The following is a 54,198-nucleotide window of genomic DNA, read 5'->3' as shown; positions in this document are numbered from 1 at the left end:
CATTTTTTCAGATTTGGTCTATAAAGCAAATACTCGCTTTATTACTGTTTTCTGCTTAGGCATATTATAGAGCCAATTGGATAAATTATGCAACAATATTTGTGTTGGTGTGTTGGTATGGATGTCAGAGTGTGATTAGTATGTGTGTTATAAAAAAAAATGTGTGTGTATGTGTGTGTTTGTAATATTGAGAGAGAAAAACTGGAACACAACTTATTTCGATTTATGGCTTTGATTTTCTAGCCATTTTAGAGTTCAACTTGTTTCCTAAAATATATATTTTATATAAAATAATGTTCAGAAATAATTTTCATAAACTTAAACCTCTATAATTTTTTTTTGGATTGACTTTTTTATTTTTTTACTCCTGCAATAATCTGCCAAGGGTCTTCTTTAAAAATGATACCAAACTTAAGTGTGTCCTCCCAAGATTCAAATTTATATGACAGTTTTTTGTCCTCTATGTAGCTGTGTAACTTTTTTTAATTGAGGCACAAGGGTTAAGCAAACAAAACAGAAAGAAATCCGGTGTGCTTCATATATTGATTTTTCTTTGCATTAGGTTTTAAAGAGACAGTAAAATGTTAATCAAACAACTTAAAAGACAAAGAGAAAATCACTCGCTGATCTTGACTGAAACATTTCATTTATAGGGTGAAGACTGCAGTGTTATTTTACATGTGATTCTATTAACTGAGAAGTGGATTGTTGCCATTGATGGGTTGATGGTAGAGCCAGCAGGCCGATGACAAACAAGGGTTCTGGGCTGCTCAAAACTGTTGTGAAAACACTTTTCACAGAATTTACAAGTCTTCTTCCCCATGACTGCTTAATAGGTTCAGTTCGTTCAATTTCTTCAACATGGCTGTCATGGGAACTGCTTTCTTCGCCCCTAGTTAGGATGAACAGCGGTCTGCCCAAGATCTTAAAACAATTCAGAGCCACCTGGGCATTTTCTGCATGCAGGAAATGCATACTAGTACTTGTATGATTTTCCGAACACCACCAAATCTTGTTTTCTAGTATTAGCTCCATTACAGGTCCGTAAAAACCAGATCAGTATTAGATGAAACCTCCAGCCATGAACTCAAGCCCCTGTCATGCTATCCGTTTACTCCTCTAATCTCTGACCACATGAGGTGTATTTGCTTATGGATTATCAGCACCCCGTCTGTCTGTTATCAGATTTACATGTAGGACATCACACCATGGGAACTGGGAAGATCGCTGTGCTACAATATGAGCAAAAGACTATATTAGACTATTTGTTATAGGCATACTTTAAAATCATGATTGGACCTCCTTCAAATAGGGTAAGTCAGTTTTAAGAAGCTTTTGTCTAATTTCATTATTTGATATCAAATCAGAAATATTAGCAACTGTCTTTTGGTGGAAGCTATTTCATTACTACATTACTATAAGGAATGTGCATCTAAATGGGATAATATGTCAGACGGGGCTAGGGTATAGCGCCCCCTGTAGTCAATATAGGGCAGATGCCACTTAGAAAATGTGTATTGTTGTGAAACAGTTTTTTTCATGCCTTAATTAGATTTTCTGCTAAAATGCATTAAGGTGCATTTAATTTTTTTTTTAATTTTGTATTTTGACAAAAACAATACAGCCCTAATCAGGTTTAGCTGAGTATTGTGTCCAGTCCTAAAGTAGATCTTTAGTATTTACACTAATCCCACCCTGCCTTCTGTTTACTGATCCCAAACTGTCAGCCCACAGGAACGCTGTGCCATGCTTTTGCATTAGAGAACATGTTCACACGCAACACTGTTTATTTTCTGCCAGGAGATTATCCAGTAATTTTACAGAAATTTCAAATAAACTTAAAACTTAGTGCAATGCGGAATTCAAAATACAGGTAAAACACCTGTAGGAATAACCCATATGGAAAATTCCTTCATATTTACAAATACATTGTGCCCTATTTTTAGACGTTTTTTTTACAGTGTGCAAGTAAATTTTTGTTTCTCATAATTTTTTTAATCTCTTGGTGTAAAATATTTTGCTTGAATATATATATATATATACTTTATACAGTAGTCAACATTTGAAGTGGATCAAAAAAGCTTATCAAAGTTGTCATAAGACAAGAATGGGTATTGTTCAAAATTCATGTATAACTTTGATGAAAGGTTTTGATCCAAATGTTGACTATATATATATATATATATATATATTTTTTTTCTCATCATCCTCTTTTTGTCTTATTAGACGTTTGCCTCTTTTCAGTTACAGTATATCACTTACATCCCCTTCAAGTGCAATATAACACTAACGCTGTGAAACCGATCGCCATCCAAATGAATTATCACTTATCAAGTGCGCTCTGCTCTTGCCAGGACATCTTTAAATGTTATGTAAGCTGGCTTTGTAAGTTATTAAAGAATATTTGTTCACAGCACAGATGTTTCGCCTGTAAGTATGAAAAGAAAGTGAGAGAGCAAAGAATTGTGATGATGAGGTAATAAATAAAGCAGAAAGAGTGATAAAGAATGACAACATTAAATGCTGTACAGTTGCTCTTTATAGATGCTCTTTCAGTCGACAAATGTTCTGCCATTTCAGTTAACCAGCAGGACTTGTCTTTCTGGATATATTTCTGTACTATATGCTTTGATTTGATATCATCCTAGTGTGTTTTAGAAGCTAGTCCATCTCCTGTTTAGAGTCTTGGGTTATTTGAATAGCTCAAAAACATTGAACATATTAAAGGGGTGGTATAATGCCCCCTTTTACAATATGTAAAATAAGTCTCTGTTGTTCCCAGAGTGTGTATGTTTAGCTCAAAATACCCCATAGATATTTTTTTACAGCACGTTAAAATTGTCCCTTTTTGAGGGTTAGTAAAAACTCATTGTGTTGTGTGTGTCTTTAAATGGGGGAGAAAGGGGGAGCTTCAACAGCTTGTGTGTGTGTGTGTGTGTGTGGGGACAGGACGTTTCTGAATGGTTAGTTGATTAATTTTTTCGTGTGGGAACTGTTATAAGATCCTGTCCACACACACACACACACACACACACACAATGGTTAGTTGATTAATTTATTCGTGTGGGAACTGTTGTAAGATGCCTACAGAGTGACATGCTATTGCATTTGTGTTTTGAACTGTTTTTTTTTTTTTTGTGTTTTGAACTGTATTGCATGTGAAAATACAGATGTGACAGCTTGAGCAGACTCACAAATGTGCTCTACTACAACAACTCTTCCTCTTCTCAACATGGACTGCGTGTTCCCGGGGGCGGGGTTTAAGCAAATTCTAGGGTTAGTGTCAGTGACGTCACTAACCCGGAAGGAATGTCATGTAGTCCCTACCAGTCGTTGGTTGTAGTCCTTAAAAAAACAATGTCTTTAAAATCAAATATTTTCCTTTGCTTTGAACTTTGTAAATTTTCAGATGTTGTTAATAGTCAAACAGCAACATTACACACTAACTAATGTTAGAAAAGTGAAATCATAATCAACCAACCCTTGTATATACAGTATATTATTAAAGCAACACCAAGGAACTTTTCCTCTGCGGTCGCCCTACAGGTTGGAAGCAGAATTGTCCATTACCGCTGTCGTAAATAATTTAGCCTACCGCAGCCTACTGTCGCACGCGCACGCTCTGTTTATCCAGGACCGGCTTTGGAATCAACAATGGCCACAGACAAGGTAGAGTATGATGCATGATTTTATGAAAGACATCACAAACGAAGAAAAACTATGTATGCCGTAAAGCAGTCGAATTTTGTAGTTCTTTTTGTACTCCGGTGCTACCCGAAACCTGAAGTTACATAGTGCCAGTAAAAGCGATACAGACACTCTCAGGCTATGGCAGACGTGTCATTTAACCTATTGTAAGTCGATGTACCATCACAAGGGTCTTGGAAATATATTATGAAGGTTGAAAAACTACATAGTGTTACTTTAAAGTAGCCTATGTATACATCATGGAATACATGTATACAAAACAGGCCTCCTTTCAGGAAAACAGGAGAATTTTATGGGTCATAAATACATCTGGATAATTTTAGTCAAACATTAACCCCATTTATTTTAACACTGGGTTTCTTTTGAGATAAAAAAGGGAATGCGTCTGTGTTATCATGCAAAACCGAAACAATTATATTTTCCTGAGGTAATAATAATAATGACTTATTTCTTGACTTTGGAGTGAAAATTTCTTTACAGGTTTCATGAGAATGACTGATGCTCTACCCATTCATGAATTAATATGATCATATCTTTCACATAACTAATGATGTTATTGGTCCACTCATGGCTGAAACAACTAATTACAGTATGCTTCTATACTTTACAGAAAGATGAAATAACATCAACTATACTGAGTTCCAATGGGAGACTCTTTGATGTCCTAAAGCGCCATTTAGTGGTTCAAAAGTGTATTGCAAGTTTATTTATCAAATAATTTTAAGTAAATTTGGTCCTAGTTATATTGACTCACCCATGAGAATTAGATGAAAAACTGGTCCGTGGAAAATGCTAATCCATGCAAACGTCACATATCATTAAATGCCATTTCACACCGGGCGAAGGCCCAGAGCACGTCAACAAAAACTACGTGGTGCATTGCAGACATATTTTGTATTAGCTATGCATTCTGAGGAAGCAGAGTTTGATCCGTCACAGCCTGCTGAGATCAAACAATTAACCTTCAGTATATTGAAAGCAACAGGAGAATGCTAACACTAAACCTTGCAAATGAAATAGCAGCAGTTGCTATAGTAACTTGTGCTGAAGTCTAAAGGCATTTGTGCAACTCCATAAAACATGTTTCAGTTGCCAAGGAGCATTCGTCATTTACTCAAAGTTTTCAGTGCACTGGAATTACTGTAAACGCTTTATAAAAGGTGGAATAAGAGTTGCTGGGAAGATGAAAAGTCTTTATTGTGTTTTCCTGAATGCATGGAATATGATTTGTTTGAATTTAGAAAGATAAGTGGCCTTTTTATTTCTAGTTCTTTCAGACAACTAAAATGTCCTTTAATTATTTTACTATAGTATAGCAAGAGCAACATATCCCCTAAGATACAAACATTTACATACATATTAAAGAGATAGTTCACCCAAAAATGAAAATTACCCCATGATTTACTCACCCTAAAGTCATGGTGTATACGACATTCTTCTTTCAGAAGAATACAATCAGAGTAATATTAAAAAAAATGTCCTGGCTCATCCAAGCTTTATAATGGCATTAAATGGCTTTATATTTTTGCCTCCACACTGCTCTGACAGGTTAATAAAGGCCTTCTGAACCGAAACGATGCGTTCGTGTCAAAAAAAATATCCATATTTAAAACTTTATCGACTAAAATAACTAGCTTCTGGCAGACGGCTGTACTCATCGATTTACAGCGAGAGAGTTACACTTGACCTGACGCATGACGCATTGACGAACGCGGAAGCCCAGAGGATAGAGCAAAACAAAACACCGGTCACGAATTAGAAGTCTAAAACGAGAATCTGTAAAGAGAAATGTCGGAGGAGCTTGAGTTTGTTGCCCAGCGCTGTTTGTTTGAACCGCGAGAGACGTCAAAGCTTACGCTACACTACGGAAGCTAGTAGTTTTTAATCAATAAAGTTTTAAATATGGATATTTTTCTTACACGAACGCATCGCTTCACTTCAGAAGGCCTTTTTTAACCCGTCAGAGCAGTGTGGAGCACTTTTATTATGGATAGATGCACTTTGATCGACTTCAAAAAATATATACCCATTCACTGTTATTTGATATATTTTGTTATTTCACTATTATAAAGCTTGGAAGCATTTTTTAATATAACTACGATTGTATTCTTCTGAAAGAAGAATGTCGTATACACCTACGACGACTTGAGGGTGATTAAATCGGGGTAATTTTAATTTTTAGGAGAACTATCCCTTTAAGTTTGTTTCTCACATAATACAGTATATTCCTCATGTCAGTCATATGAACTACTTTTACTTTTAAGATACTTATTATTATGGAGCTTATGGTGTGTTTTGTCAGACATCGTTAACAGTTGTTCATAATGATTCTTTAAAAAAAATCCTCCTTTTGAAGACAGTTTACAGGTTTGAAATTAATCAAATTTACAGGTTTACAGGTTGGGTAAATAATTTGGATGATTTATTCTTTTAATGATTTTACCTATATTTCAAGAAATGTGAAAGACATGAAAATGAGCATTGTATTACAATTTTTTTTTTTTGTCTTTCCTCAATTTTCCTAGACGCTTTGCTTGATATTTTTGGGATACAATGTCAGTTCATGTGTCCATGTGTTCTGCATTATAGTTTGCCTGATGGGATGTACTGCCATATATTCCTGTGTTAACAGCTGCCTGCACATAGCGGAGATAATCTATAGCTTTGTGCTCAACATAATCCTTAAATGACAACAATGAGTTTGTTCAATCCTGTCACGGTACCTTAACTCCTGTGGGATGTGGTGTAACTATGGTAACAGGATGTATTAGTCATCACAGAGTGAAGTATGTGACAGGTGTGGACACGGGAGAAATTGAGTTATATTTATAATCAATTTGACATGGATAACCCATCACACCAAAAAATGTGTACGTCCTTCCTTTGCTCCAGTATCGCATTTTTACATAAGACATATCAAACACACCCTTGTCTTGTGTCTAATGCCTGCTTAAACATGATACTGCAATTTGTTGTTGACATGTGATGTGTCTAAAAGGTGCAATCTAAAATGTGTATGTATACAAAATTCAATTTTCCTAATCATTTATAATGGACATTGTTAAAGGAACAATGCAAGCTTTCAGCCATCACAATATAGTTTAGTTGTACTTTATTGTCCAGCCTTGGCTGAAAATTGGACTTTACTATACAATAATGACTTTACACAACATAACATCAACACAATCAAATACATTCACATTTCCTATATTACTCGATCCCTATCCCTCAGGATACCTATTGCAAAGGTTTATTGCTTTAGTTGCCTTCGATGTCCTATAATGATAGGTTCACAGTGTGCATTATGCCTGTACTTATAAATATAAATAAACTTTTTATTCTCAACTGCTAATTGATGTATTGAGTTTAGCTTGGACCCCATTATTTTACCTGCCATCCTTATAATCCTATTTGGTTTTACTTTATTTGCAGATGTTATTCGTCCAAACCTGTTATATAATACCCTAAAAAACTTTCATTTAAACTGGCATAACAATTTGCAAAACACCTTGACTAGCAGATCATTTTCTTAACAAGAACAATCCTTACCAGTGATATTTAATCAATTATAGTTCGCATAGGCTACTTTAAAATCTTCACAATTTCCACAGGTTGATCACAACACAAGATCATTTCTGTTAAACATCTGTTAAATTGTTTAATCCAGTGAGATAATACTCTGTTTACTTCTAAAACCAAAAGCATTAGTAGAGTTCTGGAAGTAAACTTTTTATTGAATTTTTCTTTTTTTTAAATCACTGTTGAGAAAGTGAACAAAATGTCCCCACAAGGATAGTTAAACCTGAGATCACCTATATTGTGGGGGTCAGCCAGCGGTACAGAGGGAAATGGGTTAATAAACATGTATGTAATAGTATTTATTTATTTTTATTTAACCTTTATTTAACCAGGTTTGTCTCATTGAGATATAAAATCTCTTTTTCAAGAGAGACCTGGCCAAGATAGCAGAACATATTAGATCACACGATCACAAAGCAAACACAAAAGAGGCAAAGACAATATTTAAATAAAAGTGCCATTAATTAAAACATTTGCACATGTGGATGGACTCTGTAGTTTTAACATAACCTTTAAAATCATTTAAGGAAATTAGACACTGTAGTTTAAGTGTTTTCTGTAGATCATTCCAAGTAGAAGGTGCAACAAACATGAAAGCGAGAGACAGAGAGAGAGAGATAGGGCAGGTTATTATCTGTGCTGAGAGTGTATAATTCAGACCTATGGGACGCAGCTTTAATTGCGTCCTGCAGCCGACAGTTATAATTGCGTCGCATGTTATGACAGTCAAACTGACAGGCCCAAATGAACTGAGAGACAAAATAATGAGTATTGTGTCTTTCTGTCTAGCTTTTTCTTTTCTTCCATTATCTTTCAGAATATTATCTCGCACTATTCTTTCTTTTCCTTGAATTTCCTGCCCAGCACTATATCTTTCTTATTCAGCCTATTCTTCTCATAATTATTCTGTTTTCTGCACCTGCGTCTTTATATTTCCTGGACATATATTGGACTCAGAAAGGCAGGCCCACTACGATACGATCTGTAGTATCACAAAATTCAATGCAATCAACTCAAACATTTCAACTTCCATTTTTAACCACAATTTACAACATCTTCTTGACTTAGGCTATCATTTGAATGGACAGTAAAGGCATTTTTAAACAAAATAAATGTTTTGATTGTCAAAATGGTAACTTAATGCCATTTACTGAATTAAATGCGGGCATGTCATACTCTCATGTTTGCATAATAGCTGTGTTCGTAATGGCGTATTTTCTAATGTTGCACAGGATCATACCTGCCTCCTGTTTTTTACATTATGTTAAAAAGTAGGCCTTATTTAGATGATAGCAATATACAGTATACAAAATAGTATTTATTAGTAGTAATAGTATTCTGTCCAGCCATGAACCTGATGGACAGTCTCATGGCTACGAACTGCTATTCCCTCTTATCAACACAGGTTGGCGTTGTTCTACTCTGTAATACATTATGAAGTCACAGGCTTTGCAAAATATTCAAAATATTCAGACTAGTTTGTGCTCATGTAATGTGACAATACCGTGATGAATCGCAACATCTGCGCTAAGCTCCTCTCTAGCAGAGGACGAACACAGAGAAACCCCAAACACACACACACTAAACACACACACTGAGGGGTATTTAGGCCACATCCAACCAGAACAGGTGTTTTCCCACACACACACATGAACAAACACCATTGTATTCTTTGTCAATTCTCCAAATGGTATGTATGCTAAAAAGCGAAACAGCTGACGAATGCCTGGGTTATTCACATATTTAATAAGTTATCAGATGTGAGCTTTTAATGGCACCTCATGAACAAAGACAACTGCAGAATTGTCTGTAATGAAACTATTGCTAAATTTATTAAAGGCATTTAAAGGCAAATTTGTACCCTCTTGTTTACCTGAACGAATCTCTCAAATTAAAGGCATAATTCATCCCAAAATGTGTTATTAAAAAAAGAATAAATAAATAAATATGTATATGTATGTATACATATATATATATATATATATATATATATATGTGTGTGTGTATAATAGAGCAAATGATCAACCAAACAAGGCACAGGTGAAGACCATAATCAGTAACCAAACAGTAAGTTGGTGCTTCTCAATACTCAAATTGATGTTTCCTCGCTCCTCTGTCCTCCAGCTTGTGACCCGAAAACTGATCAAACAAAGGCATTGTGAAGGACATTCAATTTTCTAATTGCACCGTGAGGAGGGGAGCAGGGGCGTAGCACAAGATCCCGGGCCCTATGTATAGGCAGTCCTGATGTGCCCCCATGTTCCAAATAAAATATATTCCAGACTTTTCAAGGGCCCTCTCTCCCCTTGGGGCCCTGGTAATCAGTACTGGTTTTACCCCCAGTCCGACGCCCCTGGAGGGGATGAACGAGGAGTGAGGAAGCTTCCAGAGGAGCGACGATCAAAAATGCACAGCATATGTGGAAGTCTATATCTTGTCGAAAAACCTGACGCACCTAAATCCTCCTTCACATCTGTCAGAATACTTTTAATTTATTCTTTACCTTTGCAGTTTAAATAAACCATATATATCACATATTTTAACGGGGCATATTGCTTTATTATCCCTGTTTATGAATTTCTTAAATAACCAGCTGATTATGCTTTGAAGTGACCCTCGAGTGATCAAGAATAGTCAAATATACAAATAAGCTTTCCTTTGATTCCTCCATCCTCATTTTGTTCCCTCGCATCCTACAGAGAGTGGAGTTGAGACGCAAGGAGAGGAAACGAGGATGCACAAATTTAGAAATGAGAAGCACCCCTTGAGAAAGAAACTCAAAGAAACAGGAACTGAACAGATGCAAAACAAGGAAATGCAAACTAAAAGTTCCTGAAAACAGAAATTAAACCAAAAGGTATTTTTTCTGTGGATCACAATGTTAAAGCTCTTTTCCATATGGAGGACCAAAGTGCTCTATCATATTTTTATACAATTGCTTCAAAATTCTACAAAAAGGGAAGTACACAATAAAGCACCATAATTGTTTCCCAAATGATTCAAGCATTAGTCTTCTAGCCATATGTTTGTGTGAAGAAAAGTCTGAAATTTAAGTGATTTAAGTCACAGTTAATTGAAAAGAAAAATGATTTGGAACGACATGAGGGTGAGTAAATAATGACAATAATAATGAAACTATCCCTTAAATTGTTACTTATATAAAGCAAACTATTTCACTAATTGGTCTGGTTTGTATTGCACAGCTCTCTGCCTTGATGTTTTCCACAGTCTAAATTGGTCAAATTAACTAGAATGTCCCTTAGATTGCAAACACCCAGAAAAGCCAGTTTTTTTCTGAATCCCAGCTGAGCTCTCTTTCTTTCTATGTGTCTCTCCCTCTATATCTCCTCCATCTTGCCATTTAAACTGTTGAGACCTGTCCTGCCAGCTTCATTTCGCCTGCGCTGATGTCCTTATGCTGGCCAAGAGCGACAACCGGCGTGACTGGGTCATGCAGTGTGACGACCAGAGATAACAGAAACACACACACGCACACACACACGCACACGCACACTCACTCCATCCAGCACAGTCTGAGCAGACGTGTCCGAGGGTTTAGTGAAAGGACATAGAGATTGATGCATTTTATTGATCCCCTAACAGAAATCCGTGTAAGGAAATGAGCTGAGGCTGATACTAGAAAATGCTCCATTGCCATTTCCACTGCACATGTATTCTTATACTGAAGTGAAGTATAGGCCAATATATAGGCTACTAGTGTCGCATGATCCTTTAGAAATAAGCTGATTTGGTGCTCAAACATTTCTTATTATTATCAATGTTGAAACAATTGTGCCGCATAATATTTTTGTGAAATACATGATACTTTTTTTCCAGTTTTTTTAAGTTCAAAAGAACAGCATTTATTTGAAATTAAAATCTTTAATAACATTATAAAGGTCTTTACAGACACTTTTCATTAATTTAATGCATCCTTGATAAATAAAAGTATCTTAATTTCATTTCACAAAAATCATTATTTTCTTGTTAAATATACTATTTTACATAAATGTACATCACGTTACAGAAGTAAAAATAGAGTCATTTCAGTTTAAATGGCACAGAGAGTCATTGATGTACCTCTGCTTTTTGTAACCTAATAACTCCCAAATCTCAGCACTTATGGAATGTGTCAGCAGCTGGTTGGGACATCTGTGACAATACAGTAGTGCAACTGAGAAACATATTTTTAACTGTACCACAGAACTAATTCTATACAAGCAGTGACACTGAAAATTCTGTAATTAGCAGCTGTACTTATACAAGAATCACTATTACTCATAGGGTTAGGGATTTAAAATCTTTTGCAACATGTGCAACATGTCATCCTGCCACACCCGAATATATGTGTGCATGCAACACTTGTGATGAGTAATTTCCAGCAATGCCATATGTCCATGACGTTATGGTTGTTGTGATGCCAGGAAGCTGGCTCCCTTTTTGGCTATCCTAATACAAGGATGAATATATGCATCGCTTGATTAAAGTTCCTGCGAGTGAATCCGAGCTGATACAAGACATTTAAATTTAACCATCCAACATCTGCCAGATTTTGGCCTCCAGCTCTGCAAAAACATCCCTGACATCTCACATCCATCAGGATCCAACAGATCCCTGAATCATCCAGAATCAATGCTGTGTCTGCAAAGAATATAACGAGCGGTGTGTGTCTGCATTTTGAGGGTAACTGGAAAAGTATTCACATACAGTAGCCTACCTAGGCCTACTGTATAAAACACGTTACAGTGTCGAAAAAAAGGAGAGGAAACAAGTTGCTCTGTTGTAGAATTTGGGATCTTGATATGTGCATTTGTTTAGCCTATTTGGGCACATTGTCACAAAGTATCAGCAGTATTGGTTTATGTTGACACATCAAATCAGAATATATATATTTTAGAATTTTATCCTAAAAATTGAAAGTATTTATATATAGGCCTATATAAAAAATATTGTTCGTGTAAATGTTGTAGGTTGTTGAGATAGGCTAGCCCTTGTGACAACTTCCTAATGAGACAACTTGCCCCTGTTTCCTCCTCTTGTTTGTTTTAGTATCTGTTGTTAGGGGGTGTGACAGCCACTTCACTCCATCCATCCAAAACCCACTTCCACCTAAACGGATCGAACACAAAGAAGTGAGGACGTTCGGGAGGAGCGCTCATCATCATCATCCTCATCCTCCTCCCCACAGCTGAAGATGGCGGACCCGGCCGAGTGCACCATCAAAGTCATGTGCCGTTTTCGGCCTTTAAACAGTTCGGAGGTGATGAGGGGAGACAAATATATCCCCAAATTTCAAGGAGAGGATAGTGTGGTCATCGGGGTGAGTTTATAATATAATAGCATGATGAATTGCCGCATTCGCTCCGTTGTGACACCCGCCGTCCATTTCTATTAACGTTAGCATCCGCTAACCACTTGCAGACAGAAAATATATTTTTTGTATTCCTTTGTATGTGGAATTGTGATAATAATTCGTGTTCTAGTATTATTCTAAGTAGGACATGGTACGCATGAGGCTATAAATCAGTAACGTTAATATAATCGCAAGTTGAATAGTTTTAGTCATCGTTAGCTCGATGGCTAACAGTCCTCAGATGTAACGTTAATGCAGCACAATGTCAAAATGTTTCATTTTGAACTTATAAATAGGAAAACCTAATATTTTTTGTCAATTTAATAATTTTGGATTTTAGTGCACTTCTAAATGGGTTTTGATAAGTGATCTGTAACCGCTAGCCCCATGGGCTAATGTGTATCGGTTTGTTTTCATTTGTATAAAATCAACAAAAGCTTGCTAAATATTGGGCCTATACATATTTCGCACATCATACGGAAATTTTAAGTTAATGTGAGTTTAAAAAATGAATAAATTAAGTGAATGTGATCATAACACTCACTGATGTCAGTACGTTATGATGTGGCCTACTTTAAAAACGTCAAATGTACAAAGACCATTCAAAGTCATTTATTTTGGCTAGGCTATGTGCTTTATTAGGAACAGACAAATATATGTGTATATGTACAGCATGCAATGCAACTCGCTTCCAATCATATTTTTGGGCCTGTATGTTCCTACATCTCAGGTTTTAGGTCAGTTTATTAAATTATGTTTTTAAATTAAAGCAAGTTTTTTTTATTATTATTGAGATTTAGTCTTTAAAGCATACGCCATTTTTGGACAGTTCAGGGTGATGTTGGCCAGATTTATAAAGTTATTTAAAAAAATTATTATTATTAATTATTAATAATGCACTTCAGTTAAAGCATGACTTGAATGTACCTTTCTCTGATGATAATGTTTTCCATTTCTGAAGTTAAAGTTTTCACATGTTTCATCTTGGTTTTGTAATTAAAAAAATAAATAAGTTGCATTAAAATGCTGACATCATTGTTTTGGCATAATAGTCTTCTCTTATTAAAATGTTCCTGGATAGATGTATTGTCTATTTTCCTGTTTTTAACCATACATCTTTACTATTTTATTTGCATTATTAAAAAGGCTTAACATGCCAGGAGTTGTGTAGTTATTCTGTAATTGAGTGGCAGTATGTGATGTTTGAAGCTTATTCTGCCTTATGTGGCTTACTTTTTACATTTAGTTAAACTAGGGTACTTGTTTAAACTCATAATGCAGTGTAGACGTCTATTAGAGTGACAATGTCCTAAAATTCCCTCATGCAGTCTGTGATGAACTTATAAATTCATCACAATGTATGCCTATTCTGGGTATTAGGTGGGGCAGTTTTGTGGTTTTGCTGTGGTCAATTTGCCCTGGTAGTTTTTTATGTGTGTCTATATGGAGTCCAGAATTTCGATGGATTCAATTCAACTTCTTTTCTTTTTGGCCTCCATTTCTGCAGTGACACTGTACTGTCTGACCAACACTCACCCTTTTGTTTTCCAGTGCACTGATGTTTTTTTTGTGTGTGTGTGTGTGTGTGCGGCCAAATGAGTTTAGTCTTCCAGCTGTTTTGAGCAAGTCAGCATCACCAGAGCAACTATCCAGGTCTGGTGAAATGAGCCGTGCTTGTGTTGGTATAATGGCTTTTAGCTGGTGGAAAGATCATAGATTGGGCTATTAATCTAGCTGTAACAAAGGAAGCGAAACCTGTCTGTCCAGCTGCACATACAGGGATCAGTATTGGGATTATGCATGTTTTATTGTGTTGATATCTGTCTCAGTTCAGTATTAGTTCACATGAATATTCTGTAAATATCTTTTTCTTTGCTTGTTTCTTTCTTTTCTCTCTTTGTCTCTATGCAAACACAGCACAACTAACATGTGATGAACCTTCCCATCTCTGTGACCGTTGGGAGCACAATTTTAATCCCTCATTGGGAATACAGAGAGTTGTAAACAGTGCTGTTCCATTTCTGGCAGTGGAGGAGGCCTCAGGAAATACAGATATACAGAAACACTCTTCACGCAGTCTTGTGATTGTCTGAAGATTTTATAAGTCGTCACTGGTTTGAAATTCCAAAGCTGTGATATAGTGCATTATTAATATTTCAAACTTTGACTATTGAACCTTTTGGTTCACTGAATGTTCAAGTTATGTTGTTTGACAATAACTGTGAAAATGTAAAATATTAGTAGTTTTGCCGATGGTTATGCTACATCATATTTGCTTTATAATGCATGAGGAATGCAAGAAAGCCTCATCTCTATGTCGCTGCCGGCATGTAAACGTGCTGAAGGTGTTATTGGTATATCAGGTACAGTGTTATTGTTAACTAAAACTATTAAAAATTATTTTTTAAAGTTGAAATAAATTCATTAATGAAAATAACTTCAATTAATGAAAATTACTAAAACTTGGATAAAAATATAGCTAAATGGAAATTTTTAAAACTTAAAATGAGAACTGAAAATATCAAAATAAAAGCTAATTCAAAATACTAAATACTGTAATAGTATATAATGCTATACTAACAATAATTAATAGTTTGATATTTGCCCATGTTATAGAAATAAAGCAATAAATGTGCCTTCCAATGAACAAAAGTGTCATCTCTAAATAGTAAACTGACGTATATAATATAATATTAAATGAATGAATAGCCTAAATAAGAATAAAACATTGTTAGTAGGCCTACATAACACGCATTCTGCTCTCAAGTATTTTTAGAGATTGTGTAAATTCATTAAATGTCATCAATTTGTGTATATTTAATTTGCTGTGATTAGGGATGCAAAGAGATCTACATTTATAAGATATCTTGACATTAGCAGTGTCCACTGAAGGCTAATATTGGTCAACCTCTTGTTACAAGAAATGTTCAATGTGGGCTTGTATTGTGGTTGTTGTGAGTGTATTGTGTTAGAGAGTGGTTGCTCAGGTTGGCTGGACTAATCTGCTTAGCTGTTACATTCACAGCTGTTTCCTCACCTGGTTAATCTACTCCTGTGTTGGAGTGGCATGGTGGGGAAATTGGGACGTGTAATAAGAACTGGTGTGGATGGGTCACGTCAACCCGATTCAACCAATCAGCGTGCCTGCTAATGAGCAGATTCGTTGCAGAACCTGCTTCTGTAACCTTCAAAGTACATTCGCTGAAGAATTTGTCAGACTGATTTAAACCCATAAGTGTTGAATGATTCTTTAAAAAGAGTTATTTGCATGTGGACTACAGCTTGTTCTCTTCGATGTTAGTTTTTGCTGTCCATAGAGGACTTTTTTTTTCTTGCAGTATTTTTATCGAAGACACCAGCTTTATTAGTTGGCACTTTGCATAAATGATACATGACAGCGTTGGTTATTTCTTTATGCCTTTTTGAACTCTTTTTGTATGTTGTGCAGTTCACAAATGCCTGTATTATCGATTTTTTTTAAAATTTCGCTTGGTAAACGCGCTATATGAACGTCTTTAATCGGTGCGCTCAAATATTTTGCTGCGGTCAATCTTTCTCTCGTCACATACAATTCACAAATATTTTTTATAAAACTTCAGTAGTAGTGTATTTTTATTTAAAACATTATTTTTTGTATTTAGAAAAGATATTCAGTTGCATCAGTTGCAGTGCTTTATTGGATAAGCATGCAGTCTTGTATCTTTGTCTTGTCCATTTTTGTAATGTTATGATTCATCTTCTTGCAGATTGCTTAGTTCAAGGCTTAAAACCGTTTTTAAATGCATTTAGAGAGAAAAATAGGAAACAAACTTCTGAAAGCAGGGCTGCTAATAAACAGGATGGTCAGGATGTTAAATCTGTTGTTTTAGCCGTACAGAGCGAGCTCATGCCTGGACGAAGATCTCTAATAAAACGCTCTTATTGTGTCATAACAGCTGAATTTCACACATGATTTACGGTCCCTGTTTGTGTTAAAGGTTAGAGCTATTCGTAACAGGAGGGAAGGATGTCTTGTTCTTTGGCCTCTAGTAAAGAGGTTCTTGTTTACTCTTTGCTTATTCTCTTAGGTGTAAAACGTTTCTCTGAAGGATCATCTTTGAGTCTTATGACAAGTCTGCTGATTCAGAGTTATATATAAAGAAATATGCATAATGACCCATCATTCATTCTCTGTCTTTCTTTCTTTCTCTCCAGGGAAAGCCGTATATGTTTGATCGTGTGTTTCAGTCTAACACTTCTCAGGAGCAGGTTTACAACGCTTGTGCTCAGAAGATTGTTAAAGGTGAGGAACGAGTCCTCCGGGAGGCATTCAACCAGATCACAACTTTAAAATGAAAATTCTGTTACCTTCACATTGCCATTAATATTATTTAGTATAGTGATTTGTTGATATTAATTAAGCATCCCTAAATATTGTATTAGAGACCTTAAGATCATGTTGAAATGGTATATTTTGTTGTTTTTGTGCCCTGCAGATGTGCTTGAGGGTTACAACGGTACAATATTTGCTTATGGACAAACATCCTCTGGAAAAACGCACACAATGGAGGTGAAAATTTATAATATAATCAGTGTCATAAATTATTTTCAAATATTAGGTAATTTAATACAAACCCAGTGTGATTTTGTTACTGATTCCACAGTTGTTTTAGGGTTTAACATTCTGCTTGTGGTTTTTGGTAATCAGGGCTATCAGTGCATTTACTGTACCTTTAAATCATCTCGCATCATCATTGCGATCCAATATGTGTTTGTGCGGTTGTAGGGAAACCTGCACGATTCTGACGGCATGGGCATCATTCCCCGGATCGTCCAGGATATATTCAACTACATTTACTCCATGGATGAAAACCTGGAATTCCATATCAAGGTCTGACATGCATGACAAATCAGTGTTAGTTATTCAAAGGGTTCCCATTGATATTTTCAGATCTAGAAAAGGGATGGGAACTTCTTTGTGCTCATCTCCACCATTGCTTTTTGTCTGTGCAATCTCTATAAAAGGGATTTATAATGTTACATAATATTTCTAAAATGGCTGTTCTTTTGAACCATCAAAGAATCCTGAAACCACTAAATATCCACAAAAATATTAAGCAACACACCTATTTTTAACATTGATAATAATAAGAAATGTTTCTTGAGCAGGAAATCAGCATGTTAGAAGGATCATGTGACACTGGAGTAATGATGATTCAGCTTTGCCATTATAAGAATAGGTTACATTTTAAAATATATTGAAATAGAAAACATTATTTTAAAAAAAATATTTCACAACATTTAGTTTTATTGTATTTTTTATTAAATACATGCAGCCTTGGTGAGCATAAGCTACTTTTCAAAAGCATTTAAAAAAAATCTTACTGTCCCCAAATTTTTGAACAGTAGTGTATTCATTTTATAACTGCTGGTAATAAAACTGTTAAACTCACAGAGCTCATCTGCATTGGCAGGTCTCCTATTTTGAGATTTACCTGGACAAGATCAGGGACTTGCTGGATGGTGCGTATGACTGAATAGGAAATCAAATATAAAATTGTTATTTTTGCATTGTTTTATGTATTAAAGATTGTATATCAGAGTCTTCTGTCAGATTATAAATAATAATACTAATTGATTTTTTTCTGTCTCTCTTTCAGTATCTAAGACCAACCTGTCTGTACATGAAGACAAGAACAGGGTTCCTTACGTAAAGGTGAGGCTTTGTTTTAGTAATATTCTGTGGCTGTTTTATTGTAGAGGTGGTTGAAATATTTTGCTTGTCTATCTCTTTCTCCATCTGCAGGGTTGTACTGAACGGTTTGTGTGTAGCCCGGATGAAGTGATGGACACCATTGATGAAGGCAAATCCAACAGACATGTGGCTGTCACAAGTAAGCACATGCAAATCAGTCAGACACAGTGCACACAGTCTTATTTTAGCTGCAGGCTGAACTTTTCCACACCTGTTGAGTTATATTAGCGAGAGTATTTTCAGGACGTTCTTTCTTATTTGACTGCTTTAGAGATGTTTATACAATCTTAAGGTTTTCCTGTTGTGTGCCTGTAGTCAAAGTTGAGTCGAAATGTAAACTCATGTTTTCTCTGTGGTGTGTGTGTGTGTGTGTCAGACATGAACGAGCACAGCTCCAGGAGTCACAGTATCTTCCTGATAAACGTCAAGCAAGAGAACACACAGACGGAGCAGAAACTGAGTGGGAAACTCTTCTTGGTGGATTTAGCAGGAAGCGAGAAGGTAATGGAAAAAGCATGGAAAATGTCTGCCAACTTACAGAGAGCTAAGTCCATTCCAAAGGGAGTTATTCTCTATATCAGTGATCACTGTTTCTGAACTCCCTGAAACGCCTCAGGTGTAGTCTTGAGTTTTTTTCCGGGAGAAAAGACGTCACAAGATTCCTAATTTAAATAATTCCTGCTCAAGGCATAAGCAAAATAAAGAGGCCTGGTTGAGTTAGTTGTGTGTTTAAACTCCCGGTTATGGTAAGTTGCGGGACATTTCTGAAAGGCATTTGAAGCAGTTAACCAATCACAACACACTGGCCCAGCTGGCCAATCAGAGCACATTGTGCTTTTCGGAAGGAGGGGCTTCATAGAGACAGGAATTAAACAAGACGTTACTGAAAGACTGGGAAGAGAGGTGCTGCAACAATGTAAAATGTTTGAAAATGTTTTTTTTTTTTAACCATTCAAGAACGAAAACATTTTGTAGTAGACCCCAAAAACAAAATCAAGACTTTGTAAAAGTCTTTAATATTAGATTCATTTGTGGCAGCACTGTCTCTGATTTGATGTTTTTGACTGCAGGTCAGTAAAACCGGAGCAGAAGGTGCTGTGTTGGATGAAGCCAAAAACATTAACAAATCTCTTTCCGCTCTGGGCAACGTCATCTCCTCTCTGGCTGAAGGATCGGTGGGTGTGATGAACCTGATTGTTACAATTATACCTGTGCCAGGTAATGGAAGGGTAATGAATGAATATTTCTTTCCCATGTCAGACGTACGTTCCCTACAGAGACAGTAAGATGACGAGGATCTTGCAGGATTCTCTGGGTGGGAACTGCAGGACCACGATAGTGATCTGTTGCTCTCCATCCTCATACAACGAGGCTGAGACTAAGACTACACTCATGTTCGGACAGAGGTGAGGAGACATACACTATTGAGTTTAATGAGAGTTTTAATGAAACTGGTGTTGGGCATCAAGTCATTTTTCGGTTCTCACTGTCAGAGCAAAGACCATTAAGAACACAGTGTGTGTGAACGTGGAGCTGACAGCAGAGCAGTGGAAGAAGAAATATGAGAGGGAGAAAGAGAAGAACAAGACGTTAAAGAACACCATCACCTGGTTGGAGAACGAGCTCAACCGCTGGAGGAACGGTACTGAAATGACACTCACTTCACACTCATTCAGCTGTATTTGCTGAGGATTACACACAACTGCATTGAATTTTATGTTTTCAGGGGAGAGCGTCCCCGCTGAAGAGCAGTATGATAAGGAGAAGGCAAACGCAGAAGTTCTGGCTCTGGATAATGTGGTGAATAATGATAAAATCACCTCGTCTCCCAGCATGCCTGCCCTCAAATTCACTGACGCTGAGCGTGAGAAGTGTGAGGGTGAATTAGCCAAACTCTACAAACAGCTGGATGACAAGGTGAAACCAACTATTGACCTCAAATGAATGAATGAATGAATGAGAGAATGAAGCTTTTGAACTATGATGCTCGACCTAGCTGATTTTTATATTATTGGCATTTACACATTTTCAGTGTATTTTCAAATATTGTGTCAAATAATTTTTGTTTCAGCATTTTTTCCCCCATATAATTTGCTTAAGCTAAATTACAAAGAAATATATAGTATACACTAGGGATGGGCATTTTTCACAAAAATTGTATTTGAGTATTCGGGCTCTTAATTTAATATTCGTTTATTTAAATTACGTTTAAGGAGAAAGACTTTTTTTTTTTAAGTTTAGGTTTTTTAAAGTTTTTGTCACCATGTCTGAACAAGCTTACGATTATTAGGCAATAAACACGGTTTTCCTTTAGTTGAAAACTTTAAACAGTATGTGCAAACAAAAAATATAAAGAACAAAAGCATAAAAAAAACGTGAATAAAATAACACCAAGTATCGTACAGAACATACATAGCCTACACTTGAGTCAGCATATGGTTATCGTGTTTATATTGTTTCACGTTCATGTTGAGATAAACAATAATATCTACATGCTCGAGTAAGAAAACGGGGTGCGCTGACAGATGTTGCAGAGACACAGAACGATTTGCTAAGCGAAGTTTATAACAGCACTTAAACCAGTCTCCCTCAACGAAACTTAAAGGAAGTAAATGTCTCAATCATTTTGCTATCTGATAAGGTAGTATCATCTCGGCTTAATTTGCGCACAGCTACGCTTATCTTAAGTTGTCGTGAATGCAGTGATGGACAGCTGTCTTTCCTCAGTCGACTGCTGTTAGGATTTCATGTGACTTCACATTGTGGTGGTTATATTATAATAACTCAGTTTTATTTATTTATTTGATTTAAAAGAAATTCATTTTTGTTATATAATTTCTTCTAAGTAATTCCAAACTTCGCGAGGCAGAGGACGACATAATGTGATGTTGTGATCAAATGCAATCAACTTGTTAACACGCTCCACAGCGCCACGCACTGCATTTACTTATAACTGCGAGTTAGTGCTTGGGATTTATCATGGATTCACTGCATTTATGGCTAGCAAAGCAACTTAGTAAAATTCGAATAGTATTTTATTTTTCGAATAATAATTACAGATCGAATATTCGTGCACACCCCTAGTATACACTACCAATCAAACGTTTGAAGACGCATTAAGAACACATTAATTTGATCAATGTTGCCAAAGATTTAAATTTCAAAGAAATGCTGTTCTTGTAAACTTTCTATTCATCAAAGAATCCTGTTTTTTTTAAAATAAAGTTATTTTAAATGTGAATAACATTTAACATTTTACTATTCATATTACTGTTTAATGTATTTTTGATCAAATAAATGCAACCTTGATGAGCACTTAAATAATTCTTACATTTTACTGACCCCAGTCTTTTAAACGGTTGTGTAAGTTAATATTATTGACCATCAGTCACCCTGCTATATAGACATTGGTATTTGCCATAGATAAATATGTCTGTCATTAATTTGGACTATTTGTCAACTGAATCATTCTCTCTAGGTTATTATTGCAGTGTTGAAATCTTATTATAGTACAAAACATCAGTCTGACCATGAAAAAAAATGTTAAATCCAATATTGTTTTGATACAGCGTAAGCATAACATTAGTACCATACATCAGTACCATCTGACGTGCATGTTAACTTTTTCAGCTTACAGACTTGTGACTGAGCGTCAGGTCTAAATACCTATTTCACACAGTGTTTTAAATTCTCTCTCTCTCTCTCTCTCTCTCTCTCTCTCTCTCTCTCTCTCTCTCTCTCTCTCTCTCTCTCTCTCTCTCTCTCTCTCTCTCTCTCTCTCTCTCTCTCTCTCTCTCTCTCTCTCTCTCTCTCTCTCTCTCTCTCTCTCTCTCTCTCTCTCTCTCTCTCTCTCTCTCTCTCTCTCTCTCTAGGATGATGAGATAAATCAGCAGTCTCAGCTGGCTGAGAAACTCAAGCAGCAGATGTTGGATCAGGAAGAGGTGAGAGTTGAACATGCTTTACTTACATCCCATAAAAAAAGAGCAGTGTCCTGTCTCCTAGTTCAATGAATCATTTAGAGATTTGGCCATTTAGTTCTTTTGCCTTTTAGAACTTAAGATTAAAGGCATTAAGAGGTCTAAATGATAAATTACATTCCCGCCTAGTGGTTAGTTCACACTCTCCTTATATGTTCAGGTTTGAATCTGGACCATGTTAGGTCCCATCACAAGAATTTGAACCTTATGACCCTACAGTTGAGCAACATGATTAATAGGGGTGTAACGATGCACAAAACTGACGGTTCGGTTCTTCCAACGGTTTTGAAGTCTCGGTTTGGTTCGGTGGGGTGGGGTTTAGAAAGCTAAAATTGCTTTTTTAAAACAGTGGTTTAATGAAAAAATTGTCTTTGTCTTTAAATTAATCCACTTACAATTAAACGTTTTGCAAGGATTTAAAAAAAAGATCTGCTAATGCTGTAAACTATATGGAGCCAGCACATAACTATAACATTAAAGGTTAATAAAAGAGCCTAGACTTTTAGCCTAAATTCAGATGCTATTTAGTGTTCGGTACGCCATGAGAGAACCGCGATACGTATCGTGGGTTCTGTATCGCGGTTTTTCGGTTCGGTTTGAATATCGTTACACCCCTAATGATTAATGACAGTAATTTCACAACGTGAAAAAAAAAATCTTCATTTGCATTGTAGCTGCTGGTCTCAACGCGGAGGGACCATGACAACCTCCAGGCGGAGCTGACCCGTCTGCAGATGGAGAACGACGCGTCTAAAGAGGAGGTGAAGGAGGTGCTGCAGGCTCTGGAGGAACTTGCCGTCAACTATGATCAGAAGAGTCAGGAGGTGGAGGACAAGACCAAGGAGTTTGAAGCCCTGAGTGAAGAGCTCAACCAGAAATCTGTGAGGAGAAACTCATTCTTTACTCATATTATATAGTAATATATTGTACAGGTCCTTCTCAAAAAATTAGCATATTGTGATAAAGTTCATTATTTTCCATAATGTAATGATAAAAATTAAACTTTCATATATTTTAGATTCATTGCACACCAACTGAAATATTTCAGGTCTTTTATTGTTTTAATACTGATGATTTTGGCATACAGCTCATGAAAACCCAAAATTCCTGTCTAAAAAAATTAGCATATTTCATCCGACCAATAAAAGAAGTGTTTTTAATACAAAAAAAAAAAGTCAACCTTCAAATAATTATGTTCAGTTATGCACTCAATAGTCAATACTTGGTCGGGAATCCTTTTGCATAAATGACTGCTTCAATGTGGCGTGGCATGGAGGCAATCAGCCTGTGACACTGCTGAGGAGTTATGGAGGCCCAGGATGCTTCGATAGCGGCCTTAAGCTCATCCAGAGTGTTGGGTCTTGCGTCTCTCAACTTTCTCTTCACAATATCCCACAGATTCTCTATGGGGTTCAGGTCAGGAGAGTTGGCAGGCCAATTGAGCACAGTAATACCATGGTCAGTAAACCATTTACCAGTGGTTTTGGCACTGTGAGCAGGTGCCAGGTCGTGCTGAAAAATGAAATCTTCATCTCCATAAAGCTTTTCAGCAGATGGAAGCATGAAGTGCTCCAAAATCTCCTGATAGCTAGCTGCATTGACCCTGCCCTTGATAAAACACAGTGGACCAACACCAGCAGCTGACTTGGCACCCCAGACCATCACTGACTGTGGGTACTTGACACTGGACTTCAGGCATTTTGGCATTTCCTTCTCCCCAGTCTTCCTCCAGACTCTGGCACCTTGATTTCCGAATGACATGCAAAACTGAGCAACAGTCCAGTGCTGCTTCTCTGTAGCCCAGGTCAGGCGCTTCTGCCGCTGTTTCTGGTTCAAAAGTGGCTTGACCTGGGGAATGCGGCAAATGTAGCCCATTTCCTGCACACGCCTGTGCACGGTGGCTCTGGATGTTTCTACTCCAGACTCAGTCCACTGCTTCCGCAGGTCCCCCAAGGTCTGGAATCGGTCCTTCTCCACAATCTTCCTCAGGGTCCGGTCATCTCTTCTCGTTGTGCAGCGTTTTTTGCCACACTTTTTCCTTCCCACAGACTTCCCACTGAGGTGCCTTGATACAGCACTCTGGGAACAGCCTATTTGTTCAGAAATTTCTTTCTGTGTCTTACCTTCTTGCTTGAGGGTGTCAATGATGGCCTTCTGGACAGCAGTCAGGTCGGCAGTCTTACCCATGATTGCGGTTTTGAGTAATGAAACAGGCTGGGAGTTTTTAAAAGCCTCAGGAATCTTTTGCAGGTGTTTAGAGTTAATTAGTTGATTCAGATGATTAGGTTAATAGCTCGTTTAGAGACCCTTTTCATGATATGCTAATTTTTTGAGACAGGAATTTTGGGTTTTCATGAGCTGTATGCCAAAATCATCAGTATTAAAACAATAAAAGACCTGAAATATTTCAGTTGGTGTGCAATGAATCTAAAATATATGAAAGTTTAATTTGTATCATTACATTATGGAAAATAATGAACTTTATCACAATATGCTAATTTTTTGAGAAGGACCTGTATACATTATAATTTCAAATGGGAAGATACCTATAATAGTGCCAGATCGTATTTTTATGGTGTGCCTTGGTATTAGTTGGCTAATCTGAGCTGTGATTTTGTAGAGCGTTCTCGCATCTATTGACTCTGAGCTGCAGAAACTGAAGGAAATGACCAACCACCAGAAGAAGAGAGTCACTGAGATGATGTCATCACTGCTCAAAGACCTGGCAGAGATCGGCATCGCCGTAGGCAGCAATGACATTAAGGTAACAAGGCAAAGAACCATGACGCAGAATACTGTTTCTTTATCCTTGCTGTTTAATTTCCTTTCCTTATAACTGCTCACCCTCATCTCTAACATCAATCTTTTTCTTTCTTTATCTCGGTTTCTTTTTCTCTGTCTGTCTTTCGCTCAACAGCATGAAGGTGGAGGTCTCATTGATGAAGAGTTCACAGTGGCTCGTCTGTACATCAGTAAGATGAAGTCAGAGGTGAAGACTCTGGTGAAGCGCAGCAAACAGCTTGAAGGCTCTCAGGCCGAGAGCAACAAGAAGATGGATGAGAACGAGAAAGAGCTCGCAGCCTGCCAGCTCCGTATCTCTCAGGTAAACAGGAGGAAGAGATAAAGCAACAAATCTTATTGGAGTAGTTCATCCAGAGATGAAAATGTCATTATTTACCCTTCTAGCATTTTAAACTTTTTTTCTACTGGACATTAAACAAGAATTAAAGAGCATTCATAAGCTGCTCTTTTAGTCAAATCAGTCTCATGTTTTATATTGTATAAAATAGAAACCCCACATGTTCTTCATTACAATAATAGCATGCCGTTTACAGGGTGCTTTAAAAGGTCCTGAGATATTTTTTTTGTTTTTGTCTACAGTATGAGGCAAAGATCAAGTCCCTGACAGAGTATCTGCAAAACATCGAACAGAAGAAGAGACAGTTAGAGGAGAATGTTGACTCTCTCAATGAGGAACTGGTCAAAATCAGCGCCCAGGGTACAAATATACTCCATCTTTTCTTTCCTCTCATTATTGCATTTTAATGGCCGTATAAACTTTGTTTGGCCCAGACCACTTTACTTTTACTGCCCTCTTGTGGTGAGCGTGAAAGGCTTGTTTTTGTGATGTTTATTTTCTTTTGTGCAGAGAAAGTTCATGCAATGGAGAAGGAGAATGAGATACAAAGTGCTAATGAAGTCAAGGTAAGCATGGTAAGGTAATGTTTCTAGACTTTTTTTTTACTGAGTGTTGCCCAATAAACTGTTAATGTAGCATTTATGTGTTCTGCAGTTTACATTGCATCAATTCTGAAGGTGGCTTATGATTTTCTTTTATTTTAAAAGAGAGATGTAATTTATAAATTGTCTCTGTTTATGATTGGACAGACTGCAGTCGAGCAGCAGATTCATAACCACAGAGAAGCTCATCAGAAACAGCTAAGCAGCCTTAGAGATGAGCTGGAGATCAAGGAGAAACTCATCACTGAACTGCAGGAGTAAGACATATATATGTACTCCTCTTCAGACACTGAATCCGGCCCACATGTGCTCAGGCTCATTTTCCTCACTTTGTTTTCTGTCTGCAGTCAGAACCAGAAGATCATGTTGGAGCAGGAGCGCTTGAAGGTGGAGCATGAGAAACTCAGATCCACTGACCAGGAGAAGAGCCGCAAACTGCACGAGCTCACGTAGGACATGCACCACACATGCAGAGATTGGTGTAGTGTGCGGGAAACGCTATGTGTGGTGTGTTAATGATGAAATATGTTTATAGGGTGATGCAGGACAGAAGGGAACAGGCCAGACAGGATCTCAAAGGCCTGGAGGAGACAGTGGTAGGTCATTTTGTTCTGTGCTTGAGAGATGATTCTTACATCTTCGTTTGTATGTGTACACTCTCTGATCACTCACTTCTCCTCAGGCCAAAGAGCTGCAGACTCTTCATAATCTGAGGAAGCTCTTTGTTCAGGATCTGGCCACGCGGGTGAAGAAGGTACAACCATTGTGAATGCGTAATTGTAGTTTAGTGTTCAAAATTTACTCCAGAAAATGAAAATAGTTTGAATGTGGAAATTATAAGCTAAATGTTTAATAGGTCCCTGAGTGTATAGCTGTCATTTTCTTAAAGACTTTTTCTGTCTACTAATGTCCCGTGTAATCAGGGAGTTTGGGCAGGACATATTGAAGGGCGTGTCCCTTTATTTAAATGTTTTATTTTAATAAATGTTTAATTTATTTAATGTTTAATAACTTTTTATTTTATTCTTTATTTTATTTTAAAATTATTTTCTTTTTATAATTGTATTACAATTTAAAAAAAATTATATTACATTTAAATTATTTTATTTTTGTAATTTTAATATAAAAGTATAAATTAAAAATGTATATAAAATGTATTTTAATATTTATATTTGAATATAATCTTAAAAATATATATATTTTACTTTATTTAATTTTTGATTTTTTCTATTATTAGTAGGCTTTAAATCACTGCCATCACAGCTAATAATAAATGAGACGTCATGAAACTCCAGTTATGACTTTATCAACAACTCTGACAGGGCTTAATTATGTATCAACATATTTTTCAGAGCGCTGAGATGGACTCAGATGACACTGGTGGCAGCGCGGCGCAAAAACAGAAGATCTCATTCCTTGAGAACAACCTCGAACAGCTCACTAAAGTGCATAAGCAGGTAAACACACACTCAAAACATCAGATACCTAATGCATTCTCTCACAACACACACGCTCACTGTCTCTTTCCTGTCTCTGTGTAGCTGGTGCGTGATAATGCTGACCTGCGCTGTGAGCTGCCCAAGTTAGAGAAGCGCCTGCGGGCGACGGCGGAGCGCGTGAAGGCTCTGGAGTCTGCGCTCAAAGAGGCCAAAGAGAACGCAGCACGTGACCGCAAACGCTACCAGCAGGAGGTGGACCGCATCAAAGAGGCCGTCAGAGCCAAGAACATGGCTCGCAGAGGACACTCTGCACAGATCGGTTAGTTCTCACACACACACTTTAAAAGAGTGCAATTACTAGATTCAGCCATATGTCTTTCAACATGCTTGAAAGTTGCAAGGGACTTGGATAGTGTTGAGAATATCATTCTACCACATAGGAAACAGTGAAAGTTTTTGATTGCTTATATGAAGTGTTGCTCGCTCACTTTTTTAGGGATGTTAATAGATTAAAATAATGAATCATTGTTCATTTCATGATTTCTTTGAATTTAACACAATTAATGACCAGTTTAGAAGCTTTTCAGTTAATATTCTTAAGGCTGAAATATACTACACGACTTTTAAAATCAGAATAGATTTTAGGTGTCATACACTTGCTGACTTTTTAAATAATTAAAGAGAAAAAATGTCATTCCAAAAACAAAAAACTCACACAGATTCATGTGCCTGATTTCTAGGAGACACAAATGATTATAATATGTGCTTCAAAACATTGATGTCCTCCGACTGGAATCAGAGTCTGCAGCTAAACAATTTGAGTCTATGCCCATCCTACACCTACAAATGTTTTTGTTTGTTGTGAAATCTGTCAACTTCTACTGTTCAAAATCAGCCCGACTTTACGCAACTAGCGTTGACTGGTCCAGACTGCAAATCAGGGCAAAAATCTGTGCAGACATCATGTCAATTATTTCAGCCTTTTAGGAGAGTTTTTGATTGAAAGATTTAGTTGACCAATTCAATAGACAATCACCTTGTTTTGGGGTCTAACTAACTAGTCATACTTCCTCTTTTTACAGCCAAGCCAATCAGACCAGGTCAGCCCCCTGTCGCCTCTCCCACCCACCCCAATGTCAACCGCTCAGGGGCGGGGCTCTTCCAGAACAACCAATCAGTGGGCATCCGTGGTGGAGGCGTAGCCAAACAGTAAAACAAGTGAGTAGATGCTGCATGTTACTCGCAAATGTGTCACATTATGGAGGTAAAATGGGTTGCAAATTCCATTTTTTTTTTATGTCTTACTCCTTTTTTTTTGTTTTACCTTGTGTCTCTTTCTTTCTTTTCTGTTTCCAGCTGTTGAATGCTGAATATAACCCCAGTAGCCCCAGCTGAAGCTGATATCACCGCAAAAAGCTAAACAGGCATTCCACAACATGGGAGGGTTCAATACTATACATATGAAAATGAATATAAGTATATATGTGTATGAAATATGAAATACTATCCCCGTCTGGGCTGTACAGTTGTTCCTCCATTCTTATCTCTTATATCTTCCCTTAAAAAATATAAAGAAAACTAAAAAAGACAGGCTTTTTGCACCAGTGGACACGTGTGTAACTAACGTGTATCTCTTCACTCTTGCACAGTCGGTTTCTGCTCACATCCTGCTCTCCACGTCCCTCACTGTGCCAAGTTGAATGTATTTCAAAATTACAAAAAGAAAAAAAAGGCAGAAATGAATGAAAAATGGTAAAAAGGAACAAAAAAACTACTAGCTGCGTTATTTTAGCCTTATTTATGTACGTTCACATTTTGGGTTTGTTTAGAGAGTTAGCTTGTTCTCTCTTGCTTTGAGTAGTTTCTATTAAACATTTCACCTAAATAAGCAGGTTAAACACTACAATTGAACTGTATGTGTTTGTGTATATATATATATTTATATATATATACATTGACATATATATATATATGAACCATTGAATTAGTTTTTGTAATGATGGACATTCTCAGAAGAAATGATTTAAATTATGATAAAAGGGTCGTCTGAAAGTGGACAAACAGGATGCAGTTCCATGAAATGAGAATGAAAAGGCTGCTTAATGTAGACACACCTGATACACAGGTATATTTAAAGCACTGTACGAACACATTACGAGTAATCATTGTTACAGCATAAAGACCTGTGTGAATGTCACAGCCTGAGGTCTTAGACGAGTCGTAGCTAGGTAAAAAAATAAAATAATAAACTATAATACTAACAACACATGCTCATTTTGACATTTCAATATTTAACTTTAGTTCTCACTATTTAAACAGGTAGAGTTTGCCGTATCGATGCTGCTCCATAGCTCAAGTCACTACGAATCATTCAAAATCACGTGTGGATTTTTCCTTAGTTTGGCCTAAAATATTACCAGACAGGATTGTAATTACATTGTTTTTGAGCCATGGAACCGGCCATTTAACTTGAAATGGTTGACCCAACAATAATAAAAATATATATATATATATATATTTTATTGTCATTTATTCACCCTCATGTTATTCCAAAGCTGTTAGACTTTTTCTTTTATGCAACACTAAAGGATATCAGTGTTTATGTTGCTTTTTGAGAAAATAAATGTGGATAGACAATTTCAAGCTCTAAAAAGAAGAAAAAACACCATTAAAATAGTTCATACGACTCTGACGTTATATCCCAAGACATGCAGGTCTAAATTGAAGTTTGTCATTATTAATTTTAGATCTTCCCCTCTGTAGCTTTAAAGTCTCATTTGCTGCCATTCGTTTACACATTTGGCGTCATTGGCATCAAACCTGCCACAACATGTCTTTATGCACCATATTAGTACAAGACTCCAGAGCTTCGAGATTTTCAGTGGTTGGCGTATTTTTAATGGTGTTTTGTAGCTCCTTTTCATGGTTTTCCTTTTCATGGTTTTCCTTTTATGGAAAAGAATGTCTGAAAAACATATGTTTCACAGAAAAAGTATTTCATAAAGGTTTGGGTTTGGAATGACATGAGTGCATAAATGATGACAAAAGCAATGTTTTGGGGTGAACTGTCCCTCGTTAAGGAGTTCTGATTAAATCCCACCCATTTTCTCTTTAGATTCTCCCTCTAAAAGCAATACAGTAATTTTCTAGATTGTTTTACACTTAAACTACTTACACTTTTTACACTTGTATTATGTCATTTTGTCGTTTTTGGGGAGTGAGGTTTGTGCAGTGGTCAAACAGCCATTCGAATCACAATAAACCTAAACTCCTGTTTTTACCCTTTTATTTTATTTTTGTTGTTTTTGGTTCGGTTTAGTCCATTATAGGGTCCATATTTTGACGTTATGCATTTTCGAAATGGCGATCGAATCTTCCGTGATTTGAGAGTTGCAAACAACCCAGGGGAAACCCACACAGCGTTTAGTTCTGGCTCATACAACCAAAATACGATCTTGGATTATTGTTTGCTGTGGATTTGTTTGCCTTGTGTTTTGCGTTTGCTTAAGACCTGCTGATTGGCTTTCCACAGTCTGTACGGTTCCAATGCTTTTCATTCAGCACAACGTGACTGCCTTTTATTGAGTAGTGTTAATGGGTGGGGCCTATTTAATGGTGGGCGGGGTTTAATCAATCATTTTAGGTCATGGTTTCAATTTGTTGCACTTGCAACTAGATAATATTGTTTTATTTATTTCTGTTTTATTGTAGACTAGGAATTTTGCTGTTAATTTTTCTTTTGTTGATCTTTTTTAAGTCTACTAATGTGTTTTTTTTTTTCTTATGCAAAGTGTATGTAGATTCCAGTATACTTGGTTTGGTTTCCTGTTTTTCCACGTAAATTGGATCCAAATCCTTCTAGGTGTCCTGTGTAAATGACTGTAATACTGTAGTAGCAGGGGGAATATTGAAGATGACGTTTTAAGACCTTTTGTGTGCAATATAAATCTGGTGTAGTGCAAGTTTCACATTACTGAAGAAAAGCGATGGGAGAGGAAACGAAAACCGCACTCAATAGTCCTCTGAAATTATTTCATTTGTCATTTGTTGTCAACGGTTGTCTTGTTCACCGAATTTAAACTTATAAAAGCACTTTAAAATGTTACCATCTCAATTGAAAAAAAAACGCACTTGTTGAAAACTGAAAATTTGCATCTCAAACATGGAATTTCTCAGTGAATTTTCCAATTATTGTTATTGAGGAGCTTCTGCAGGAGGTCATGTGTTTTGAAGACTTAATGTTGTTTTTTTTTTGTATTTTATTTTGCATCTGCAATCTGCATTTTTAACAGTTACTGGGGAAAACACTCCGTTTAAATGCTCTAATGGAAAGATGTAATGATGAAGTGATCAGATGTGTGTACAGTTGGTTCTTCAGAGTGTGTAGACTGAATTGCTGTGTATATTTCCTTCAGTTGCTTACTGTAGGCAAGTTTTCACCCCTTGACATGAAACACAAATAAAGTATAGGGTAAGATACACCCGAGTATGCTTGTTTTTGTTGCATGCTAAGCTGTATTTATTTTTACTACTGTAACATTCCTGGAATGACCTTGTTGCGTTTAGTGATTGTTGGTTATACGTGGATTCTGAAACGTGTACCACGTGTAAGCGTTTGTCCTTTGGTTTCATTAAGAAGACTAATGAATATAGTGGGAACATTGAAAATGAATGCCTTTTTGTCAGAGTTATTGATTCATCTTATTCAATAATATAATAAGCAATTGAAGTCGAGCCGGCAACATTCTAAAACTATTTGTAATTGTGTGACGTTTAAACAAGTATAATATTAAGTCATGCTGTTTCATCAAGTAATTTGCCAGTCAAAATGTTTCAGGAAAGTCTGAGTTTGGTGCAGATGAAAATGATTTGTTTTTGACTGATGATAGAACACTTGAGTAAAAGTGGTATGACTTGACTTTAATGGCAGAGAGAACACACACACATTAGTGACTCAACAACAGACCCTTGCCCAATGATCTGCTCTAAGCGAAACTCTCCACACAGACACGATTACATACAACCGCTAAGAGAGTGTGCATCAAAATAACCCTCTTATAAATAGACTACCGACTATCCAAACGGAGATTTCCTTTGATACCCAGAGCACTGCAGTGATTGTGTAACTTCCACAGAACTGCAGACCAGACATTGAGAGAGAGGAAGGACATTTAGAAGACGACAACATCCAGAATGTCAGACGATCAGCCCTCTTCACCCTCCAGCAGCTCCTTGTGCCCCGGCTGCCAGCGTGAAGGGTCTCTCCTGCTGCCCTGCGGACACCGTCTGTGCCAGGCTTGCCTTCAGCTGTGCCAGCAGGAGCTCGGGCAGGACCAGGCGGGCTGTACGGAGTGCTACGGTCGCGAGCTGTTGGACAGTGTGCTGAAGGGGCTGCTCGACTCGCTGTTCGAGGGCCAGCCGCGCCGGGTGGGGGACGCCGTGAAGGGCTCAGAGACGGCAGAGGATGGAGATTTGTGCCGACATCACAGGGACAGACTGACTCAGTACTGTATAGAGGACGAGGAACTGATCTGTGATCAGTGTCAGGGCGAGGAGCATGAAGATCACAAGTGCAGCTCCATTGAAGAGGCCACGCAAGAGTGTAAGGTGAGAAACGGGTGCATAAATAAGCCTATATGCTTATCATCTAAGCTGTTATACAAAAAGAAAATCATAATATGATGCTTGGAGGAATTTTCATCAAGGCTCATGATTGATCTATTATTGGATGATATTTGGCCATTTTGAGTTTATTTTTTTACCGATAACCATTAATGTCTTTAGTAATGATATAGACCTGACATATAGGCTGATTATTCAGCTGATATTTTGGCATTCTAAGGTTTCAAGCATGCAGTTTGATGTAATCTCAAATTATCGTACCATATCCAGTTGTGTTCAAAATTTTATGACAGCCTTGTTAATATTTCAAATATTTAGAAACTTAATAAATATTATAATATTAAACATTTTATAATTTTGTCGTGAATTTTAAGTAAATGTTGTGTGAAATAAGGGTTTTATATTTGGTTTCTGCAATTTTAAGTAGGCATATAGCCTATGTCATTTCCTATATTATTTAACCCTGGCAAAGAGGACCAGATAATACACTCAGCTAGAAGAATGCCTTAGAACTTCTTTAGAATTCTAAATTCATCATTGGAGTTCAGATACTTCATTGTAGATTTGAATCCTGTTAAGTTCTACTTTTGTTATATCAAAATGCGCGTTTATTTTGCATACAGATGAACTGACAGCTATTCACTTTCTTCACAGAGGGAGTTGAGAGCAGCTCTTCGACCTCTTCAGGAGAAACTGGAGACGTTAAACACAGCCAAGCAAACCTGCCAGGAAACTTCAGAACACATCAGGGTAACAAATAATCAATGCAAGCCAAGTTTAACAGGATATTCAGGCTGTTTGAATGTTTTAACAGAGGGAGAAATCTAGTTCCATTGGGGGAAAGAGAAAATAAGCATGGCAAGATCTTTACTACAGATCTATTCACTACAGTGATTAGTTATTTAATCACATTTTGCACAAACCTCAGTAAATAAAACGGCAATATTTTCTAAAAAATCTCTCCACCCTCCGCACAGAGACAGGCACAAAACACAGTGCGTCTGATAAAGGAGAACTTTGAAAAGCTTCATCAGTTCCTGCAAGATGAGGAGATCTCCATGCTGAGAGCTCTGAGTGAGGAAGAGGAGCAGAAGAGCCAGAAGATGAAGGACAAGATGGACAGACTAACAGATGACATAATGACATTAAGAGAAGCCATTAGTTCATCAGAAGAGGCCATGAGCGCTGATGATATGGCATTCTTGAAGGTAGGGAAAAATATCAAGAATATTTTCTTTTTTTTAATTGTTTTGATAAAAAGAAACATAATATTCCATTATTATTATCCAATTACATGCATTTACTAGAGAAAAACTAGAGCAGCACATTTTTCTGAAAACTCTGATCTTTCTGTTACAGAACTACAAGAATACATCAGAAAGGTAGTTGTATGGAAGTATATATTTTTATATTTGTGTTGCACAGTGTAAATTAAGGGTGATTTTACAATTCTACAGCTCATCAATTTTACAAAATAAGCCCAGACAGGGTTATCAGTTTAGCAGCCTGCGTTTTATAAGACTGCTTACTAAATAAAAGCAAATCAACAATTGAATGAGGCTCATTGTCAATTTCAGATGAACCTCACAGTTACTTTGATGAAGCTTCTCTCTCTCTCTCTCTCTCTCTCTCTCTCTCTCTCTCTCTCTCTCTCTCTCTCTCTCTCTCTCTCTCTCTCTCTCTCTCTCTCTCTCTCTCTCTCTCTCTCTCTCTCTCTCTCTCTCTCTCTCTCTCTCTCTCTCTCTCTTTCTCCTCTCTCTCCCCTCTCTCTCTCTCTCTCTCTCTCTCTCTCTCTCTTTCTCTCTCTCTCTCTCCTTCTCACACTCACTCACAGGATGGACTGCACTGTCCAGGATCCAGGGGAAATCTCAGGGACTTTAATTGATGTGGCGAAACACATTGGCTCACTCACGTTCAGAGTGTGGGAGAAGATGCAGACCGACGTCACATACAGTAAGAGCAAACAGACCACATCTCGCACAATTATCAACATGGAAAGTCTTCTGTTGTGCTCAGAAAGCCATGATTTAGCATATAGCAATTAGAGCACAGTCTCACAGACTTATATACTTTTGACCTGCACAGATTGGACAGTCAGAGTGACATGTAACAAGAACAATCCCAGTTTGATCTATGCAGCGTTTAGGGGCGGGTAGATGTGTAATTGATTTAAAAAAATTAATTAATTATTAACAATTAAATAGAAACTTAGAAACTTGACTTTTGAGCTTTTTATTTATTTCGATATTACAAGCATATATCAACTCAGAAAAACTGGAGCAGCACATTTTTTTAAAACTCTGATCTTCCTGTTACAGAACTACAAGAAATCATTAGACTTCTTTATATATTTACTCACTCTTTAGGGGTTAGTAAATCTGTAATATAAAATAAAAATAATAAACTCAGTCAAATTTCTTTGTTAAATATTTAGAACTTTCTGTTACAGAACTACAAGAAGTCATCAGAACAGTCTTTACTCACTCTTTAGGGGCAGGTACATCTGAAATGTATGATTTCTTTGGTTAAATATTTAGATTTTTAAGCAAATCAACTTGGTTACAGAACTACAAGAAGTCATCAGACTTCCTTAAATCTTTACTCTATAGGTTTATTCTGTAAATCTGTAATTTATTATACAAAATACAGTATTATAAAGTAAAAATAAAATTATCTAGTTACATCTGTTACAGAAGTACAAGAAGTCATCAGATGTAAGCCTTTACTCACTATTTAAGGTTGATAAATCTGTAATTTATAAGATAAAATAACATAAAAAATAATAGGCTCGAAGTTAAAATATTTAGATCTTTCTATGTTATTTTATCTTATCAGATTTAAGCCTTTACTCACTCTTTAGGGTTGACAAATCTGTAATCTATGACTTCTTGCAGTTCTGTAACAGAAAGATCTAAATATTTTGACTTGTAGTTCTGTAACAAAAAATAAATTGCTAAAAGAAGTCATCAGAACAGTCTTTTTAGGGGCAGGTAAATCTGTAATATATGAAACAAAATAACATAAAAGTCAAATTACTTTGTTTAAATATTTTAGATATTACAAGCACATCAACTTGGTTACTGAACTACAAGAAGAAGGTAAAGAGTGAGTAAATCTGATTTAATATAGTATATACTGTATATACAGTATATATACAGTATATATATATATATATATATATATATATATATATATATATATATATATATATATATATATATATATATGATATAAAATATAAAATCAAATACACGTCTCCCTTAAAAAAAGAATTAACTGAGATTTTATGTTTTAACCAGAAAGGCTTATTTCACTAACTCAAAAAATAACACAGAAATTACATTTTTGTTTAGGACTGTCCAGTTTAATCACGACTAAACTCTGAATACGTCTCAAACCTTCAGGTCCCGTGATTCTTGATCCCAACACCGCAGACATCTGCGTCATTCTGTCCGACGACCTCACCACCATCCGCTACAGCGAAGAAGACCAACAGGTCCCGGACAACCCCGAGCGCTTCTGCTTCTACGAGTGTGTCCTGGGCTCTGAGGGTTTCAGCTCTGGTCGCCACAGCTGGGACGTGGAGGTGGGAGACTGCAGCGAATGGGCCCTGGGAGTGGTGAAAGAGAGCGTGCAGCGGAAAGAGTGGTTTCCCCCGAGCCCTGACCGTGGCATGTGGATCATCTGCCTGTACGGAGGAGAGTATCGCGCGCGGACGGCCACCAACACTCCTCTGACGCTCAAGAAGAAACCCCTGAAGATACGCGTTCAGCTCGACTGGGAGGGGGGCAGAGTGATGTTCTCAGATGCCGGTGACAACTCGCTGCTGTACAAGTATAAGCACAAGTTTACGGAAAAGATGTTCCCGTATTTCTCCAATACATGTAAAAGACGTCCGCTGCGTATTTTAGCAGAGAAGGTGTCTGTGTACACGGAATAACTCAAGACACTCAGCATCAGCATGAGCTCCAAGGACTACACTACCCATCAAAAGTTTTGGATCGGTAAGATTTTTTAAGGTTTTTGAAAGACGTATCCTATGCTCATCATTTATTTGATTTAAAATACAGCAACAACAGTAATATTGTAAAATATATTTTTACAATTTAATATAACTGTTTTCTATTTGAATATATTGTAAAATGCAATTTATTCATGTGACGCAAAGCTGAATTTTCAGCATCATTACGCAGTCTTCAGTGTCACATGTTCCTTCAGAAATCATTCTAATATGCTGATTTGCTGTTAAAGAAACATTTCTTATTATTATCAATGGTGAAAACAGTTGTACTGCTCATTTTTTTCAAAATTTTTAAAATTAAAAATATATTAAAAAATACTTTAAAATATTATAAATAGGTAATATTTAATTACCCCCCCCCACACACACACACTTTTGATCATTTTAATTATATTATTATTAAATCATATTTCCTTGCTAAATAAAAGTGTTAATTTCTTTTTAAAAAAAAACTGCACTGACCCCAACCTTTTGAATGGTAAGTTATCATTAATCAGATATAGTACCAATCGATAAAATTTTTGAGCACATTCAAAACTGTTACAATTGATGCAGCTGACAATACAACATGGCGTTTGAGCATCAAATGCTTGTTGCTCATGTCTCTTTGTGGCAAAGCGGGTGAACAGCGTCCTTAATAAAGTCTGATGACATCTCCACCTGTCCTGCTTCATCAACCCAGTAGATGACACATGTTTCTGGAGAAACCAGACACTCGATCCCTCTCGCCTGAGCTTTAGCACACAGAAGCCTCTTTAACCTTTGGTGATCATGACTTTGCAAACTTTAGCTGATAACAAAAGTTACATAGAGTACCTTTGTTTACGCATTACTAGTGTGTACACAAGCTGAATGTATTGAAACATTTGTTGAAACACATCAATACTGTAATAATCAGATGTTTTAAGCCTCATTATTCAGCCTGAAATGTGATCCTGTATAAGAGGAAGTCAACAGTGGAATTCGAGATTGTTGCTTTACTGTGCGCTATAAAACGGTCTCATCTACTTTTTTTTTTCTTTCGAAAGTGAACATTAGAGTGAATGTAAATTTGACGTTTCTCTGTTCTGAGTGCGGTAATCAATCTCTCTGTAGACTTTTTTCTTCTTCTTTTGGAATGTTATGGAAATACAACAGCAGTTTTTTTTTCTTTTGCCTAAATAAATGGTATCAAATGATATTTGCTATGGTCGACCATCAGAGGTGGACAGTAACAAAGTACATTTACTTGAGTACTGTACGTACACTTTTTGAGTATCTGTACTTGAGTATTATTTTTTCTGGAAACTTTGTACTTTAACTTCACTACATTTGAAAGACAAATGTCATACTTTTTACTCCTCTACTCAAGGACCTTGACAGAAATGTAATGTCAGTCATGGGATAATTTTGGTTTGGAAATGAAAGTCGGATTGTAGATATGTATACTTTGTCCACCTCTGTCAACCATATATATTTGTTTATACGGTAGATGTTTACCATGGAAACAGTCCAAACAAAATAACATAATACTGTCAAATATTACAGTTTAAAAATAATTGCTTTCTATTTTATATATTTAACACCATATACTTTTGGGATGGCAAAGGATTTATAAATATTAACATTATGAATATCTTTACTGTCACTTTTGATCAGTTGAATGAATCTTTGCTTGCTGAATAAAAGTTTATTTCTTAAAAAAAAAAAAAAAAAAAAAAAAAAACAGTTCTGCCCTTAATATAATTCTATACATGTGGAATTAAACTTACCAAACCTGGAAAATGTGTCCATAATGAAAAAACTATACCTTGAAACAAAATTACAGAAGCACTGTTGTGAAATTATCAGAAAATGCAATTTTCTTTAGCCATTTTTTTATTGAGGACATGCATGCACAAAACTGAAAAACAAAAAATACATATTTACAGAATGAACAAGAAGGTAGAAAAGACAATCCACTGATCGCTATCTCTCAGCTTCACTGACCTTCACCTTCAACTCTGAAATATCACATGAAAATTACAGTACATCTAATACGGAGGATTCCAGCAAATACTGGTTAAGACTGCAAAAGACTGTTGCATTACAGGAATATAAAACTCAAAAGAATTAAAAACTTTCATCTGGATTCAAAAAGTGACTGTTCCTCACAGTAACACATTGGCATGTGTTTGATCTATAGATTGAGAGCACCAAACGTTATCTTAGGAAACATACAAAAAATGCATTGATTTCTGCATCTGTGTGACGAGTCTCAGCTCGATGACATCTTACTTTTCAAAACTGACTGTAAATCGTGTATGCAGTTAGACGTAGAAGTCTGCAATCCATTTTTTTGCTCTATTCTTAGATAAAACATTGACAAACCTAACGATAACGGTTTCTTTTTTAATATCTTATATCACTAAGACCCTCATTTTTCTTTAAAGCACAATGGCAGAGCACAGCCTCTTAAAGGTGAAGTATGCCATTTTTGCCACACTTACTGGTGCAGAAAACACACTTGCCCTTTAAACGTCTCGTCGCAGGAGGAAAGCACTGGTTTAAAAGGCAGCACTAGAATGAGATCCATTCAGTGGTTCACAAACACACAACAATCACTAGCCGTCTTTACGCCATCAATGCTATTGCTACGCTAAAGCAGATTGGATTCTGGGTGACTCTGATCGAGGAGCATGCTACATTATGAGTGAGTCTGACCAGAGGAGGAGGCAGATTACATAGTGAATATGAATTCATGGAAAGCTATATTGAGTTGCTGCATAGCCTATTGGGTCATAGTGAGTGTATGGATTTATTGGGTTAAATATTTGCATGATATGGGTAATATAAAACTGGAAGCTGAAGGAGGCGGAACTGTTGCTGTTCATGAGAGGGATGTGATATTGGAACGGCCTCCAGGAGGCGCTACGATCCTCTGTGCCGTACGTCGGGGGATGTGGTCATCCTTTTGAGTGCCTTTGAGTAAAAAATGAAGCAAAAAAGAGAAAGGTTGAAACTCATTGTGTTTTTAGTGCAATGCACAGAGTTGACTGTAATAAAAGCACGTCTGTTTGAACTGCACTTGATTTAGGACACAGAGCCTCACAGATTATACATAGTGAGGGGTTTCAGCAGCGTTTTTTTTTTTTTTCATTCTTTTTCTACGGTGGCCGAGAGAGCTCAATCCGCTGCAACTGAAGAAAACACATGCAAATAGAAAAGCACAACATCATCAGTTTCACAACACATGTGTACTTCAAATACTCACAACACAACCAAATACAGAAACGCGCTGCAAAAGTTACGAACACGGCTGGGACATGCTTATAGCTCGCGAGCATCCCTATGCCCTACTCCCTTCAGAGGGCAGAGCCCTTGAAGTCGGGACTTTGTAGTGAGCAGGGCATTATGTGTGCCATTATGTAGCCGTTTGGAACACACTATGTGAAGGGACCAACGAAAGATAACGTAATATCCTCATTATTTTCACCTGGGATGTTCCCATGACAAGACAACGCAGCACGGCGTCCATCAGCTGAATAGCTGTTTCTTACGACAGAAATTTCTTATTATTACTGTGTTAATATAACTTTTGTATAAAAAGTATATTTATTTGCAACAAAGTTTTTAAAATATGCGTTATATATCTGTGTGTGTGTGTGACTCAAATTTAAAACTTCTCATCTTTGGACCCTGCATTACTAACTTATGAAGCTTATTTAAACATAACATGACAAAATGTGTACAATGTAACAATCTATGTGATGTATAAATTAATATCTTGCACTCATGTAAACCCTCTATTTTATTTATTTATTTATTCAACTCATTGTTAACTCTTTTTTTCTCATTTGTATATACCATATACAAAATGTATATGTTCAAAGTTATATGTCATATCTGTATGTTTTGCAACAAAAAGAAAAAGTAGACTGAGCTATTCATGTCCCAGCTGGGTTCGGAAACATTTTCGTTGTGGTCTGCGCTTTTTGTAGCGCGTTTCTGTATTTGGTTCTGTTGTGAGTATTTGGAGCTGTAAAACTGAAGATGTTTTCTTAATTTGCGATGTTTTTTTTCTATTTGCATGTTTTTTCTTCAGTTGCAGTGCGTTGAGCTGTCTTGGCCACCGTATTTTCCTCCATAGATATTTTTTGACCAAGGTCCAAGATAAATCATTATTTCATATTACAATACATTACAGTGCAATGCTAAATTACAAGGACTGTGAACTTAACATCTTTTATGAGGGGATGAACAACTCATGAAGCATTTTGAGTGATGTAATCAATATAAATCTACTGATTATTATAAAATACGCAATTTGTTTTAAGTACCTTGGTGATGAGAAGTAATTTTTGATTTTTAAAAGCCTTTTTTATTCAACTTTTTTTTTCATGATCTCAGAAATGAATTTAAATTAAAATTATAATGTTGAGATCATAAGAAAATTATTATTATTTTTAAAGAAATATTTTATGCTCACCAAGGTTGCAATTATATGAAAAAAGTGAAATATTATATAAAATAAGTGTTTTATATATTTGATATACCTTTTAAAAAAATGCAATTTATTCTGGTGATGAGATCTTTCGTCACTCATAATTAATTTAATGCATAATTCTTTACTAAATAGAAGTATTAATTTATTTTAGAAACAACTGGAACCAAAACTATTGAATGGTACTGTATATATGACTTTCGAATAGTAGTATAATTAGTTAATATAATACTATATATGTAGATAAGACTATAACAATGGAATTTAAAAAATGAATAAATGATTAGTACAAATATTAAATACATCCTCTGCGGAGGAAATGAATGGGATTTTTACTTACAGAACCCCTGTCACTACAGTAAATACAGTAAGACGGAGCAAGAAACCAATAACACAGGTGCTTACCAGATAAAGTGAACCCAGATTGGTGCAAATTTCTGGACGGTCCCAGTGGGTTCTTTCCTGGACATGAGGGCCCCCTAGAGGTGGGAGTGGGTGGTACAGATTTGGTCATACTTATGACATCATGGACGGGGCCATCATAGTTTCCTCTAGGAACACCACGGGCATCAGCCATCTGCAAAATAAAAGATTTGATCATGAAAGTGACCCTTCAGAATACAGAAGTTGAGTCTTTTTAAACGTTAAAAGCCTGTGAGGGTGTTAGGTCTTACTTGACCCCTGGAATGAGTGAGTCAGCATTCATAAGCACACAGACATTCTTACCCTGCCCCGGGCCTTGATTCTCTTGTAGACATAGTCGGGATAGCCTTTTCTAGGGATGAAGCGGCCTGAACCCTCTATCACATTGAGCTTCCCGTCTTCCAGAACGATCCTGCCCTGACTGATGACCAATACAGGAAAGCCTCGGCACTCCATTCCCTCAAAGATATTCACTTCCACTGTCTGCGGCGCACACATATAACAAGGACAGAGGAGTTTACATTTCACGTCCACAAAATTCCAATAGAACATTACAAGGATTTAACAGAATTCTGTTCAGTTCAGAAAAAATTCTACTGTAGAACAATTCCCACTCTAAATCAGTAGTTGAATAAGTATAATGATGTTGGATACATAAGAATAACTGTTAACTGGTTATCTTTTTTTCGCCTCTGAGAAATTCTCATACCAGGTTGTGAGATTTGGCCGAGAAGGTTTTCGTCTCCTTGGTGTTCCAGATTACAATGTCAGCGTCAGATCCAACAGCGATCCGGCCTTTCCGCGGATAGAGGTTGAAGATTTTTGCAGCGTTTGTGCTTGTTACTGCAACAAAATCATTCTCGTCCATTTTACCTGTGGCCTATGCGACAAAAACATCAGTGAAAAACTGCTATTAAGAGAGCTGTCACATACATACAAATGCTAGCATTATTCTTTTGTTGATAGTCTTTTGTTGTGTACTAAAGTTCATGTTTGACCTGTGAATTCATCATGACCAGGATTTAAATATCACAGAATGTCTCTATACAAAGAATGTAAACGTTAAAGCGCAGTCGTTTGTAGTGTTGGAGTATATAATTTTTTAAAAACATTTTAAATGTATTGTTTTTTTATTTATCAAAAACATAAGGAAGACCTACAACAGCTTTATCCCAGACAATGCTCATACGTTCCTCGATGCCATTAGTCCCCTCTGGGATGAGGGTGAAGTCGTCTTTTCCAACAGCTTTCTGTGCCGTAGTGAAGGTGCATTGAGCACTGCCCGTTACCTGAAGATCCCCACTGGAATCATGAAACAGCAAAGTGAGGAATTTCAATTGTCAAATTAAAAATAAAAACCTTCAAAGTACTTGATACAGTTGATAGGCAGACATGGATGGATGGATGGATAGACACACACACAGATAGATAGATAGATAGATAGATAGATAGATAGATAGATAGATAGATAGATAGATAGATAGATAGATAGATAGATAGATAGATAGATAGATAGATAGATAGATAGATAGATAGATAGATAGATAGATAGATAGATAGATAGATAGATAGATAGATAGATAGATAGATAGATAGATAGATAGATAGATAGATAGATAGATAGATAGATAGATAGATAGATAGATGGATGGATGGATGGATGGATGGATGGATGGATGGATGGATGGATAGATAGATAGATAGATGGATAGATAGATAGATACACTGAGGGAGGGAGATAGATAGATAGATAGATAGATAGATAGATAGATAGATAGATAGATAGATAGATAGATAGATAGATAGATAGATAGATAGATAAATACACTGAGGGAGATAGATAGATAGATAGATAGATAGATAGATAGATACAATGAGGGAGATAGATAGATAGATAGATACACTGAGATAGATAGATAGATAGATAGATAGATAGATAGATAGATAGATAGATAGATAGATAGATAGATACACTGAGGGAGATAGATAGATAGATAGATACACGGAGGGAGATAGATAGATAGATAGATAGATAGATAGATAGATAGATAGATAGATAGATAGATAGATAGATATATAGATAGATAGATAGATGTGGATGGATGGATGGACAGACAGACACACAGAGGGAGGTAGATAGATGGATGGATAGACAGACATACTGAGGGAAAGAGATAGATAGACAGACACACAAAGAGGGGGATGGATGGAATGGATGGATGGATGTTTGCTGCTCACCAGGACAGCAGTGAGCTGAGGTAATCTGGAGTACTGGTGTCTGGGCTGAGAGGAGGAGACATGACAAACGCAGCAGCTTCAGCCCAGTGTTTGCTCCAGTAGTGCGATCCGTCTGTGCCAAGGCTGGCTGCTATTGGTTCCCCATAGATGACCATGCCTGAAAATTAATCAGAGCACATGACACAAATATTTCCTGCCTCTTCACATGGTTATCTTTGTGTTTCCGTTACAGTGTTTTAGAGCAGCTCTATCAACAGTCGTACCCTTTTTCCTGGCCTTGGCGATGACATCAGCAGCAGGTTTGCTCATCACCTTGGTGATGTAGAGAGGGCAGTTGGCCTGTTTAGCAATGGTGATAGCTCGATACACAGCCTCAGTCTCCACCTGGAGAAAAAACACCAAAACAGTGTAAACCAGTGGTAGAACAGGTTTGGATTTAAAGTCACCACGAAATAAAAACTTGAAATTCTTTTTTCTTTTTTTTTATGGAATATTGCTGTTTTTATCTGTTCAAATTTTTATATTCATGTGCTCTTATAATCTTTAATAAAAATAACTTCTCTCTCTTGCAGTGACATCTCTTGTCTTCTCTGATGACGTGTTTACTGCCACGAGGGCTGGGCAACCTGTCACTCACATGAGATTCACCAATAACAAAACCACAATGATCTAACCATCCAATCAATTCCCCATGGACCAAATCAAGTCCCACCCTAAGTTTTTCTTGTTTAAAAAGCTGTTTCATTCAAATATATATCCCACAAAAGGGAGGAAAAGACTATCGCAACTTCTGTTTCTGTATATACGTACTTGTTGTTTTTTTACTTGAAATATAGTTTCAAAATCATTCTGATGGTACACTGACTTTTAATAAGACAAATTGCTTATCCGAGTATATCCGAGTGAAACAGCTTCTTGAACAAGAACAAATTTAGGGTGGGACTTGATTTTGTCCTTCGGGAAATTATTGGTTGGTTGCGGTTATATAAATAATGTAATATTCCAAAAAAAAAAAAAAAAAAAGATTGTCAATTATGATTTCATGGTAAGACTAACCTCCTCTGGGTGGCTCAGTACGTGTCCCTCTGGACCAGTGATTCCCAGATCCAAAAGCTTCTTCTGTTCCTGAGATTACAAACAAAACCAAGTATGGAGAAAAAGACAGTTAGATGGAAAGAAACTTGTATATTTTATAAGACATTACTGAAATGCATTAGCAATTGAAGACATTTAGATTAAAGGGATAGTTCAACCAAAAATGAAAATTCTGTCATCATTTATTCATCCTCAAGTTGTTACAAACTGGTATAAATTTCTTTCTTCTGCAGAACGCAAAAGAAGATATTTTGAAGAATGTCGGTAATCAAACAGTTGATGTACCCCATTGACATCCATAGTACGGAGAAGAAAAAAATACTATGGCAGTCAATGGGGCCTCGACATCTTGTGGGTGAGTAAATGATGAGAATTTTCATTTTTGGGTGAGCTATCCCTTTAATGGTAACAATCATAGTTACCTCATCAATGATGTCACCATTTTCAGCATGAACCTGTGCAATGGCTCCCAGTTCTCTCATGGCACTAAACATCTCATAGATCTACAGACACAGAGAGTGTTTGCTCTTGGAAATATGATCTTTAAAACATACATTTCTGTTCAAAAGTTTTTTTCAGTAAGTAAAAAATAAATTCAAAAAATAATACTTTTATTCAGCATTGAATTTATCAAAAGTGACAGTAAATACATTTATAATGCTTCAAAGGATTTCTACTTCTACTAAATATGTTTTTTTGACTGTTTTACAATTTCAGATTGTACAGTACTTGTGAGTAATTAAAGTTGTACAATAAATTCAGAATCACATGGCCAACAAACCTGTGTATCAGAGCTCTGGTACTTGTCCTTATAAGCCATGAAGATGAGAAATGAGTTGACCCCTGAAAAGAAAAACAGAAATTTATTATTATAATATATCTTCCTAGAGCTGAATGCAAAATGTGTTTTTATGTGTTAAAAAAATAAACCACATAATTCAGAAAGCAAAAATATCAAAGTCACACCTGAAATCTCACATCACCTTTATCTTTGACCAGAGACTCCAGCTCCTCAAACAGCCCATCATGCCAGCGAGTGATGTCGATGTGCAGAGAGTAATCACAGCACGACCTCTTGTCTGCCGTATCCCTCCACTGGTCATACGCTGCCAGTAAACTATAACCCGGTTCAGGCACAACATGGTCAACTAAAGAAAGTGAGCAAGACGAGGAGAGCAGACTGATGAAAAACACATGCTTAATATACTGAGAAATAGACTTCTGTGTTAAAGTCACCATGAAATCAACATGGACAATACTTGTTTTTTATGGAATATTGCATTTTTAATATTTATTATAAATAATTTGTCCTCGCAATTTTCAACCAAAATAACTTCTACATCTAACCATCCAATCAATTCCCGGTGGACAAAATCAAATCCCGCCCTACATTTTTGCTTGTTCTAGAAGCAGTTTCACTCAGATATGCGTCACAATAGGGAAGAAAAGACTATCACAACTTCCACTTTATACTGACTTTAAAGGGGTCATGACATAAGAAATCAAATTTGCCTTGATCTTTTGCCATATAAGAGGGTCTTTGTACCATTAAAGCATCATGTAAGTTTCGCAGCTTAAAAAATCCTCCTCATTATAAGCAAATCATTTATTTAATCAAGAAACAAAAACAGCTTGTTTGGATATTGTGGGATTTGTGACATCACACGGGCAAAATACATTTGCATATGACTGCCTCCAGAGCAAGACATCGATGAACAGTTATACATTTTCGCACCATAGGCCCCGCCCACTGGCATTCAGTCGCTCACGGCTGACATTTGCCTACAGTACACCGGATGCGAGTGTCACGTCAAGACAAGGGGGCGTTGATACCGTTTCTAATGCAATATTGTGAGCCAATCATAACAGTGGCCGTTTACTGAGAAGCCTTAAAGAAGCCACTCCGTAAAAACAGATAATTTCAGATAGAGGGTCAGAGTGAGGGTTTTTACCATAGACGGCAAAAAAATATAGACGTAGTGTCCGTGACATCAACCGTAGGTTTCTGAAGAGCATTTTTGAAGCCCAAAGTGGGCAGAGCCGGCCTTTCGCCATCTTGTTAGAGCTTCACATCGCGTCACTCCCGGATAAATGAAAATGGGCAAAAAGGCGGGATTAGCTGAGGTGGCGTGATGGCTAACAGACAGCAGACAAACGGCTAGTTGTGACAGCAGCAGCAATCCACCCGTCACTCAAGTGGCCACGCCCTTAATTATGCAGAACTTTAAGGCTTAATATAATTTAAACTTTATAAAAAAATTCACCCCTCTAAGCTATATAGACCAAAACCACTTTTGGCTCCAGGCTGTAAACGCTTTTTTTTCTACTGTAAAGTCGGGAATTTAACATGGGGAGTATATGGGATTGATTTTCTATTTTCTCAAGTGGCCAGTCGGTGAATTGCACTTTAAGTCACTTCCGTGTTGGTTTCAAGAGAGAGACAGGGAGGTTGCCGCTTGGTTTTTACACATATATATTTGTTTTTTTAAACATATTAAAATAACAAAAAACAAACAAAAAAATCCATGTCCCCTTTAAATGCGTGCATAAATGGGTTGATATAATATTTTAAGCAATGACAGCAGTCTGAGATGCTATTATTCAGCAAACATTTTTTTCTTCTAATTCTTATATAATTATGCTTGCCAATTTTATGAGCTACTTATAAATGAGTAACTACTGTACATGGTTTTGAAGCATCAGAGTTTTGGACAAATAGACTTTCAATGGAGGGACAGAAATCTCTCCATTTCTTTCATTAAAAATATCTTCATTTAGGTTCAAAAGAAGAGAATTGGAATGACATGAGATAAGTAAAGACAGAATTTTAACTTTTGGGTGAATTATTCCTTTAAATACAGTTCAAATGAACAATGCAAACGCTGTAAATGAAACATTTCTCTGTCCTAAATGACTTCATAACAGTACAGTGGCATATCTAATGAAAGTTGAGCAGAAGAGAAGAGAACAGACAGTGACAGCGCTGTGACCCCAATTCTACTGATTGTATGTGTCTCGACAAGCTCTTATGCCCTAATACTGCGCACACACTTTTCTTTTTTTTCCCTTTCGGTCCACAGTAATGACTTACAGTTTGCACTAGATTTCCACTCTGAGTTTAATGATCTGTTAACTACTGTAAGTCTTCTGCTCTCTTCATATGAGATGACGTACTGATCATGGTGGTTCCTCCTGCCAGAGCAGCACAGGTGCCATGATAGAAGTCGTCTGCCGGAGTCATGCCCAGGTGAGGGGCCTGTAGACATGTGTTCACATCGATGCCTCCTGGGATCACGATGTGCCCATAGGCATCCACTGTCTTCACACCAGTAGGTACGATGAGGTTCTCGCCAATCTGCCTTCCAGTCAGAATAATACAAAATAAACATTTCTTGAGATGTTACTCATTTGTAAGTCGCTTCGGATAAAGGATCTGCTAAATGAAATGAAGGTCAAATATATAATATTGCAATCAAATATTGAAGCAATATACATGTAGATTTTAAAAATAAAGAAATCTTACTTAATGGTTCCATCTTCAATGTAAATGTCGGCATAAAATGACTGGTCATCATTTACGATTTTTCCACCTTTAATGATGAGTTTGTCACCCTGTGGGAAAAAAGAAGACTGAATTTAGTGCAGCATGTTGTGATGTAACTTTAAAGTGATTGTTCCACAACAAATGAACATTCGGATACTTACCCTTCAATGGAGCATAGAAGAATTAAGACCATTCGCATATGGACATATTTGAACTTTTTAACACAGGTTTGACATCACTCACACCAAGAAGTGGAGATGGATGTTCAATGTCAAGATACCAAAAACATCATTATATTTAACTCCGATGACTTGAATTTCACTGAAACTGTGCTGACCCAGTTCCAGAGACTTTTGGTTATAGATTTACAGTGATTTCAAAGCACAAGAGCACAAAGAGGGGCATAATGCACGCAAATCCTCCTATTAAGAATATGCAGCATTCTTTAAGGAGCTAATCAGAGAGATTATATCATTGAAAAACCAGACATTTCAAAACCCAGACAGAGATAGATAATACAAAAGAAAGATAACAACTCCATTCACTTTTCTGTTTACTCTATTAGTCATGCATGACTGCTGTGGTTTTGCATGAATGCATAGCGAGGAATGGTACTGACACTTTTAACTGTCCTTTTAATTGAGTCCAAATCATAAGCCTAGTTACATGAGACCACTGCATTCAGATGAAGCAATGCCTGTTCACTCAGCCTTGGCATGGAACTATGCCAGGCAACTGGGCTTGTTAGGGCACCCAGGCATGAAACATCATTCACGGTGCTGTTAGACAATGCCAACCTCATCTCAAAGCATCAACCCTAACTCTCACACAGAGAAAATCTCAACAGACATGGCTAAATAAAGAAATAAATAAACTTTTCTAGACTCTTGCTAAAGGGTATTTCACCACACTCACTGTGCCAGGGTGGCGTGCAACCCACAGAGCTTCACTTTAATGCAATGTGACACTTCCACGGGCGGCCCATCACTGGCACAGCCAAAATCCCTGACGAGTATTTCCGATTCTGGGCCACGATGTTGCTTGAGGAGAGACGAGACAGACAGAGCGAGGGTCTAGGACGTAGTGTGCACCAGGACGAGCCTTCACGTTACAGCATTGAATATACAGGGCCTTTAGTAAAGAATTATTGGATGAAGGAATATGCTATTATTTTATTATTTGCAACATTAAAAAAAATCAGATGTTTCCAAAATCATGCTGAGTATATGTGTTTCACTGTGCTTTGAATGTGGGTCAGACAGGGGACTCTAGCGGTCAGGCTGCAATGCCAAATTGTGCGGAAGGGAATTGGATCCAATTTGGCCGAGTTAACAGCGCTCTTCCCTGGGTTTTCTAGCTCCTGCAGTGCACATGGATGAATCCTCGCTTATTAACCCTTTCATTGTCTAAAGTCATTATATTTAGGTAAAGAATACACTAAAATCACTTTTGTTACTGGAACCAAACATGGTCAAGAACATATAAACAATAAAAGCAAACTTTCTTTTATTTAATGTACAATTGTTTTTTATACAAAATAACTATGATAGGGAACATGGGAAAACGTGCCCCTTTGTAATTTTCAATCCTAAAAAAAGTGCACCTGACTGTTCCACACTGCGAAGAACGTTATTTTAATAACATTATTTTAATGTTATTTTAACATACCGTACTGTATTTTATTTTATTATTTTATTTTTTACTCTAAACTGTTTTAATTATTCTGTATGTTATCTATTATTCTAAACTGTTTTAATTATTCTGATTTCTTTTGATTATTTTAATTTCTTCTATGTAAAGCACTTTGACATACCATTGTGTATGAAATGTGCTATATAAACAACTTGCCTTGCCTTGCCTAACAGAGAAATAATGTAAAGTGCTACAATGAAAACCTGTTAATTTACTTAATTTTAACATGACATTTTATGATAATACATGTAATTTTACCTTGATGTAAAAAAATGTTAAAATAAATAAATAAACATTGTTTACTGAGGATGTTTAATTATGTTTAACAAAGCAATTGTAAAATATTTATTTATATTAATATTTATATTAATGAAATTATTCATGTGGAGCAGGGGATTTCCATTACTACCTGTGTGATCGCATTTGTTTAGATAACATTTTTGTTTAAATCTTTATTTTTCTCAGCATTAAACTACTAAGCAATAAACAAACTCTTGTTACTTTTAATGCCATGTGTGTTATGATGTTTTGTGTGTGTGCAAAGTGCTCTGTCTTTTTGTAATTATAGATCACAATTGCTGTGGGGAGGCCAAAAAAGTCATTATGGCTTTACATTGTGTTGTGTCTATATTATTATTATTATTATTATTATTATTATTATTATAAGCATATTTTGATGCAAAAAGCACATTTTAATGTGTCAAATTAGTGGTACATTGACATTAAATATAGTATAGGAATATAGTGGTTACAACTGTAAAATGGGTTTTACATTTACCAAAAATGCTTTCAATAATGCTTGCCAGGGGCCAGGGCTCGTGGGCAGGGCCCCCAGTCACACGTCTAGGCCAGAGAAGAGATCCGAACGCTCGCGACGTGCGTGGAATTCTGCCATTGTGTGCACTGTGCGGAAATAGAGCAGCAATTGTATTGCTGAACATATACAGAAAAAAAGCGCATTTTATATTCACGAAGTCAGAACAACCGGCACCGATACGAGCCGACATGAATGAATGAATGAATGAGACACACAATGGACACGAGAAACCGGCATTAGCCTCCACCGTAGCACATTAAACACTGAACCACAGACCCATGCACAGCGTTTGCATTTCTCACATCACGAAATGCATTAGTGCAGCTCTTAAATGTTTACCGGCTTTCTGAGCAGTGCTTCGAGGACAGCAGGTTGTTGCCGGCGGCGGCTCACCCATGACTGCACAATAAAACCATCATCATCATCATCATCACTATGTCTTCGTTATGCAGCGAGCAAACATTAACCGGTGGCCTCGGGTTTTAATCGCTAACATTTCTTACCGTGACACGAGGGTTGTTCTTCTTGCCTGGGAAAGACATGGCACCGGTCTGGGAGCAGCTTTCTAAGCTTTGATTCCAGAGGACACGAGCGATGATGATGATGATCGAATCTTTGCTCACGTCAGATAAAGGCGCAGCGACGGGGCGCGTGTCAGTATTCGGGGTGTAGTTTAGTTTAAGATTACCGGGGTTCAATAGTCACAGTAGACAAAAGCACTCCAGATCCCCCACCCTCTATGTCTGTGTCTGCCCACCATCTGCTGCTTTAGTATTCACACACTCAGAGTCAGGGGCGAGGCGAGGCGGAACCAGCCTACTTATTCACACAATTCTTAAAAAAATGTGGACTTCCACAAATTAACTCATTTAATAAGAAAGTATTAAGAGAGTATGTATTTTACTCTTTGGATAGAACAAAGACAGAAATGCATTTTTTTTTTCAAGTTTTAAAAGTGTGAAAGAACATTTTATTTTTGGGTTACAATCTCAGAAAATCGTTTAGGCTACTTTATTAATAGGGTAAATTTAACTTATTGACGCACAAATTATTACAACACAAAGAAGAGAACATTAAAAATATATATAATCTTGCCCATTTATGTGTCTGTCAAATGCATTAGAAAAAAAAATTCAAATAAAATAAAACGGTTCAAAATCATCCATGCTGTTTTGATTGCAAGCAAAATGATTAAAATAACTGTATACACCATTAATAATGACAGATAAATTGTAGATATATATATTTCTTTTGTAATTTGACAACATGACTCTCTCTCTCTCTCTCTCTCTCTCTCTCTCTCTCTCTCTCTCTCTATATATATATATATATATATATATATATGTGTGTATATATGGCTAATTCAAGTTAATTGGGCCATCCCCAAAGCATTGTGTTCTAAATATGACAAGTTTCTCTTGCTTTTTATAAAGCTTTGAGACAAACATTATGTAAAGTGGCTATAAATTAAATGGCTACCAATTTAATATAGCCTATTTTAAACTGCAGTGAGATTTCCATGATCTACAGGAATAGTCGAAGAATATGTAATCACCTCTCGTCGCCCGTTCTGCACACGACTGGGTCCGGTTGGGTAAACCAGGGTCTGACCCTGTGAACTGCAGGACGGGCTGGACTGTGTTCGGTTCGGAGGGGTTTGACTCACGCTGGTGAAATCACTCATGCTCGACGTGTCGCTGAAATTGTCCCTCTGATCGTCCACTCGTCCCCGGGGGTTTCTCCTGGCAGAACTGGGGCTGTACGACTCAAAATTCAGGGTTTTATTCTCAAAAGCTCCTTCGATGTTACAGAACATCCCCCCGAACTTCACTCGGGGTTTAGGGCTCTCGGTGCCCAGTCTGGACAACAGGGAACCCTGGTCATCATCCGGTTGAAGGAGTCTTCTCTCAGCCATGGCTCACAGAAGAAATGGGAAGCTTGTTTGAAGAATCTTTGGACTAGTATTTCATGGACACACTTATTCCATGAGTGTCAGAGTGTGTGAGAGCGACTGTCATGCGTGCAGGTGCTGTTATAGGAGCTGTCCAGAGAGGCGTGGTGCTGAAATCCTCCACTCACTGGATTGGGAAGACATGAGCGCTCCCTCGAGATTATAAGGTAAATCGATTATTTTAAAAACAGTCCAATCAGAGAGAATCAATACTAAGTCATGCTTCTGACTCTTTAGAAAATCTCATTCACAAAAGAGTAAGTTTGAGAAGAGGAACTAGAAATTTCTTCTCCTGCAAATGAGTAGTTTACATGAAAATCAAGTCATCAAGTTTCAAGGGTGAAATTCATATGAATTTATAAGGGAAAGTGCATATTTGAAATGCTAAAATCAATCAATCTATCTATCTATCTATCTATCTATCTATCTATCTATCTATCTATCTATCTATCTATCTATCTATCTATCTATCTATCTATCTATCTATCTATCCATCCATCCATCCATCCATCCAAAAATCCTCTGCAATACAAATATTTTTATATTTTGATTTGAGCTTTCATAAAACAAATTATTATGAGATCATGAGAACTGCAAGTATAGTGATACAAAAATATAAAAATCTGTTTTTTATGAAAAGTAACACCTTCAAAAATGTGTTTGAATAATTATTTATCTATTCTGATCCTCCATCAGAGATCTATCAGCTCATGGGTTGCATTAGGAAATTGCAATTCATGTTAAAGAGACAGATGCTAATTGTACCAAATGCCTGCAGATGCCGTTTACAGTGTGTCTGGTC

At 36.8% G+C, this 54,198-nt stretch overlaps 3 protein-coding genes across 7 annotated transcripts; 2 read left to right on the top strand and 1 right to left on the bottom strand.

Annotated features, from left to right (window-relative positions):
* The first annotated feature begins 12,253 nt into the window (after nucleotides 1–12,253).
* Nucleotides 12,254–30,030, top strand: kif5bb (kinesin family member 5B, b). 3 transcript variants are annotated; one of them, XM_077200310.1, is made up of 26 exons: nucleotides 12,254–12,607; nucleotides 16,835–16,922; nucleotides 17,116–17,189; nucleotides 17,406–17,510; nucleotides 18,094–18,142; nucleotides 18,280–18,335; nucleotides 18,426–18,513; nucleotides 18,751–18,875; nucleotides 19,445–19,549; nucleotides 19,635–19,780; nucleotides 19,868–20,016; nucleotides 20,101–20,291; nucleotides 22,247–22,315; nucleotides 23,026–23,232; nucleotides 24,972–25,115; nucleotides 25,269–25,454; nucleotides 25,733–25,850; nucleotides 26,001–26,056; nucleotides 26,240–26,349; nucleotides 26,440–26,541; nucleotides 26,628–26,688; nucleotides 26,775–26,846; nucleotides 27,445–27,549; nucleotides 27,634–27,850; nucleotides 28,614–28,749; nucleotides 28,888–30,030. In XM_077200310.1, exons 1-25 carry the CDS (start codon nucleotides 12,482–12,484, stop codon nucleotides 28,742–28,744), a joined length of 2,880 nt encoding a protein of 959 aa, XP_077056425.1. In that variant the 5' UTR covers nucleotides 12,254–12,481; the 3' UTR covers nucleotides 28,745–28,749; nucleotides 28,888–30,030. The 3 variants fall into 3 exon arrangements, with proteins under 3 accessions (XP_077056425.1, XP_077056423.1, XP_077056424.1); XM_077200308.1 differs by having other exon boundaries at nucleotides 12,315–12,607; nucleotides 26,001–26,065; nucleotides 28,888–29,119; XM_077200309.1 differs by having other exon boundaries at nucleotides 12,383–12,607; nucleotides 26,001–26,065; nucleotides 28,614–28,745; nucleotides 28,888–29,119.
* Nucleotides 30,031–32,606: 2,576 nt separating this feature from the next.
* LOC143709699 (E3 ubiquitin-protein ligase TRIM39) lies at nucleotides 32,607–38,352 on the top strand. 2 transcript variants are annotated; one of them, XR_013194389.1, is made up of 7 exons: nucleotides 32,607–33,138; nucleotides 33,808–33,903; nucleotides 34,131–34,361; nucleotides 34,513–34,535; nucleotides 34,988–35,106; nucleotides 36,558–37,157; nucleotides 37,793–38,352. XR_013194389.1 is itself a non-coding variant. In XM_077200307.1 (6 exons), the coding sequence occupies exons 1-6, from the start codon at nucleotides 32,725–32,727 to the stop codon at nucleotides 37,091–37,093; spliced, it is 1,419 nt and encodes a 472-aa protein (XP_077056422.1). In that variant the 5' UTR covers nucleotides 32,608–32,724; the 3' UTR covers nucleotides 37,094–37,478. The 2 variants fall into 2 exon arrangements, 1 of the variants encoding a protein (XP_077056422.1); XM_077200307.1 differs by lacking the exon at nucleotides 37,793–38,352 and having other exon boundaries at nucleotides 32,608–33,138; nucleotides 36,558–37,478.
* A 661-nt stretch (nucleotides 38,353–39,013) lies between these two features.
* Nucleotides 39,014–53,448, bottom strand: dpysl4 (dihydropyrimidinase like 4). 2 transcript variants are annotated; one of them, XM_077200304.1, is made up of 14 exons: nucleotides 53,001–53,448; nucleotides 48,916–49,004; nucleotides 48,567–48,751; nucleotides 46,376–46,540; nucleotides 46,174–46,235; nucleotides 45,815–45,895; nucleotides 45,354–45,422; nucleotides 44,561–44,681; nucleotides 44,298–44,454; nucleotides 43,220–43,361; nucleotides 42,769–42,939; nucleotides 42,363–42,542; nucleotides 42,042–42,213; nucleotides 39,014–40,114 (listed from the first exon to the last, which is right to left on the bottom strand). In XM_077200304.1, exons 1-14 carry the CDS (start codon nucleotides 53,358–53,360, stop codon nucleotides 40,023–40,025), a joined length of 2,046 nt encoding a protein of 681 aa, XP_077056419.1. In that variant the 5' UTR covers nucleotides 53,361–53,448; the 3' UTR covers nucleotides 39,014–40,022. The 2 variants fall into 2 exon arrangements, with proteins under 2 accessions (XP_077056419.1, XP_077056420.1); XM_077200305.1 differs by lacking the exon at nucleotides 53,001–53,448 and adding an exon at nucleotides 51,949–52,236.
* Nucleotides 53,449–54,198: the final 750 nt, after the last annotated feature.

This window comes from Siphateles boraxobius, unplaced genomic scaffold (genome assembly GCF_051911475.1).
Source record: "Siphateles boraxobius isolate OS27281-9 unplaced genomic scaffold, OSU_SipBor_1 46, whole genome shotgun sequence".
Taxonomy (NCBI): domain Eukaryota; kingdom Metazoa; phylum Chordata; class Actinopteri; order Cypriniformes; family Leuciscidae; genus Siphateles; species Siphateles boraxobius.
The sequence above is the reverse complement of the archived record's forward strand: the minus strand, read 5'-3'. Positions and strand labels throughout refer to the sequence as shown.

Coding starts and splice junctions, on each gene's coding strand:
- kif5bb (XM_077200308.1), top strand. CDS start 12,482: ATGGCGGACCCGGCCGAGTGCACCATCAAAGTCATGTGCCGTTTTCGG. Junction 20,017..20,100: donor GCTCAACCGCTGGAGGAACG/GTACTGAAATGA, acceptor TTATGTTTTCAG/GGGAGAGCGTCCCCGCTGAA. Junction 20,292..22,246: donor ACAAACAGCTGGATGACAAG/GTGAAACCAACT, acceptor CTCTCTCTCTAG/GATGATGAGATAAATCAGCA.
- LOC143709699 (XM_077200307.1), top strand. CDS start 32,725: ATGTCAGACGATCAGCCCTCTTCACCCTCCAGCAGCTCCTTGTGCCCC. Junction 34,362..34,512: donor ATGATATGGCATTCTTGAAG/GTAGGGAAAAAT, acceptor TTTCTGTTACAG/AACTACAAGAATACATCAGA. Junction 34,536..34,987: donor TACAAGAATACATCAGAAAG/GTAGTTGTATGG, acceptor ACTCACTCACAG/GATGGACTGCACTGTCCAGG.
- dpysl4 (XM_077200304.1), bottom strand. CDS start 53,360: ATGGCTGAGAGAAGACTCCTTCAACCGGATGATGACCAGGGTTCCCTG. Junction 46,541..48,566: donor AGGAGGAACCACCATGATCA/GTACGTCATCTC, acceptor CACTTTCTTTAG/TTGACCATGTTGTGCCTGAA. Junction 42,214..42,362: donor GAATCAAGGCCCGGGGCAGG/GTAAGAATGTCT, acceptor TTTATTTTGCAG/ATGGCTGATGCCCGTGGTGT.